The sequence below is a fragment of the Nuphar pumila genome, chromosome 7 (genome assembly GCF_984573655.1).
Source record: "Nuphar pumila chromosome 7, dmNupPumi1.hap1.1, whole genome shotgun sequence".
In the NCBI taxonomy this organism is placed as follows: domain Eukaryota; kingdom Viridiplantae; phylum Streptophyta; class Magnoliopsida; order Nymphaeales; family Nymphaeaceae; genus Nuphar; species Nuphar pumila.
The window spans coordinates 111623617-111695705 of record NC_143255.1 but is presented as its reverse complement, the minus strand read 5'-3'; the positions used below and the strand labels follow the sequence as shown (position 1 = coordinate 111695705).

Sequence of the window (72089 nt, the reverse complement as noted above, 5' to 3'; positions counted from 1 at the left end):
TGACGTGCATTAGCTGCTCCTACAGAAGAAGCGGAGCCTCTCTTGGTGGAATCTTTGTTTTGATTCAATCTAACTTTGTAACTTTATGGATGTGTTTAGCATGGCCAATTTAGTATGAATGGACCCTTGGATCATGTTTTTTAAGTGAAACTTTTTTTTTTTGAGTCGAAAAAAATCATTGAACTCATAGCCTTCGCCCAGGATCAGGATCCCCTTCCGCCTATATATATATATATATATATATTTTAAATTGTTCATCGTCCTGTTCTCAATGTTACAAAAGGAGTAAAACGATTGGATCAACGAAATAAAGATACAGCAGACGGCATTCCGTGCGTCCATCGTTTGTTAGATCCCCGTTCCCAGCAGTCGCACCGAAAGACGTGTGATCAAACAAGTAGTCAATGCACCATTTTATGTGGAACTGACGGTGCATAGCACTATGGGCTTGACTTACAGGCCCACGTTTTCGTCGCCAATCAACAGTAACACTTTTTTCTGTTGCCTTTTTGGAAAATATCAAGATACCCCTCTGTCTCTCTCATGCCCAAATAAGTCACCATCATCTTCGAGCATCAAAAGAGTAGTGCTTTTATGAGGACCAGGAGTTGGAGAGAAAGCTTCCATAAATTTACAGGCAGATTACCATCTGTACATGTCACTAGTCACCATTGAAACTCAAGCTTGAGAGAATTAATTATTACCCATCTCAAAAGTATCCCTTTTCTCCATCTTTTTCCCAATAAGCAAATCCAAGGAAGCAGTAAAAAATCAAATATGTTTCTAGCTCTGCAGTATATGTTGGTAGGTAGGCTTATTGCATGCAATGTGACTAATGAAAGAGATTGTTAGAGGTGTATCTATCTTCCTTTAGCTGAAGTCACTAATACTAGATATTCGGGTTAGGCCGACCCCTACCAGTTACACAACTATTGTTAGGAAAGTTTTAAATTATTAATGGTTACTACCAAAAGTGTTTTGAAAAAGTTTAGTCCCATATCTAAGAGAGAAAAGTTTTTCAAGAGGTTTAAATAGAGAGTTTGTAATTTATTCTTTACTTTGGTAAGCCTTGAGTATTTAGGTGGATTGCACTTCGCACTTTGCACTTCGCAGCGGTGCGAGGTGCATATGAGGCGCAAATATCCATTTTGATTTTTCGGTTTTGAGACATCTGGCCGTTTGAAAGATTTTAATAGCATTTATATTGAGTTTAAGGCGTTTTGTGACTGTTGGACGGTTTTGGAGGCCTTTGATTGACAGTCAAAGGTGGGTGACCGTTCAGGTACCTTTCATCTTATTTTCAAACTGTCAGATTATGGCCTTTAATCTCATTTATCGCAAAACGTTTTGGCCTCTCTAAAAGGTTATAAATATCTTCTATTTTCGTCTTTTGAATATCAGAATTTCTGACTCTCCAGTTTTCTCCTTTCTTTCTTCTCGGTTTGGCTTGCAGAGTTCATGTGTGGTAGAGGTCATCTGTTCTTGCGAAGCAGTGACTCTCTTGAGGTTCAAGCCTAGTTGTATCCTGGGAACTCAGTCGTAACAAAACCCTTTTTCGCATCTTCGGAATTTTCGGAGTGGGGCGATTGAAGTTCTAAAGATAGCGATCTTAAGAACGTGCCTCTAGGCTTGAATTCTCTTTTCTGAAATCCTGTTTTCACTAGGTTGGTTTAACAACTATATCATTGGGCTTTGAACTTGCAACCTCCCAACACAAAAGTGACGTGCACTAGCTGCTCCTATCAGACAATCAAAGCCCCCGTTAGTTAAATAATAGATATTCTCATATTGAATTATCAAAAAAAAAATTATATTGAAATTTATGCATTATATGCTGGTATTCTTGCAGCTGGTCGATTTTACTCTCACACTCGTCAAAGACAAAATCTTAACTCGGTTTATGGAATTTCCTTCAAAGCAATAACTTGGTTAAAATGCCTCATCCCTAGCAATTGCAGTAAGTTAACAAGTTGACAACAATAAAAAAAAAAAGCAAATATTCTTCAAACTTCTTTTATTCAGATAAATTCTAGGATCAAATCACATATGACCAAGTTCATGAACTTCAACACTTTCTTTTCAAATTCATGAATTAGTCATGTTTGAAGTGACATCCAAACATGCGTTGTGCATTATGGTTTGAAGGGATCCTTAGACATGCATTTTCTTGAAAATTATGAGGTCCATCCCTCTTTTTTGGCTTTTCTGTTTGGTCTCCAACCCAAGGTCTTAATTCTTGCAGCTACCCCCAAGGGGATGGGCCACATCTTGGAAAGCAAACACATGATGCTTTCATCCATTCATATGCTTTTACTACTTTTCTTCAAATAGTCAAAATATTTGCATTGCGTGGTTGGTAGGAGCTGTCAGTGAACCTTCCCTTGTGATGGGACGTTGCAGGTTCAAACCCCAGTGTTACATTGAATAATAACTAGTGGTGGTCCGCCTAACCCCAGCTTGCCTTTCAAAAAAGAAAATATTTGCATCGCATCAGTCAAAAATCAAAAGTGACAAACAAAGGTTGAATCCACTACTGCATAGGTTGCTATACAGAGTCCCCACGCCTCCTACTCCAATTCACAATCTCCTGAGTATATGTTTTGGTTTGCCAACTGGGGCTCCGCTTGTCTGGTAGGAGCAGCTAGTGCACGCCACCTTGTGTTGGGACGTCGGTATAGTTGTATAACTGGTAGGGGTTGGGTGAAGCCACCAACACCCATGCACTTACTGAGCCTACCAGAGAAAGGCACCCACAAATCCAATGAGAATCAAACCTGGGACGAAAGGGTCAGAGCCTTCACCCCGAACTCGGTGGGTGTGCCAATCCCCATTTATAATCAGCAATAAATAGCCCACTAGGTGATATTAAATGATCTTATCAATTGTTCATTTCTATAATACTATCAATCAGGTGGTCCTCTAATGATGGTAATGGTGCATCAACACTTTTAACCACTAACTAGATTCTATTAACCCACAGCATCACATATGATCTGATGGTCCACTTTCTGCTTCCAAAGCACCTACTAAATCCAGGATGTATGTACAGTAGCAAGTAGACCATTAGAACCAGTGCAAAGTTATCATCAATCGGGTCCAACAAAAAAGGTCTGCATCATATTATCAAATTCACAGTCCATGATGGCCGTGCACAAATCACCACCATGGCTCAATCAGCCTGCAGCTATGTTATATTCCTGTGCTGCATCTCGTACGGAAACCATGGATTAAATAAAGACAGCTAACCAACATCCCATGATTGACTCCCCATGTGTGCACCCATGTCATAAAGCCAAAGGAAATCCCTTCCTAGTAGGGCTGTCATTGGATCAGGTTTGAGCCCTACCTGACCCGTGATGAACCTTACAGGGTCAGGATTTTGTGATAAAAGGAGGTTCCATTAAATTTTGGGTTGGATCTAAAGGGTCCGATTAGTATATGGAGGCGAGTATAGTTTGTGAAATTTTCATACCATGCCTGGGTCTAACCCGAGTTCCTACAAAGACTCATGATTTTTCATTGTAAAATGATAAAAATATTATTTTACTAGGTTTGGTTCATGTAATCTTTATAGGAACTGAGTATGTTTTTTCTTATGGTGAATCAGATTGGACCTGGAAACGAGTACCAACACCACAAAGTCAGATCCCGGTCCGGTCTTAAGAGTCTGAACCAGGCCCGACCCACTGACAACCCTATTTCCTAGTGTGCAAAGAGGCCAGCACCTGAGGTTTTGCCGTCGAATAGGAGGCTGGTCCACAGTGGATACAAACCATTTAGAGCGGTCTAACACCCTAATAAGATAAAAAAAAAAAAACAGATTGGCCTTTTGTTTTTGCTTTTTTTTTTCCATTTTGTCAAGAAGGCAAAATTATGCCAGATTTTTGAAAAATCAAAATCTCACTTGCGTATCAATTTTTAAGACTTGTTTTTTTTTCAATTGTCCATCTTGACTAATAAAATGTTTTCATCTCTTCCACGAAAAAAAAAGTTTTTTCAATTAAATATAGCTAAAAAATGATCTAGGAAAAAGCACTTAGCACATACTCCTAAGTTGTGGCGTTCATAAACACAATGTTAATGCCCTCTCTCTTTAAATCACCATGTTTACAATAATCCACGAGCTTGCTTCTTTTATATCTTTAGCATCAATTATTCCCAACTTTCGTGTAGAATCTTTGCCAATATTTAATTGTACCTCAAATAGATCTACTAAGCACAAGGTATCTTGTATCCATTATAGATTAATAAGTCATATGCAATCGGTACTGTCCTCAATTTTCTCTGACAAACATGTCTTAGTCCACATTAAAGTATGAAAATTTTAAACCAGCTTTTAGATGGCACATGACATAGCAGTTATGCCATGTAGTCCTTTTCGTATCCTTTTGCATTATTTTAGCTTGCACATGCTGCAATATTATTACTTCTCATGTAGTGTGTTGCCGTTAAGATTTTTCTTGTGTATTTAATTGCACTTGCTAAGAGTAATATCTTCCATCACTAGCTTTTGAGACGCCTGTATACTAATAGTAAGACAATAGTGCATAAGAAAAGAGAATCACTATATACTACAACCTGAAACATTCAAGATAGTTTTTCAAGGTCTTTTTTTGTTTTCTTCTTAAATTCTAATCATAGAGATGTGATCTACTTGATTGATTTCAAAAGGTTTGCATAGTCCAATTATACACATGGATAGACCGTTATAGGGTTTGAAAATTCAATGGTGTAAAATCTTAGTAAAAATTATAGGTACAAAAAATCGGTTTTTAACTTAAAAAACATGATTTAGGTGTCATTTCTTAGCAAATCAATCATGCCGAAGACATGTACGGGTCAGAAATGCATAAACAAAAAAAAACTGCTGAAAAACTTTAGACCCAAAAGATAATCACATGTAACCATCTGGGGCAGCTAGTGCACGTCACCTTTGATGTTGCAGGTTCAAAACCCAATGGTATAGTTGTATAACTGGTCTGCCTAACCCGAGCTTGCCTTTAAAAAAAAAAGTTAATCACATGTAATTTAAAAGGTTCCTGATTTTAAGGTGCTTTGGTCACTCCACTGGCTTTTGGTTTTTTTTATGTTAACTAATACAATGGATTGAGTTGAATGAGATAATTAAATAGTATTGAAACGCCCCGACATTTTTAACTCGTAAAATATATGAAAATTAATTTTTTTTTACTAAAATTGTCAATGAAAATCTTTTTAACTTGGGTTCAAAACCTCATGAGGGTTATATTCTACATAATAATGATAAGACTGAATTTAAATACAAATAACATTACTCATAGTAATATGTATTCAAATTTAGTTCCCGACAAAGAAAAATAACGAGCTCTCGGCATCGTCGCAACACCTTGCATTCACTCTAAAGTCATACATTATTATTCATTCGAAATCCCGTAAAACAGGTCAGACTCATAAAAGTTTGGTAAGTCTATACTGAAACACATTGTGGGTATATAAAGCTAATACATATAGCATATTTAATGATGACGTAATTTGTTAAATCAGATATTAATGATGTACATCAATCATGGTACACATATGTGATATATTTTACTAAAAAAAATATAATGCATTTATTTGCAAAGTAAATAACTAGGTGTGATGTGTTATTCACTAACATGTTTAACCCGTTCAATCATATTCTCATGCCAAGGTCCATAGTTGATAAGGACATGAACCTCAAGGACATATGTAGTATATCATACTAAACATTCTATCATAATCAGTACGAGTAATCATAAACATACATCCTTAATCTAGTATATCAGAATTTACTTTTAGTATTCATCCTCAGAGATTTGTCATATCTTGAAAACAAGTTCCGTTCTGTATCACCTAGTCTTGAGAATATACAACCTCAAAGCGAGTTTTCTCCCTAATCAGTTTACTTGGTCTTTGATAATATACTTTCCCATAGGGATCTATCGTCCTAACAAGTTTCTTGATCTTGAACAATGCATCTCTTCATAGAGATTTAACGCTATAGCCAAATTACCTGATCTTAGTTATGCACACCCTCATAGAGATTCCCTTCGAAACAGTTCCTCAATGATTCTATTGTCATATATGTATAAACATAGTTAACCGCTCACAGGGTCAATGACCACCAATTTGGACACAAACATATATACATTCAATTAATCAGACACAAGATTATTGGCTACCACTTTAGGGCACCAAAACATATCAATTTAGATGACCATACACAAGGTCATGAGTCACCTTTATCGACTCGATCGATCAGTCAATCTCATATTAAAAGAAATTATAACATATCTCATTTCTATCGTGATGTAATTCAATCATTTCATACATGTATCATTTAAAATGTATCACATCAGATATCACATAATCTAGCAATATATCATAACATGACATTTCATAATATTCATACGTTCATGAATTAAACCTCGAAGCATATGCAAAAAAATCTAAAACATACATATTCGATATGTTGAATCAATTATATTTTATAACATACATATGTAATTCTGAATGTGTATTTAATTTTAAAACATATGTATTTCACAATACGAGGCACATAAACCTTAACACATGCAAATATATACATATATTCATAAAACCACGCATGCAAACATATATCCATATTTTATTCATAAAACAACACATGCGAGCATCTATTTTACTTAATTTAAATCATGCATTAGAATTATACAAATATCAGAGTTAGTATAATATTTAAAAGTGAGCTCTTACACTTGAAAGCTACGTCAATTTCTGGATTTAGAGAGTCTAATTAAAGGCCACTCCCAAAAACATAAAAAAAATAGAAAAAACTTGAGAGAGTTTAGAATATGAAGAGTGAGGGAGTGGAGGGGGTTTAATTAGGAAGGGAGAGGGGGGGCGGTGGTACAAGATTTATGAGGAAAAGGGAGAAGAGGAGTATCGGGTGTAGCTATAGGGTGGCTATAAGGTGAAAAAAGGAAGAAAAGAGAGAAAAAGGAGGAGGAAAAAAAATTGAGAGGTGATGAGCAATCGGATCCAAATGGATTCCAACTCCTCACTTAATTTTTAGATCTAAAACTAAGTTTGGATTTGATTTAAGGCCTTGGGTTGGATCTTCTTCGATCCAACCCCAATCCATGAGGTGAGGGTTTAAATTAGGAGAGGAGTTTGGGTCGGATCCATTTGGATTTAATCCCCAAATTATATACATACATATATATATATATTATTTAATTACTTTGAATTGGGTTTGTTAAATGAATCTAGTTCCAAATCTAAAATATGTGGGTTGATTGGTTTGGATTTTTCTCAAGATCCAAACATAAACTAAATTCTACTTTGGATTGAATCTAGCAATTGGATTCAAAACCTAGTCATGTAAGTTTGATCAATTTGGATCTCCCTCCTAGATTCAAATTCAAATTATGTAAGTCAAATATTTTGGATCTCACTCAAGATCAAAACTGAATAGTTTTGATATCCAATAGATCTTGTGTTCTGTTTAGATATTTCTGAACTTATGTCTACTTGGGTTGGTCCTTTTAGATCCTCCATCAAGATCTAAACCCAAATACATTTTTAAGCTTCGTAAATTTAACAATTCAATTTCGAACAGGTAAAATCCCTCAAATAATATATTAAAATATTTACAAAAATTCTTGAATATTACATGTATGTCATGGTTTTATAGCAAAGGGGGGTCTTGGATTCAAATCTAGACATTTATCCCCAGCATGACTTTTGAAAAAAATATCGAATCTGGCTAGGGCTACTATTGCTTTATCATGGTTGCGGCATATAAGGCTGGGTGGTTGTGTCCTCTACCCAGAGTTTTACCTCGCAGGGTGGCGGGCCTATTAATTGACCCAATTCTTAGTGAGGGTTTTCCTTCGCCATAAAAAAAAGAATTGAAAAAAATAATATATAAATAAATGTGGGTATTTATTCGATTCGCATGGAGAGAAAGCTGTATATATGTAATCGAATTACCATGTATCTGTTTGGACCGGATCCTCTAAGGCCAAACCCATTTAATAGGCATGTAAGGTTAATTTTAATTCTCACATTAGTGGCAGGCAGCGACAACCAGAGCAACCTTTTAATCCTTTTCGAATATAAAAAAAAAACTTTTAATCCTTTTCTATTTTTTTTTAATGCGATGAATTTTCATCATTGAAACAGTACGTTTTGTGGAAACCCCCTTCTTTCACTGAACGGTGGATTCCCCTTTAGTAAGTATTGATTCCATGGTCGGCTGTCGTTACAATCACAGTCACAAATATGAGCGATCGTGACTTTGTCCTGATATAATGTGGAAAATGATAACGATTCCAACAAAATCATGTTTTTTTTTTCAAAATTTAAATTATGTTTAGAATATCATGATTTTATTACATCTTTAACATGTTCTTAATTTCTTTTCTACTTTTGAAAAATGTACTTCATCCGTGTATATGCCTTCTATATTATGATAGGATCCATTTTGATCTTTTTTCATTATTTAGTTTTTTTTTTGTATTTAATTAGTTTAAATCATAGTTTAGGATCATATTTTGGTTCTTTTTCAGTTTCGAATATATTTGATCTGTAATAAGATTAGGGTTTGTTTGTTCTTTGCTAGATATTCATTGTAGAGATAGAAAAAAATACAGAATGAATGAATTATTGATTATTTTTAGTTATTTTTTTATCTATTTCTTCATTATTGTTCATTAATTTCTGACTTGATTAGTTTGTTAGCTGCGCTAGGGTACCTATTCTTGCCAGGTTCAAAATCATGGAGGGCAGGTCTTGACCAAGTTTTAGCAAGCATCTGAACTTGCCCACCCCTCTCTACACACAACAACCATGCAATGCAATGATGCCAAACAAATAAAACAAGGCAATGCCATTGAATCGTAAAGGATAATTAAATCGTTGGGTTTCAATCAAAGTGGAAGAATTGACCAACAAGGCACATTCATAATTTTCTTTTTATTTTTCTCTTTTCTGATTGACATGCATTAAAAACTGAAGCCAATATTCAATCAAGTTCAATATTCGTTTGGGTAAGATGCTGCAATTCTGACCAACCAAACACACACAGGAGGCACCATGAAAACCATGGTGGGCTCCCCCACATTATCTGGCTAGGCCGGTACATGAATTAGTGCATTATATTCTTACCATTGGGACCTGCTTGGATGAGAGGCTGAAAGGACCTAGTTTTCTGAAAACCTGGTTTAAAACCCTATTTCTGAAAGGACATGAAAACCTGATTTTGCTGTGTGGATGACAGATGTTAATGCAGATAGGCAAATTGGTTATCTGAAAACTGCCGTTTGGATGACAATGAACTTGGTTTTGTTATTTTTTCAACCAGAATAAGTTATAATAATTATTAACTTTTTTGAGTAAAAATTACTTAAGTAAAAAACAGGTTTTCTTTTTGCAAATTGGAACCCACCTTTATAGCCCATTTGCGAAATGGTCTCTGCCTTGTGCAGTTTTGCAAATCAGTTCTAGCCTTTCTCACCGTTATTAGAAACTGGTCACCAAAACGGCCTTTATCAAATAGTTGTTAGTGTATTAACTTTTTTCAAATTAGTACCTACCTTATTTATATTTTGCAAATAGATCATCTTATAAGGGCAAAACGTTTTTTCCCCTCTGCTTTTAAGAGTTACCATCAGCAAAATTCACAGCTGTTAACCTCAATTAAGGGTGGACAACGGGCCGGGCGGCCCGATAGGCCAAGTCGACCTGGCCCCACCATGGGCTGGGTTTGGGCCAAGATTTTAATTAGGTTCAGGCCCATTAGGTACCGAGTCGAAACTTGGCCTGTTATATATGTGGGTTAGGCTCGGGTTGGCCCTCGAGATATTAGCCCAGCCCGATGGGCTTGAGTTATTTATTAATTTTTTAATATAAAATTTAAAACATTAACTATTGCTTAGTAACTTTGGCAATTGTTACTATTTACTTAATTAGTTGCATTAATTTTATGAAAATTAAAAAGATAATTAGTTGGTGGGGAGTTGAAGAATTGTTAATTATTATTATTTATAAATGGATTTGAGTAAGTCCAGACGGGACCCGACCCACTTCACATTAGTCCATTGGGCCAATGGGCTAGGCCATGGGCTGCTCTTCAAACCTGAGCCCATTAAGAATTGGGCAAACCCAGCCTGTTAAGAAATGGGCTGCATCGTCTCTGAGCCAGGCCACACTTAAAGTCTGATAGGTCGAGCTCTAAACGGGCCTGAGCTGGCCTGATTCCCACCCCTAACCTCAATGACTGATTTGAAAGGGTTAATGAAAAAGCAGAGACTGATTTGCAAAATGGCATAAAGCAACAACTATTTTTGCAAATTGGCTTTAAGGGAGTGACTAATTTGCAAAAAAAAAAACAAAAAAAATGTTCTTCACATCGGAGCCATGAATCTAAACTAGAGGTGGGCACAAATATATATTAAAAAGGAAAAAGTAATTATTAATAAAATATAATAACATGTTTAAAAAATCAAATAGTTATCTAAAGTGTACCTTTTACAATTGACGACATCAAAGTTTCATATTTAGAAAACAATTGATAATTGACTCATTACTAATTAATTAAAACAATTAGCAGTTGATAAAAATCATGAAAATTTCATCCATGGTAATTGACAAGAAAACTGAAATCCTTTACATTCTAACCAAAGTCAAGTATTTATTATTCATGGATTCATGTTTAATGCTAATTAAAAAAAATGCATAAAAACTTTAAAATCATAATTAAATGTTTATGACAATTTGTAACACCAATCCTTACAAATGTTATAAATTTTGTATTTCTCCTAATTGGTAAAAAAATAAAACCCTTAATATTATACTAAAAATCAAGCATTCATTATTCATGAATTCATGCCTCATAGTAATTAAAAAAATACAAAAACTCTAAAATTATAACTAAACATTTATGTCATAATAAAAAAACTAAATCAAAACCCTAAATAGTAAAAAACATCATCTATAGATATTCTAATTGGGACAAGCTTCTCTAATTTGAATTCTAGAAAACCAAATTGAATGCACCACACTTTTCCAAAGATAATGAAAATGCCACTCTCGGTAGAAGGCCTACTCTTTAGGCTACCTACCTTCCATTGAGTAATAGACAGAATTGCCATTATTGGTCCCATATTTTAATTGAGTTAAGATTGCTTCAGGACCTAGTGAATATATAAAAACCACATCCAACAGGTTGAACACAAATCAAGCATAGGCTAGTAGAGTCATAGTTCAAACTGTAATGCCTGCGATTTTTTGAATTTTTTTTGTAAATCTTCGTGAATATCTTTACATGTGATAATTTGATAATGATAATCTGTGTTATACAAGATACATAGATTAAGCCTTGGAATAAGACTTAGAAAAAATAAAACATATTCAAAATGACAACCGGTCCTGTCGATCCTATTGAAAATGGTTTTCAAAATAGATTTATGAGAAAATAGCGTTCTTAGAGAAAATTTAAATAAGCTAGACAAAACGTGGCTTAAAATAAGACATGAAAAAAAATTATATAAGACAAATGAAAAAAAAATTAAGACAAATGAAAAAAAAATTAGAGGAAAGGAAAAGGAGATGAATATTAGATCAAGAGTTGAGATTAACCCAACCCCTTGACCTAATCTCCTATTTGGCCCTTTTTAGTTTTTGAGATTTTGTTATCTCTCTCTTAAAATCTCTTATTTCCTCCTTATTCTTCATTTGCTTCTATCTTATTTGGTGGTTCTTCTCTTGCACAACCAAGAGATGAGCCTACTTACATTGGTGGAGAGGGCTGAGCATCTAGACATATCCACCACAAGAAGCAGATGACCGATTCTCTTGGACAGAGTTCAATTTTCAATTAAGAGGAGAATTTTTGCAAAAATATAAGGGGTTCTATTCTCTACACGTAAATCACAACTCGTAGGAATGAGTTTATTCTGATTTGTAATAAAAAAAATCCTGTATCGAACCCCCTACACATGGGATTGGTGTTGGATTTGTTGAAATTAAAATAAAGAGGGTTTTCAGAAGAAAACCCCTCTCAAAAAATATTTTTATTAAAAATCAGGCTTTCTTGTAACTGAATCAAAATTCGTTTTCACTAATAATGTGCATGCATAAACTCTGGATCAGAAGTGTATACACACCCATACGTGTAATGAAAACCCTAAGTTAAACCCTAAAAAAAAATGCTAAACGACTATGGGGCCGATTAGCCTAGATTCGAAATATCAAGTTGTCAAAAAGAAAAGTCTTTGTAAAATTTGATTTGGGTTAGTGAAGAAAAGCTTAATCTGATTTTCATATTCGAATTAAAGTAGGGTAAAATTTATTGCTTTCTTGCAAAAATCTTAGTTAAAATTTATGTTCTAATGTTCTTATGCATATGGTATGTTGTTAGTCATGATTTTGTTATTTTTGTTATGAAAAAATACGCATGTCTATGCTTGAAATTGAGAAAATATCAAAATTATTTCTGAGAAAATAATGTTCGGGAAGACAGATTGATTTTCTAGCCTAACAACTGCAAAACTGAGATTTGTCTATGATGAGTTATGTAAAAATCATATATTGATATTTTTGAGATTTTATTTTATGGTTAGATGTGAAAAAAATGGCAATATGAACTTGAGTGGTCTATTTCTGCTATCCAAATGCATATTACCCGCTATTACGTATTTCTAACCTGACACTCGATCGACAAATCGTTCATATCTCTTTCATCCTACAAAGTTTTTATGAATGATTTATTGCATTGAAAAGCTAATAAAATTTCATACAATATGAAATTTTGAGCTATGTTATCAGACTGAACACTAAACTGTGGCAGTCAGAACAAAAAATTATAGGCATGCACTAAACCAGTCATATATCCCTTATATAGGGATGGCAGTGGACCGGGGGAAAGCGGGGCCCCGCCTCGCCCAGTTTGGACCGGGGATGAAGGGTATGAAACGGGGATGGAGGCGGGGGTGGAGGATAAAATCCATCCCCGCCGCGGAGGCGGGGCGGGGGTGGACGTGCACTTTTCCCCGCCCCGCCCCGTCCCCGCCTAATCCCCGCCCCAGCCCCGCCCCGACCAATTTTCCCCGCAATATCCCCGCCCCGCCCCGCCTCATCCCCGTTTGGACCGGTGATGAAGGGTATGAAACGGAGATGGAGGCGGGGGTGGAGGATAAAATCCATCCCCGCCGCGGAGGCGGGGCGGGGGTGGAGGATAAAATTTTGATGCGGGGCGGGGGTGGAAACCTTGTCCCCCGCTTCGCCCCGCCCCACTGCCATCCCTACCCTTATATGAAGAATTTTTTATAATGGTTTGTGTCATCGAAAAGCTGACAAAATTTTCTACGATTTGCCAAAATTTTAGCACTATCTGACAATTATGTACTTTTATGTGACAGTTGCAACAATCAGACAAAATTTAGGTTCGACGGGTTCAGAACCGACTAAAGGCCCGGTTAGCAAATATGTGCGATATCTATATAGTTTTCGAGTATACTTTTGCGAGTTTATGCCATGTTGTATATAAACTATTAAGATAATTTTTATGTAGGAACTGAGTGCCCAATATGAGGTACGAATTGAATGAAGTGCTCATGCACTAACTTGCCTTTGTGGCCATTCGCTAATGAACTAGATGAATAAAGTCTGACTTGTGATCGAACATAAATGTTTAATTGTTCATGTATGTTGATATTTAAGTGAATGACATGTGCATAATAATGTAAATGGTTGGATGGATTTAATTGTTATGATTATTGTCTCATGATGTATTCTTAAACAAAAAATAAAATAAAACCATTGTGCAATGATATAGAAAATATGCTTTTTAAGAATGTGCATCTATGGGCCCGAAATAGAACAAATCCCTTAGTTGGATTCATAAGTGTGTGTTGCATAAAATTAATAAATTTAAAAAGTTTAACCATATAATACTAAAATTTGATGCTTGCAAGAAAAGGGCAAACGATACTTTCGGCTTCGTGAACACTTTTTGAGTACAAAATGTTGCTCTTTCCCAATCACGAAGATAAAGAAACACACTATATTAGACTGCAATGTAGAGGATAGAGTAAAAAACTGATGCATCAGAATGACGATGTTGGGAGTGCTCTCTTGATATGCTCGTCCCTCACCTATAGACTGGTGAAAGGTGCCTGGTTAGGCTAAAGCCATAATTATATGAAAACATTATTTGCTCATAAACTTGGTTGAGGTTTAAGCCTGTGTTAGTGCTCAAAGAGCGAAGAACTGAAACATAAAGTAATTGTGCATTTAGTTAAGCATGACATGCATTATTTAACAAAAAAAAACTAATTAAAGATAAAAAGTCACTCATGCATATAGTTCGAATTCTGACATGGTAAGCATATGAATTTAACTGCTCATGCATATTTAAATGCTTATAGCTCAGTGATTGCTTTTGATTGAAAGAGTTATGCGAGTGTATGTGATTAAATATGTCAGTGTGAGTATTGAAATATGCTTTTGCATGCATGTTTTAATTTATGTGTATCGAATAATTTTGTCCTATTGAGAACTTAATTGTGTGACCCCTATTTTATTTAATGTTTTCAAGTAACGAATAGACGACCATGCGATGACGGGAGGTTGTGATATGGACCAAGCCAAACCTTTCTCATTTTTGGATTGTATTTTAGATTACGAGCATTCACAAGTGCTCAAATACTCTTATATTTATTTAATTTGAAAGTACTATGTTATTATTTAATTCAAAGTTAGTATTTGCCATTTATTTATTTATTTATGAATATCAAATTTTAAATTCAAAGTGTATTTAAAAGGAATATGATAGCAAGCTTTTATCCTGTTCAAATTTTTGCTACAATTTATAAAACCATTTCAAAAAAAAATTACATAATTTTTGAGATAAAAATTTTGAGGTGTTACACAAACTCTAGATCCAACCCATGCATGTATGCTGCAAGTTGGATTTGCACTATTCTGGATCTAGTCTATTGTGATTAAGGGTGTCAATGGGTCAATTTTACCCGGCCCAGACCAAACCCTATAGGGTTCAGGTATGGTGACAAATAAGAAGACCTGGATTTGGACCCGAAGGTCTGATTAATACATGGACCCGAGTATACTTTGTGAAATTCTATACCAGACCCGAGTTTCGATAAGGACCCACAAATTTTCAATTTAAAAATGATAAAAAATATTATTTTATTGGGTATGGTTCAGGCTTGGTTCATGTAGTTCTTATCAGTTCTAGGTATGATTTCTCTTATAGGAGACCCGATTAGACCCAGGTCCAGATCCAATACCATACCCAATACCATACCCAAAAATTTAGTCCAAGTCCGGTTTCACCTGGGTCCAAACCAAACCTGACCCATTGACACCCCTAGCTATGTTATAAACTATAAACCGGTCAAGCATGTTTTTTGTCAGATCTTGAATGACAATGTTGATTCAGTTTTTGAACTCAAACTTGACCCTAGATCGAAAGTTCATGCTAATCATGTTACGTATCCATAATGAAGTTCTTTTAACAAAATGACCATGTCATGCCTGTTCCCATATTTGAACAATTGTGCAACAGATATGAGTCTGCACCCGAATCTGAACTAGATATGAGATGACAAAGTAGAATTTGAATCTGGATTTAAAATGATTATTCTGGTATAAAAACTCTCTCACTCATTATTCTTGCACGAAAAAAAAAAGTCAGGTCGGATGGTACTCACCTTGACTGGATCTCTCATTGGGTGAGCAGTCTGAGTTAGGGTGGGCACTGTCCACCCTGACCTTGACCCCCTTATTGGGGGGATTTTCTGGTCAGGGTGGTCCCGTGCCCACCCTGGCCTCAATGTGGTTCCGCCACTAACTTCTTCACAAAAGAAAACCCAATCCATCACGTGGTTTGTAGATTGGGTTGGATCAAGGTTATTCAAATACAAAGAGTTCAAACACACACGATTTTGTGTTTACCTATGGACTTCAATTCGATTTAATCCAGGCAATGGATGCGAATCTAAATCTCTATGACATGGTTGAACGGCTTAGTAAGTAATTGATCCTGCAAAATAGTGCCAATTCAATATATTGATTTGGATATTTTTTGGGCATGCATTGCATTTTTAGTATAATTTCCAGTAAGGTTATTGCTTTTTGCATATTAATGTTCTGCCTGTTAGCCTGCGCCAGGTATAGAAATTAAGTGTTTGATCCAGCTTTTCATGATTGGATGTATCCAAACAAAACACTTGCCATAGGTTGGTAAAACGCTTCGTTGCATGTCTTCCGACCCTATTTTCCAAAAAAAGAAAAGAAAAAGTAATGGCGAGTCAAACACGTGTCACGTGTCATCGTGTCATCGTGTCCTTATATCTTTGTGACATAGGTAGCCATCCTGATACTTTTGATCAGCATGGTTTTCTGTATGATTAGATGATGATGCTCTCAAACCCTCAGATAGCGTTCATCTGTGTTCCCAAGGTCGCACAGATGGCATTGCTTGATGGTTGGAGCATTTGCTGCATATGTCCACGAAAGTGAACTTGTGTTCCATCTTACACTTTTTTTTTGCAAACAAAGATTGCATGCTATGTCTTCACATTCCGTATCCCTTTATATACTAATTATATTGAAAACCTCATAAAAATTGGCAGTGTCCTCGTATCCACAGCCGTATCCATGTGTCATAGATTATATGCATTATCTATCGAAGTTTCATGTGCCTACATTTCTCTGAAAGCCCAAACATATGACTGTGCACTTAAAAAACCTTATCACATTCTGTTGTAATCAAGTTGCACTTCAACAACAGAACAAGCGGTAGAAAGTGATCAGAACCAATGTTATCGGTATCGGCTGATACGCATTGTATGGGCAAAAAATCGATACGCTGCAAGCCTGAATCGACCATTTCTTAATAAATATAAAAAATATCAAAAAATAAATTTTAATATTAATTTAATGATTTTAACATGTGTTACGTTAGTATTGACACGTAATGATTCATTATTATTTTTGGGCCGATAAAGAACGGTTTACTTGAGTATCAGTATCGGTCAGTAAAGATGAATCGGTGGCCAAAAGAGATACTGACAAATCAAAGGTAAAGCAAATTTATAAGGTGCACCCACTTATGGAAGTAAATGGGATAAGCTGAAAAATTGCATCATACTTCATCACAGAAGATCCCAACTTATGGCATTTATCTGGATAAATGAGCGCATTCAAACACCCCTTAAATGTCCTTGAGTAATCGCCTCCAATTGTTCATGGATGCATAGGGCTGAGATCCATGCGTAATGCACGAGGGTTGGTAATTGTGGTGCTATAGTACTCTGTATTAGAGCCTGGAACAGGGCTCAAATTGTGCTAGAAAGTTCTGTTACAGAAATTAGACCCATTTTTTGGCCATCTTATTGGCCGATTGTGATCTTACTAGAAGAACAGAGGTTTCTCCGTTGATCAACATTCAAAATGAGTAAAAACCAGTTGCTTTTTACAACTGGGTGGAGAGGTACACTGTAACAATTATTAACCCTATGTTGGGTTTACAAATCTTGACAGAACATTAATAACATTTTGCGCTTTTGCTCAAAAAAGGAAGGAGGATGGAGGATATGAAACGGGGATGAAAGCAAGGTTGTTAAATGCGATGAGGCGAAGCGAGGCGTTGAGCCTGCGCTTCGCCTCTGAGGCGTACGCCTCAGGTACTGAGGCGTATGCCTCTCACAAATGGAATGGAAGTGAAGCGGTGGGAGGGGAGGCAGTAAGAGAAGGACCACCCTCCCAGCTGGTACGGAAGCGAGGGATATGCCGGTCGTCCGGTGGTCGGAGAAGACTGAGCAGCAGCTGCAGCACAACAACTCCGGTGGTCGGTGGTCACAACTGGTCGGAGGTTGATGAGGGGCGCATCACAGCAACTCCTCAGTACCTTGAGCGTGCGCCTCGCCTCTGAGGCGTACGCTTCAGGTACTGAGGCGTACGCCTCTCACAACACTGGATGAAAGTTAAAATTAAAACCCGTGCGGGGATAGAGGCGGGAATGGACTTACGCTTTCCCCTGTTCTGCCCCGTCCCAATTCGGATCCCCACCCCGTCCCATCCCATCCCCAATCCTTCTAAGGATGGCAATGGACAGAAGGAAAATGGGTCTCCACCCCAGCTCGCCCGTTTGGACCATGGATGAAGGACATTAAATGGGGATGGAGGTTAAAATCCAAACCCGTACAGAGATGAAGGTACCAATTTTGAGACAGAGCAGGGGTGGAGAGCTTGTCCTGCCCCCGCCCGGTCCATTGAGATCCCTAATTTTGCATGCGTCTGCCTATAAAAACAATGGAATCCCTCGACAAGAAAACCTTTCAAGAAGACTTAGACACGTGGATAAGGGTTAATATTTGGAGCTAATAAAGGTAAAGAATTATTGAGCTGGAAATCATACTTACAAACTGTATTGACTCAATCTGACTATGTAGATATTTTACGACATGATTTGTTTGCTAAACAAAGGATCTTGGATCGTGTTTTTTGATGTAAGAATATCATTTTTGAGTCATGAAGTTTTATTATATTGTGAGCTGTTTCATTGGGGGGCACGGAAGGCGGTGGACACCCATTTTGCGTCCCCAGGACGCACTGAACGGGCTTCCGCGCATCCCTCGTTTGTGTGGACGCCCCCCAAGGATTTTGCAGGACTAGGGGAAAAACCATCTCTACGCTAGGTGGGTTAGGCTCAGTAGTGTTCAGTCTTAGGTCAAGCTTGAGCCCCAAATCCGTCAAATCATGCACTCTGTCTTCGAGCTACGCCCAACTGAAAAGGATAAAAAAAAAAACATGTGCCCTCTCATCATTGCACCTTACCCAACCTAAACGTTGTTGGACAATTTGCTAGGCCCATGTCCATTAAGCTAGTTCAATACCAAGTCTGCATATCACAACCATCATTGGTGGTTACGGGTGTCAATCCGTCGGACTTTCTTTTTTCATAAATATTTGTGCACGAAATACTTGATCATCCTCTATCTTACGGACAGGGCCTGTCAGTTGTGGGGCCCGATTGAGTGCAATCAGTGCTTAATGCACAAATTTTGTGCCATGTGATTGCACCCGATCCGGACCCAACCTACATGGGATATACAAACCTTTGAGACAGATGGCAATAAATACTTTCACTGTTGAAGGGGAATCTCCAATAATCCTTCGTGCCATTATTATTAGCTCTTCACAAAAAGATGTTGAGGGGAAGAACTTCAGGTCGTTCCAAGAGGTTTTACGCGTTAGTTGGGCTGCTAAAAGATAGCCATCATCAATTACACTTGAAAATAAATCTGGGTTGTCAGTCTTTTTATATCTAACACCAACAAGAGAAGGCCACGCTACGAATAAGTAAAGAATCAACTGCTTGGTGTGGTCTTTGTCCAAAGGACGAGTCCAATTCGATCTTAACCGTTGGTTTTGAGGATGGGTGGCCGAGATGGTGGTCTCATCTAAGACGCATGAGCAGTGAGGCTTTTGTAGTCCAACTTTGTTGAGTAAGAGAAGGGTGGTGGATTTTAGTTTGAACGCCTGGCCGGTATGAATTTTTACCCAAAGAAGTACAGTCTTGTAAATCGTGGTCTCCGATTCCAACAGTATTTTCTCGCTCTAGAAAAAATAGAAAGAGAAAAAGAAAGAAAGAAAGACGTTGGTTGTCTTGGGATTGAGAGTGGTGGTGGCGTTTCTGCATTAAGCAGGTGTCTTAGTTCCAAGAATCCGTCCAATTCCAGTCAATTTTCGACTAGCAGTGGCCCATCCTTCTTCTGCTGTTGCTGTTGCTGCTGCAACCCTTCCTACCACCAACGTTACAGCTTATTTTTATTCTGCTGCTCTGTTTCTCCGTGGAGCATCCAAGAAGGCCTCCAGCAGCAACCACATGGGTTCCTCCAGGATCCTTTCAGGTACACCATTCGCCATTCTTTTGTCTTCTCTGCTTTATTCTTTCCTCTGTTGCGGATCGTCTTTCTTTTCTTGCATTCTTTGACTTCTTGATCTGCATCCTTTCATGATTCAATTGATGAGAAAGAGTGGCAATTTACTTTTGTTCTCTTTGTTGGTTCTCTACGTCTTCAATTTGGTTGTTTGGTTTAATCTTTTGGTATATTGGGGGAAAGAAATTGGTTCATTTCGTTTAGAGGCATTGCTGTATCTTTTGGTATTATTCTTTCCTCTGTTGCGGATCGTCTTTCTTTTCTTGCATTCTTTGACTTCTTGATCTGCATCCTTTCATGATTCAATTGATGAGAAATAGTGGCAATTTACTTTTGTTCTCTTTGTTGGTTCTCTACGTCTTCAATTTGGTTGTTTGGTTTAATCTTTTGGTATATTGGGGGAAAGAAATTGGTTCATTTCGTTTAGAGGCATTGCTGTATCTTTTGGTATTATTCTTTCCTCTGTTGCGGATCGTCTTTCTTTTCTTGCATTCTTTGACTTCTTGATCTGCATCCTTTCATGATTCAATTGATGAGAAATAGTGGCAATTTACTTTTGTTCTCTTTGTTGGTTCTCTACGTCTTCAATTTGGTTGTTTGGTTTAATCTTTTGGTATATTGGGGGAAAGAAATTGGTTCATTTCGTTTAGAGGCATTGCTGTATCTTTTGGTATTATTCTTTCCTCTGTTGCGGATCGTCTTTCTTTTCTTGCATTCTTTGACTTCTTGATCTGCATCCTTTCATGATTCAATTGATGAGAAAGAGTGGCAATTTACTTTTGTTCTATTTGTTGTTTCTCTACGTCTTCAATTTGGTTGTTTGGTTTAATCTTTTGGTATATTGAGGGAAAGAAATTGGTTCATTTCGTTTAGAGGCATTGTTGTATCTTTGGCATCTAAATGCTCTTTTGTTTAACCTGTTTATGAAATATTCAAGTTGGTTTCAATTGGGATCTTGATTTTGGTGTGAATTGCTAAACCATGCTTTCTGATTGGTAGTGTTGGTTATTGTCTTGGATCAAACTTGTTTTCTTTTTTCTCCAATCTTTGGTTTGTCCAAATAATCTAGATCAATGTGGAATCAGTAAATTTGAAGAACCCATCGGCTGACTGTACTAAATCAGGGTGGAATGATCTCCTTCCAGGAAGGGGAGGCTTGATTTAGAGATCTTGTTGGGACTGGTCCTGCAACGCCTCCCTTGTGGCAGGGCAAAAACAGAGAAAACTGTTTTCGAAAACAGTAAAACACAGGAGGATTGCGTACCTGAGGCATCCATTGGTGGTTTGCTGTAGGTGGTGGAGATAGGCTGGAGCAGAAGCCGTACTGGTGGTGGTGGTTGATAAAGGAAGGGAAGGGCTTCTCCTCAGCCGGACTGCGGCCCTCCACGAGCGCAGGTTACTGAATGTAGTCGGTGAGCAGGACCGATTCCCACTGCTTAATCCTGTATGCTTGTTTTTCTCACTGTTTCACCGTATTGGGGTTGCTTATGAAACCCCCTTTTATAGGCACAAAGTGGGAACGGTTTGAGTTACCGTTCCCCCTTGATTTTGTGCAAGTTTAACGGAATGAGCACCTTTTCGTGGGGGAAGCGATATCCACAACGTGGGAAACCACCACCAATGTGGTGACATTCTTCCACTTGTTCCGACGATAAACCCATTTAACCAGAAAACCTTATGGGAATAACTTGATGAATAGATTGACCTTTATAATTTATTCTATAGGTCCTTAGTTGAATCTCTAATCTTTATGAGATTAACAACAAAAAATAATGAGAATCATGAACGGTAAGTGATCACTTTATTTATATGCATATGTCAAAAAGAGTTTAACAATCCCATCCTCATATGTTCGGAATATAATCCCGGTGCTAGCCCTTTGGTAAGAGGATCAACGATCATCTCTTTGGTACCAATATTAACAATATGCATTAAATGATTCTCCGTCCTTTCTTTAACAACAAAATACTTCAATTTCATATGCTTACATGACATAGTACTTTTGTTGTTGTTCGAAAAGGACGCCGCAACTTCATTATCACAGTAAACCTTCAGTGGCTTCCCAATGGAATCAACCACCTTTAATTGTGATGTGAAGTTCTTTAACCATATAGCTTGCGAAGTAGTCTCGTACAATGCTATGAATTCTGCCTACATGGTGTGGGCAACAGTGGTCGTTTGCTTCCTACTCCTTCAAGAGATCGCGCCCCCAGCAAGTAAGAAGACGTACTCAGTAGTAGACTTTCTACTATCAAGGCATCCTCCTAAGTCCGCATCTGAGTAGCCAATGACTTCGAGGTGATCAACTTTACGATACATCAATATATAGTCTTTTGTCCCTTGCAAGTACCGCAAGACTTTCTTGGCAGCCTTCCAATGGGGTAAACCTGGGTTAGACTGAAATCTTCCAAGCACCCCTACTGCAAAAGAAATATCTGGTCGAGAACATGTCTGCACGTACTGCAAGCTGCCAACAACTGATGCATATGGATAAGCACTCATCTGTGCTTTGTCAATATCGTTCTGTGGACAATTCTTTAGGCTCAGCTTGTCACCCTTTGATATGGGTGTTGAACTAGGAAAACAATTCTCCATCTCATATCGCTTTAACACCTTATCGATGTAGGATCTTTGGGAGAGGCCTAAAAAACCTTTTGCTCTGTCTTGACGGATATCAATGCCAAGAACATAGGCAGCCTCACATATATCTTTCATATCAAAATGTAATACAAAAAACTGTTTTGTCTCTGAAAGCAACTTTAAATCGTTTGTTGCAAGTAAAATGTCATCCACATACAACATCAATATAATGAACTTACTCTCACTTTCCTTAAGGCATATACATTGATCAATAATGTTTTCTGTAAACCCGAAAGTCACAATACAACAACAACAACAACAACAACAACAACAACAACAACAACAACGCCTTCATCCCAAAACAATTAGGGTCGGCGATATGAACCAACAAAGAAAATCATTATGGGTCTTCCACATGAATCCTTCTCCTCCATTCATTTCTATCCAATGCCATGTCCTCGGTGAGGTTCAAAGCATTCATATCCTTTCTTATCACCTCCATCCATGTCTTCCTAGGCCTACCCCGACCTCTTTTAACTAATATATTTTCCCATTTCTCCATCCTTCTAACTGGAGCATCATTAGGCCTTCGTCGAATATGTCCAAACCACCGTAAACGATTCTCTCTCATCTTATTTTCAATGGGTGAAACGCCTACCTTCTTACGTATCTCCTCGTTCCGAATCTTATCTTTTATTGTATTTCCACACATCCATCTCAGCATACGCATCTCAGCTACACTCATTTTTTGAAAATTTAATATACCACTGTCGGGGGGCTGTTTAAGTCCATATATTGATTTATTGAGCTTGCAAACTAGACAATCATTTTCAGAGAAACCAAGAGGTTGTTTCATGTATACCTTTTCATTCAGATCCCCGTTGAGGAATGTTGTTTTCACATCCATCTGATGTAACTCTAAGTCATAATGAGCTACGAGGGCTAAAATTATCCTCATTGACTCTTTAGTTGAGACAGGAGAAAACGTTTCATTGTAGTCAATGCCCTCTATCTGGGTGAATCTTTTAGCAACCAATCTTGCTTTATGTCTCTCTATGTTACCTTTGGAGTCCTTCTTGGTCTTAAAGACTCATTTACATCCTACGAGCTTTACTCTTTTAGGTAACTCGACAAGATCCCACACTTGATTTTTAGCTATAGAGTCTAACTCTTCTTTCATGACTTCTATCTAGTATGTAGATTGTTTGCTTTCTACAACTTTCATAAAAGCCAATGGGTCATCATCCATATCTATGAAATCACCAGGCTCCTGAAGGTACACCACATAATTAAGATGTATGGAAGATCTCCTAATCCTTGTGGATCTCCAAACAGGTCGTTCTTCAGGTTCAGATTGAAACTGATCATCATGTTCGTGCTCTTCTGTATTGTCCATAATAGGTTCATTTGGGATTTGTGCATCAACAACCGAATGATCAACCACATCATCATTAAGAATAATAATGCGGTATCTTTCGGTGTTGTCCTTAACAGGTGACGAAACTGGATCTTGTACTTCCTCAAAACCAAAGCTTTGAAGTGCACTTAATCCTACTGAACCATCTTCTAGGAATTTTGCCTTATTCGTTTCAACAATCTGTGGTGAGTGAGATGAGCAATAAAACTCATACCATTTTGATCTTTCTGGATAACCAATAAAATATCCACTGGTTGTTCTTAGATCAAAAGCTTTAATATGAGGGTTATACAATATACCCTAATGTAAAAAGAACAGTTTCTTTTCAATAACTAAAGTTAGATCCATCAAGAAATGGTATAGAGCTTGAGCCATCTAAAATTACAGAACTAGAAACTGCACGACAAAAGACACGTATCAAGAAACATTCGTACGAGACTAAAGCTTTAATGGAAAAAGCAAAAAATAAAAGCCCTTAATATGCTTATTTTCAGGCGAGTGAAGGGAGTCATCGGAGTCCTACTTTGGTAAGAGCTCCGACACGCGAAACCACTTGGTATAACGACCATATTCGGTAAAACTAAGGTTCTTGTGAAGTTAGACCGTCAATACAATATACCTTTGGATACTCATGTGTGATGTATCTCGACACATTTATCTTATTTTACCCTATTTAAATTTCAAACACAATAAAACTACCTTTGGGTTGTTTATCGTTTCATGAATCTAAGTACAACAGTAATATTGGCTAAAATCTATGTCACATGGGTGCGGGTGCGACACAGGTGCGGGGCAATTTCAAAAATTTTGGACATGGGGGACTCGGCTATATATATATATATTTAAAAATATATATATATATATATATATATATATATATATAATATATATATATAATATATATATATATATAAGACTCGATCAAAGTTGTGCCCATTAGGGGGCAGGTGATGAGTTGTGAAGCCTGATTTAGGGTTTTTTCCTTAAATTCTGTAGCCCAGAAAATAAAAAAAAATAAATAAAAAATGGACCAAAATGACCCTAGGTACGTTGACCGCACCCAGGGTCGGGTTGACCGAGTCTGAGCCGCACCCGTGTCGGTGCGTGTCGACGCGGGTGCGGCGACCTTGGAGCCGAGTCCGTGTGACATAGGCTAAAACTATATGATAGTATAAAATTTTGACAACATACGTGTATTCAGTCACTTTGGTGACATGAATTCACTAAGTCATCTAGCTATCCTTTATGCCAATATTTAAACAATCATTCACGCATGCATAATTACAAATAAATGCATGAACTATAACCCAAGCCAAGCTTAAATGGGTAAAACCCTGGGTCCTCAAGCAGGAACCGGTTTGAAAATACTCTGAATCGGTCTGAAACAGCCTTGAACCGGTTATCCAAGGGTCCGAACCGGTTCTAAACGTTATGAACTGATGCCAAGTATGAACAAAAGTTCATAAAAACCCTAAAACTGTATGCCAAAATCCCTGTATTTTCTTATATTTATGAAAACAGGGTTTTAGCATCTCGGAACCGGCGAGAAAATGGAAGGAACCGGTCAAAAATGGCTCCGAACCGGTCCCGGAAGGGACCAAATCAGTCCCTGATCCGGTTAAGGTCAAATAGTGCCTAGACACTGCTGGATTCGGGTCAAAACCAGTTCAAACTGGATCCGGGTCAGACCCGACTATAAACTGGATCCGGGTCAGACCCGGTTTGAACTAGTTTCGGGTCAGACCCAATATGAACTGGATTCGGGTCAGACCCGATATGAACTAGATCCGGGTCTAACCCGGATAATAACCGGATCTGAGTCAGACCCGATACTAACTGGATCTGGGTCAGACCCGATTTGACTTAATCCGGGTCAGACCCAGTATGAACCAGATCCGGGTCTGAGCCGGTATTGGACCCGATCCAGTTCTACCCGATAAAAATCAGAAAAAGGAACAAAAAACCCGAGGGTTTTTTGTTTTTCTGAGAAGAGGGTTTACCCTCTTGGCTTGCCAGCGACCAATGTCGCTTGCCGCCGACCCACGCCGCCTGCTGGCGACCCACACCGGAGCCCTACCAGCGATGTATCTCCGGCAAAACACACTAGAGCCCCGCCGCACACGGAGCCCTGCCAGCGACGCACCACCGGCAAAACCTGCCACCCGACACAGCCTGCCGCCCTGAAATAAAATGACAGAGTGCCCTGGATGTCGTACGTCGCCGGATGGTCCTTGACACCGGCGAATCGGCCGTCGAAGGCCGCTGTTTCCTGGCGATACAACCTCATGGCAACCCCCATCGCCCGATGGTAGAGGAGAAAAACGAAAATGGGTTTTTAAAACCCTTATGTTGCACGTTGCCGGACGCAATATCGGAGATCCAACGAAAACAACCCCCCTTTTCGGCAATAGTCCGTGGCTGCCATCGGCGACGACGAAAACTCCTGCAGTTCAACGGCCACATGTAAAAACCTTAATGGCTTTTTTTTTTGTCTGTCGCCCAACGGCGACTATCGTCGGCTGTCGTCGACACCATGTCGCCCCAAGGCGACCGTCTGTTGACAACCTGCAACGTCGCCCCACGACGACTCCGCTCTGTCGGAAAACACTGTCGCCCAATGGCGACAGTTGCCGAAAAAAAAAATCACCATCAAACCCTCGCAGCGGAGGGGTGGTGTGGGCTCATAACCCAATGTTGGGACTGGTCCAGCAACGCCTCCCCTGTGACAGGGCAAAAACAAAGAAAACTATTTTCGAAAACAGTAAAACACAGGAGGACTGCGTACCTGAGGCGGCCATTGGCGGATTGTTGTAGGTGGTGGAGATAGGTTGGAGCAGAAGCCGTACTGGTGGTGGTGGTTGATAAAGGAAGGGAAGGGCTTCTCCTCAGCCGGACTGCGGCCCTCCACGAGCGCAGCTGCAGTCGGTGAGCAGGACCGATTCCCACTGCTTAATCCTGTATGCTTGTTTTTCTCACTGTTTCACCGTATTGGGGTTGCTCATGAAACCCCCTTTTATAGGCACAAAGTGGGAACGGTTTGAGTAACCGTTCCCCCTTGATTTTGTGCAGGTTTAACAGAAGGAGCACCTTTTCGTGGGGGAAGCGTTATCCACAACGTGGGTAACCACCACCAACGTGGTGGTTTATCCCAACAGATCTTTCTTTGAAAAATACCCAAGAAAGTTCCACAAGTCTAGCTGTTTTATGTATGAGCTACACACTTTTGCTTCTGATTATGTTGGGCTAATCAGTCTTTAGCTTGCTGCTAAGTATTTCTTGGAAATTGCAGATCCTGTGGCAGGAGTCGTTTGAGACTCATACACCCACATATCCAACTCATCAAATTCCTTGATTTTTGCCAAAATTTTAGAATTTTGTTTTCTTGTTCTTTATTTCATAGGTTATGTGCATGGATACGCATGATGCGGGCACATGCATTCACACATTTGCGCCTGTGCATGTGTGTGCTTGTGTGGCATAATGATTGTATTGTGATTCTTCATTCAGGGTATTTCTTGTTCCATCGTTGCACATAGCTCAATACTTTCTATGGATATCTGTATGTATGTGTTTGTATAATTTTTGTTCTCATCTATACATTTATTCATCCATGTAGTATGGGTGTTCTTTTCTATATGTTTGTGAAAGTGTCCACCCACATTCATCTCTCCCAAGTTTTTGAGTTATCAGTAGTTGTTACTGTGCTATGTTTTGAGGGTCTTATGCACAACAAATCCTGATTCACGGCAAAGAATATCCTTGTGCAGGTTTTCCCAATGCTCTGCCTAATGTAAATGGCGAGAGAGACCAAGAAGAACATGGACTGGTTGTGTGTTTTGGTGAGATGTTAATTGATTTTGTTCCAACTGTTGGTGGAGTTTCACTTGCAGAAGCACCAGCATTTAAGAAGGCTCCTGGTGGAGCCCCTGCCAATGTTGCTGTTGGGATATCCAGACTTGGAGGTTCATCAGCATTTATTGGGAAGGTTCAGTGATACACTCTTTCCCTATGTTCTTTATCTCCGTTGTATATATTATTATTTTTTTGATATTTACATGGAGAAACCGCCCACAGGATCATAGACCTGGCCGCGCTGGCTCTGCCTGTCATACTTACTGTCGCTGTCTTGTCTGCACAAAACTCTGTGGGCTTACTCCTCGCCCCAGGGAGTCGCTACACCCATGGGATTTGAACCTAGACCGCCTGCCTAGCGGCCTAGGCCCCATCCCACTGTGCCAAACCCCTTTGGGGCATTGTATAGATTATTTTACTCATTAAGTTTTAGTATCTACAATAGTTTGAGAGATTTGTTTTGGATAATCACCACTGGAAGTTATATCGTAGAAACTGAATCTGATACATATAGTTCATGAGTATTACATAATACCCTTTTTTAATCCAGGCAGTGGTCCATTCATAGAGGGTTTCATGCCCATCATTGATAATCTCTTTACTTTTTTGCCCAGGTAGGTGATGACGAATTTGGTTACATGTTGGCTGATATATTAAAGCAAAATAATGTGGATATCTTTGGCCTCCGCTTTGACCATGAGGCACGAACTGCACTAGCATTTGTCACGCTCCGGGCTGATGGTGAGAGGGAATTCATGTTTTTCCGAAATCCAAGTGCTGATATGCTTCTTTCAGAATCTGAACTTGACAGAGAACTTATTAAGAAGGTATGGCGGTTCTAATTCACTTTTTCTTGTAATGGTTATAGGTGAATATAATTCTTTCAAGAAATTGAAATGAAAAATGCTGTTTTAATTTATATTGGTATTGTAACTGCAGGCAAGTATTTTTCACTATGGTTCAATAAGCTTAATTGCTGAGCCTTGTAGAACAGCACATCTTGTTGCAATGGAGATAGCAAAAAAATCTGGAAGTATACTGTCCTACGATCCAAATCTGAGGCTTCCATTATGGCCTTCAAAGGATGCTGCCTTGGAGGGCATCATGAGCATTTGGAATGAAGCTGATGTTATAAAAGTGTGCATTTTATCCTGCGTGTTCTTTTATCATAATGAAACACTTTTGGAGATTTAACAAGTTTTTTGGTTTTTAAATGCTGCAGATAAGTGAGGAAGAAATATCATTTTTAACTGGAGGGGATGATCCTTCTGATGATAATGTGGTACTGAAAAAACTTTTCCATCCCAACCTCAAACTTCTACTTGTGACAGAAGGTCAAGAGGGCTGCCGATATTATACGAAGGTAAAGTTAGATGTGCCCATATGCAAGTCATAATATCAAATTGTCCATCTGAAGATTTAATTTTTTTTCCATCACCATACAAGTTGAAGATATGAATGATTTTTATCAAATTGTTTGAGAGCTTGTGACATCATCATGCAGCTTATTTTTCACCTCCACCATTTGGACTGGTGGATACCTTTTGATCTTGCATTCTTTGTTGAAGATGGGTACAATTAGGAAGTCGTGACTAACTACCATTCCAGAATTTATATTGAATATTTTTATCCTGGATTATTAATCAAAGATTTTCATTTAGAAGTAGCTCAATGTGGTTATTATTTATACTGCAGGATTTTTGTGGCAGAGTTGGTGGACTGAAAGTCAAAGCTGTTGACACTACAGGTGCTGGTGATGCCTTTATGAGTGGAGTATTAACTAATCTAGCTGCTGATATAAAACTGTATGAGGTATGCCATGGATATTTACTTTGCAACACATAATGTTTAATTAAAAGTGTCATAATTCTGGCTGTTTCTGTATAATCACCATCTGCACTAAGTTGATAACATGAATCCTCTTTAATTTCTAATATCCAAGTATGAAGAAACACTAAAAAAGGATATTTGTTGAAGTAATATGAACTATCTAGCCTGCATGAGTAAGCAAGAAAGGGCATGTTACAACTAAATATTGTTAGAAAGTGAGTTGGAATACATTGGGTTCAATAATGAACCCATACATATCCACGTGAAGTGCAAATATACCCATTAAAGGGAAACAACACAAGCACATAATGTGCTAACCCATAAAACCCATAAAAAGGGAAAAATATGACATAAAGTCATAAGTTGCATATCATTGAAGAAACAATGGACAAGGGGTAAAAACCCCATTACAAATGGAGCATAAGCTCCCTCAAGAACTTAGAAAATACAAAGGGGAGAGCCCCTATTTATAAGCAAGAAAAGGAGCCACAAAGGGGGCTCCCAAGAGAGTCATTGGGAGCCCCCAACGGTCACATATGTGACCGTTGGAGGCTCCCCAACGACTCTTTGGGGAGCCTCCCTATGTGGCACAAAAGCCGAAAATTAAAAAGAGAAAAAAGAAGAAAAATAAAAAATAAAAATGGAAAATTACAAGCAATATTCCAAAGTGGAATATGCGCAAAACAGGAATTTACAGAAATACCCTTTTGGGTGAATAAAGAATATATATTTATATTCATATATATATATAGATATACATATACATATATATATATATATGTATATATATATATATGTATATGTATCTATATATATATGAATATAAATATATACGAGATTACAAATGACGATAATACACATATTTTAACATCCCCCCTCAAACTTTGCGGGGAAAAAACCCGAAAGTTTGGAAAATCAAAGGGAAGTCTTGAGACGAAGTCCAATTCTTCAAAAGTCTTTAAGAAAAAACTCCATCTTCATGACAGTTTGAGCTAGGTCTTCAAGTCCAATTCCCCATCGATCGAATCCATGATGCATCTAATGTTCCACATCTTTAGCGATCCTGTAGAGAATCAACAAAGAAACAAGTAAAACATATCTTTGCACTTTTACTCAAATGGACCATTTCTAACTAGCATAATTATGGATGACCTATGTTAGAAATTATGCAAATTACGCAGAAATGACACTTAAAGTTTCAAAATCATACATCATGTTAAAACAAACTGAGCTGAAGCAAATTATGCAAAAATAAATTGCAAGAATGCATAATGCATTCATAAGGTCCAACATTGGACAAATATAACCCCATAATGGGGAATAACAAAATGATTCACAAAGGGATACCACAAGAAGCCTACGAAGAGGCATAAAATACCTATGCTTTATTGAATGAGAGCCCAAAAAAGGCCATAAAGAGCATATGCATATACTTATCATTAAATGAATTAATACTCAAAGAACTCATTAATGATCATGCTTCAAACATGTAATGAAGTCCCAAACAAGAAAAACGAAGTTTTCAAGCATACTTTAGGCAGAATAAACCCAAGAGTTTACAAGGTTTTAAAATTGATTATGAAAGTTACACTTAATTGACAAAAAACACATTCTACATATAAGGGTGGCAAAAACCATAAGCACTTAATATATCGATTAAATGCTAAGAAATCAACTTGATATGCATATCAAAAATATGATTCATAAAAAACATAAGTCATGAATGAAATTTTGCAAATTTCAACAATAGTTCATCCATTACAAACAACTACCTTATTAGTCCTCCAAGACCCATAAATCAAGTGTATAAGCTACTAGATCAAGAATATAAAAGCCATTAAAGGCCAAAGACACACACAAAGGTGTGTAAAAGAACCTCTTGTCTATATATAATAATACTTGAAATAAGTGCATCTACGACAAGAACAAGAGAATACATGTCAACATGGACTAAAAAGTATCTCTTGTCTACGTAAAAAATACACTTAAAACCAAGTATGTTCAGCTACTAGAACAAGAGTAATAAGCCAAACATGGGCTAAAACACAATGCATATCTTGTCTTCATAAGATGGCACTTGAAATGAGTGAAATAAGCCAACCATAGGCATACTTTTAAGCGACTAGAACAAGAACACAAACGCCAACATAGGCTAAAAATCACACACCATGGTGTGAATCAACGTGCCTTGTCTACATATAAAAACACTCAAGTCAAATGTGTTCAGCTACTAGACCAAGAGAGCAAAAAGCCAACAAAGGGCTAAAAACACACGAAGGTGTAATAAAATTCTTGTCTACATATGATGACACTTAGATAATGGGCATAAAAGGAAAAGACTTTTGAGGCAATAAACTTGTAATGAAAATAAACCTCGAATAAAACAATACTCCTTTTAAAATGAATTCTCATAACAATAACATGCATGTAAAAAAAAATATCTTCAACAAGATACTATAATCGATAAAATAAAATTCTTGAAAATAAATGTGTGAACATACGCACACCAAGAACATATGAAACACTTGTGCAAAAAAGCACAAAATCACAAATGTGCAAATGCACGCATAATTTTCATAAACAATGGAAGGTTGGGCAATAATCCCTAAAACCTTGATTTCAATATACCTTAAAACATTTTAAGGTTTCAAACATCATATATCCATCACATTTATATATAAATAAGAGCATCCATAAGATCAATGGCCAACATCAAACTAGTGACACACTCATATACCAAATCATTCTAAAGTCTCAAGGTGCCCATAACTCACCTCAACCCCCATCTATAATATGGTAAGTGGACAATCTAAAAAGACATAACAAAGAGTGTCACACTCATAATTAGAGATCATATACCAAATCATTCTAGAGTCCCAAGGTGCCCATAACTCACCTCAACCATCATCTATAATATGGCAATTTGGACAATCTAAAATGATATAACACGAGGTGCCCATAACTCACCTCAACAAACATCTCTAATAAAACAATAATAAGGCCAAAACAATGATGCATTAAATAACATATGATGGACAAATATAAATGCCACAAAAAGGCAATAAACACTTTAGGAATCATTTTTCAAAGAAAAGAGGACCGATTAAAAAAGGTCCAATAATCAATAATGTGCATTATAACAACAATTTTGCATAAACACAAATTATGCTTAATCTTCAAACAAGTCATTTATACCAAAAACTTATTAAGCAATAAACACAACAACATAAAGAATTCATCAAGACAATCAAGCTTTTAATCAAAGAAATCATAAGAACCGTAATGGTTCACAAAGAAGGCTTTAACACAATACTCAAGGAAAGAATATTTAAAACACTTGAAAATTTATAGATTTAGGGATTAAGTCCCATACAATAATTTTAAAAAACCTTTGATTGTGATGAGATATGCGGAAACATACAAAGTGCTAAAAGCACTTACAATGATTTAAAAAGGACTCAATACCTAAATTCATTATATTTTTCACAAAAAGAAATGTGCATAAAGGCTCCATAATACAAAAATGTCTACGAAGAGACAATACACATGTAAGCACAAAAGGCTTTATAAAAGATGTGCACGAAGGCACTCATACAATACTTGAACAAATACACACCAAGGTGTAAACAAACATGCACTAAGGCATGTATTTCATAAAAAAAAGGGAATGCATACAAGCGCAAATATTTGAGAAACAAATGTGCACAAAATACAAAAATATACAAAAGTGAGCAAGTATGCACTTTATAAAAAGAGCAATGCTTGAAATTCTCAAACTTTAACAATTGCAATTGAGGACAAAGAAAACCATATTATGGCCAATGTAGGCATTTTTAAAAGATATTATTAAGAGGTTTCGAAACCTTATGAAAAATACAAACCAACAAGTTTATAAAGATGAAAAATGAAATCATTTATACCAAAAGGATGCAATAGATGAACTATGTACTCTATGTAGTGTGAGAAATTCCTTTTAAAAAATCTTTCCTAATGGTTTATCATAAACAATTTTTCAAAAAAGAAACATTGAAAAACTTTTAGGAGTTCTTATAAGTTATCATTAACAAGAACTATTTTAGGATTCAACAAAGATTTTAGATGTGAGAGATTTTCATATAAGGATTATATCAAATTTTTCAAAAAATGCACTAAAATTCATAATAAAAAAGAGGAACTCAAATCAAATTAGGGTTCATATGAGAATTAAGAAATTTTAAGCAAAGATCATTACTTTAGCAAGAAATCATATATATAATTTAAAAATTAACTTATAGGTCAATCATGAGATACTTATATAGAAATTATAAATCTCACATAATTGAAGGTAATTTTAAAAAACATAAATTGCTATTATATGCGATGAGTAGTTAGATAGACGCAAATTATATATTTGAACAACAAACGAGTTCACCAAATTTGAGGGAGATATTTTTAAAATATACGAGCATACGAAATGTGAAAAGACATAATTCAACTATCATAACCATTAAACGAACAAACTATATGCAAGAAACATATTTTCAAATGCATAATACTTTAAGAAAAGGGATACATACCGAATAACTTCAAAACAAAAAGGAAGAGCAATGAATACTTCACCATTTCTTGAGCGACACGCTTTCCGTTGCACCCAAGGACAACCCCATCGTGACCTTGCTCTGATACCATGTTAGAAAGTGAGTTGGAATACATTGGGTTCAATAATGAACCCATACATATCCACGTGAAGTGCAAATATACCCATTAAAGGGAAACAACACAAGCACATAATGTGCTAACCCATAAAACCCATAAAAAGGGAAAAATATGACATAAAGTCATAAGTTGCATATCATTGAAGAAATAATGGACAAGGGGTAAAAACCCCATTACAAATGGAGCATAAGCTCCCTCAAGAACTTAGAAAATACAAAGGGGAGAGCCCCTATTTATAAGCAAGAAAAGGAGCCACAAAGGGGGCTCCCAAGAGAGTCGTTGGGAGCCCCCAACGGTCACATATGTGACCGTTGGAGGCTCCCCAACGACTCTTTGGGGAGCCTCCCTATGTGGCACAAAAGCCGAAAATTAAAAAGGGAAAAAAGAAGAAAAATAAAAAATAAAAAATAAAAAATAAAAATGGAAAATTACAAGCAATATTCCAAAGTGGAATATGCGCAAAACAGGAATTTACAGAAATACCCTTTTGGGTGAATAAAGAATATATATTTATATTCATATATATATAGATATAGATATACATATATATATATATGTATATGTATCTATATATATATGAATATAAATATATACGAGATTACAAATGACGATAATACACATATTTTAACAAATATGTGGTCAGATGAGTTAATTTGACAAGAACACTGGATGTATAATGTCAATAAATATAGCCATATGAAACTTTTGAATAAGATAAAATAAATTGGCAAAATTAAATCAAATGTGGTCAGATATAGTTTAGCATTTATTTTCTTTACCCCATACAAGAAGGGTCTTGAACATCTACTTAATGCTCAAGTTGCCAACAAACTTCCCCTCCATAGTATGGTAATTTGACAGTGTTAATTGGAATATCATTAGTTTGGCTTTGGTCATAAATCTGAAGCATATATCATTGTCATGTTACATATCATAGACGGCATATATTCTAGGCATCAGGCATGATATCATTAAAAATCTCATCCAATCAAAGCATCATTAACAAACTTGGTGCTTGGACCTGACCTGCTAGGCATCGACCCTTCCAGGTGGAGCTATATGGCTATCAATCACATGCATTCCATCTGTTACCCAGTTCATAGTAAAAGCATTCGTATTTTGGAGCTGTTTTACATGTGTGGGCATTCTTGCTTACATATTCCAGTAATGGTATCCAACAACTTACAAAGTTGTAGAGCTAAAATGCATGAAGACAAAACTGGTAAGATCTGGGATGTTGCTTATTTCTATGAATGAGTTGTTAGTTGTATCTCCAAATAGGGTCACACCTTCCACGAACGATCAAAGCACATAGGGATGGATTGCCATTATGTTCGTGATGAGTTCTTACGGGGTACCATTCAACTTCCATATGTTTCCACTGAGTATCAGCTAAAACTTCTTCACCAAAGCTCTACCATCACCTCTATTCTACTTCCTCCTTAGCAAACTCTCGGTGATCTCACCGTGTGTTTGACGGGGGTGTTAAATTATATGTACTATATATATATCATGACACATATTCATATATATATATATATATTATATATATATATATGTCTATGTGTCTATCTATATATTTATAAATATATATATTTTCTTTTGTAATACCCATTAGGGGTACGTGATGATCTGGGCTATTACAAGAAGCTCAGTCTTGGCTCAATAAAGCTTGGTACAGGCTTGCTTGTTTAACAATGTAGCTTAACTTGAGTGCAGTCTCAGAACTTGTTTAGTTAAATGAGCCTATTTGGAGCCTGAGCTTAGTCTGATTAAGAGCTCAATTAAGTTATTTTTTTCCTACTATGCAAATTCATGTTCCACTGCTATATACTTATACACTATATATGGCGGATGTCATTAAAACAAAATACAAAGTTGTGTTCCATCATTAAGTTGTTCTCTTGTTATGTGAGTTCAAATCCGAGTTACCAGAAACGCCTAGGTAAGTGGGGAAGCGCACCTCGAAAGTGCGAATGTTGCGCTTCCGAAACGTGCAGGAAGCGCCATTTTTTTGGGAAGCATGTCTCCCTTTTATGGGAAGCGTGCTTTCCTTTAATGAGAAACATACTTCCCTTTTATGGGAAGCACGTTTCCCTGTACTTTCCCCCCGGCTTTCCCCGCGCTTTCTCCATTTTTTTCAAAATTTTTTATATTTTTTTCGCTTCTCCCTCATTTCCTAGGTCGCTTCTGGTTTGCTTCCTAGGTCGCTTTCGAGATGATTCCTCATTCGCTCCTAAGTCATCCCACGCTTCTCGCTTCCTAAAATTTTGAAAGTGCCTTGCTTCCGCTTCTCGCTCCCGCTTTGTTCAAATCATGTCTTCTCTACTCTAATAAACTAGTGAAACAAATCTTTTTTATTAAAAACTTGATTGAAGCCTTAGCTGAGCAGAACTCGAGCCTCGTTAGGTTCAGGCTCATGTGACTCATATCAAACCCTAACTCCGACAACTAGATATGTGTTCATTTTTCTTTCTTTCTTTTATATTTTTCTTTTTGGGTTACTGTTGAATGAGGAAAGTGAGATTTTGTCATATTAGGACTCAAAAGCCTTTGTATGGCCAATGCAGTTTGCAAGGGTTATGATTTTAGAGCAACTACCTCCCCCACTATTGTAAAAAGCTCACTTTGAGGCATAAAAAGTGTGCCTCGAAGTGAGGCACAAACATGTATGCCTCGAGGCTCACATAGAAAGTGCAATAGGGGCTGAGGCGTTCACCTCATGTGATTTGAGGAGCTCATGTATGCCTTGAGGCGCACCTCAAACATGAGGTACATGCCTCATACTCATGTGGACCTTTTTAAGTCATTGCTCATTAGAAAAAAAAAAGATAAAAAAACAAAAAATACGTGAAATGGAATGGGGTCGCGATTGAGTAGAGGGAAAACCCATCTTCCCCTTTTTCCTCCTCCACCTCCCTTCAACCGGCAGCAACCTTCCAACACTTAAGAGAGTACTCTCTCTCTCCACCTTCTTCTTTTTCTCTTTCAATTTTTTCTTCTTCTCTATTCCTTCTTTCAGTTTTTTCTTTCTTCTTTTCTTGATTTCTTTTTTATGAGAGAAAACTTCTCTTCTTTATTTCATTCTTCTTCTTCAGTTTTATTCCATCTTCTCCTTCTTTCTTTATTTCTTCTTATTCTTTTCTTTTTTTCCCCTTTCTTCTTTTTCTTTTTTCTTTTTTCTTTTCTTTTCTTTTAGTTTTTAATCTTTTTTTCTTCTTTGTTCCTTCTTCTTTCATGCCTTCTGGTCTTCTTTTCTTTATTTCTTTTTTATTGAGAAAAAAACTTTTTTTCTTTATTTCATTCTTCTTCTTCCTCAGTTTTTTTTCATCTTCTCCTTTCTTTCTTTCTTCTTATTCTTTTCTTGTTTTCCCCTTTTTTCTTTTTCTTTTCATTTTTAATCTTTCATTCTTCTTCTCTGTTTATGTCATCTATCTTTCTTCCTTTTTTATCTTTTCTTCTTCTCTGTTCTTTCTTTCATTTTTTCCCTTCTTTTGTGCCCTTTGTTCTTCTTTTCTTTATTTCATTCTTCTTTTTCCTCAGTTTTTTTCTCATATTCTCCTTCTTTCTTTCTTCTTTTCTTTTTTCTCCTTTTTTCTTTTCTTTTCGTTTTTAATCTTTCCTTCATTTTCTTCTTCTCTGTTCCTGTCATCTGTCTTTCTTCTTCCTTTTTTCTTTTTCTTTTCTGTCACTCTGTGTGATGAATGCCCTGCTATGTCACAGGGATTCGGCTAGGAGGGTGCCGCACCCGCGTCGACGCGACTCGACGTGGGTGCGGGTGCGGGTGCGGTCAACTCGATCCTGGGTGCGTTGACCGCACCCAGGATCATTAATGTCCATTTTTTTTTAAAAAAAAATTGCCCAAAAGGGCTTCGAAATTTTTTTAAAAAAACTTTATGCTAGTCTGTCAGCTGCTGACAGACTAGCATAAAGTAAGTTTTTCACGCACAGCTGCTGACAGCAGCTGTCAGCACAGCTGCTGACAGCTGCAGCATCTGTCTGTCAGCTGCTGACAGCTGCAAAGTTTAAAAAAAAAACCCCGCCTATTCCCCAACCCCCTTTATATATATATATATATATATATATATATATATATATATATATATATATATATATATATATATATATATATTACTTATTACATTTTTGCCCCTGCCGCACCCCCGCACCCGGGTTTTTTGGAAGTGTCGAATCCCCGCACCCGCACCCGCACCCGCGCCCGCACCCATGTGACATAGATGCCCTGCATATACGTGTATGTGTGCTTTATGATGAGTGCATATGATGTGTGTAGGTAAACATGAGGTGTGTGTATGTGTGCTCTGTTTGTATGCATTGTCTATGCATTTGTATGTGGATGAGTGATCGCATGTGTATTACTACGTAGTTGAGTTCAATTTGTAAAAGTACATTAACTGTTATGTTTAATAACTCTAGTTGATATTTTATTAGTTTTTACTTCACAATTCACACATTTATTTCTTTATGTTGTATTTATATTAATTGTCTCTTGTTCCTTCATTAAATAGTCACATCTTCTTTGTTGGATCGGTTAAATTATTGCATCGTAGTCGTTGCTTGAAATTCGTTTTATAATTTAGTATAGATTCTTCACTTAATATCCAATTATTTATTAATAGTACATAAATGATGCATCTTTACTTTGGTTTTTTTATTTGGTCAATTTTTTAATATTTTTTGTGAAGCTTACGCTTTATGCCTCGCTTCATGAGTGGGTCTTACACCTCGCTACGCCTCAACACTATTCACAACGATGACCTCCCCTTTTAAGATAGAAGAAACATGCATAATAGTGAATCATAACTATTCTCAGTGGTTGTTGAAGAACAACCAAATCCTCCAAATTCATTGCATAGAAGTCTTTGTATGTTGAACGAGTCTTCAGTTAACAACAACGTACAACCCTCTTGCTACTTCATTAATTCTAGAAATGATCATATATTTCGATCAACTAGAATTATGACTAGATGAATGTGTATATGAAGAAAATTTGTATATGAATGTGCAATACTCTCAAACAGCTTGATGATTAAATGGTTTCCAACTTTTCAATGTGGATATTGTCTGGCTCATTGGATTCTAGTCATGACACTGAGAGGTTCATAATCAAATCTTATTTTAAATAAATGATACACAAATTTAAAGGTTGAAAGAGAGTACATGCAATACTTGAGAGGAGTTTCCTGAAATACTTCAATCATGTTTTGCTCAGTTTTACCAGCTCAATTCCATTACTTGAAGAGACACATGATTTTGTGGATGATTCAAATGAGCAAGTCAATGACCCAGTAGGTGAAATACTTCACCCATGTTGACACATTTAAAACCTTTCATTTTCAGGATGAGAGGAGGCTAAGGGAAGCGCTTCAGTTTGCAAATGTTTGTGGAGCCCTGACAGTGACAGAGAAAGGAGCTATTCCTGCTATGCCTACCAGAGAAGCAGTTCTTCAAGCATTGCCAAATGTTGTGGCATAGTTATAGAGGAAAACTTTCATTTCCCTCCATATTGTTTGTTAGATATATTAGAGAATTGATGGTGAATCGTCACAATATATTTAGATATCCTGTAGCATGATCCAATTCTGTGTGGATAATCATTATTACAATTACGCTGCCAAGCTCGATATTTTGGTTCAGGTTGGAAATGGGATATGGCACCATATACAAGTAACAATAGTGCTGTTTGGGTATGTGAATGCTGTAATGTGTTAACTATTATACCATTTCATAGTAAATGCAGAGCAGTCAAAGCTTATCTCTTGCAGGAAAAAGGAATGATATTTTGATGTAGCTGAGGATGGCAATGGAGTTCCTTGCATTCCCAACTCAGACATAGCAATTATTCACTACGCCCTACTATAGTGGATTTGCCTATGAAGGCATTTGCATGCATCATGTCTACCCAAAATCTACCAACGGGAGCTCCCCTTGTCTGGTAGGAGCAGCTAGTTCACGTCACCTTGTGTTGGGACGCTGCAGGTTCAAAACCCAATGGTATAGTTAACTGGTAGGGGTCTGCCTAACCCCAACTTGGACATCTGAATATTGCAACAGGAATTGGGTGCTTTTATGTGTTACTAACTGGATTACATTTCATGACACCATTTATGGAGATCTCACTGATACAGGAATTTTTGTTTAAAGAGAATGCTTTCTTGACTGCTGTGCTTTCAAGAAACAAATCTTGCAGCTGATTTCTGCGAGGTCCAATACAAACCTCCATCTTTCTGTCAATTCTAATAAGTTGTCTAGTTTTGCACAATTGCAGCATATAATTTGGAGACTTGACATTTTGAGTTTTATCCGGGTCACTGTATCACTACAAAGAAAATTTAAAAAGGATACCATATGAAATTATTATGAAGTGGGACTTTCTTAGGAACATTGCGGTACATATTAACATATAACCAAGCTACCCGACAGAGAACAAGCATTTTATCATTTTATCTACCACTGCAACTTTTAACTCCTTAGGATCATTCGAATCATGATTCTTTCACATATGTTGAAAGCCTCTAAAATTAAAAATATCTCAGCGGAAAATGACGACTTTATAAAATGGCATGTTTTGGAAAAGCCACACAATTTATCCAAATCTTGCCCATATCCAAAATGTCAGATTCATGACTTTTTTAGGATATTTTTACCCTTATGCGTCCACAAATCATTTTTGTGAATGTTCTCAAAAGGTGTGAACCTAAATACTCAGTACTATTTTTGCAAATCTTTTTTAGAAAATATTTTTAAAATGTGCAAACCTCTTTTAACTAAATATTTTTGACATAAGTCTACAAATATAATATGACCTTTACAAATACTTTTTGTAAATGTCTCAAAAATGTGTGAACCTCCTTTAGCTGAATACTCATGTGGTACATTCACAAATGTATCATGAAATTCACAAATATGTGTTTTGGATGTTCTTATCTTCGCATGTCATGTGATTCGAGCTCAAAAAGTTTATAGACTTCATAACTTTCGCTTATGGTGCCTTGCAAATCCCCTTTAATTAAAATCACATAAAATTAAGATGTTTGTAATGTATAGCTTGAATGTTCTTACTTCTCATAAAGCTATGATGATATTCACAATGTCATTTTGTGAACGTTCTTACCATCGTATAAAGCTAGGATGATATTCACAATGTTATTTTGTGAACGTTCTTACCTTCACATGCTTGTTGATTCATATATAAAGTCTGCAGGTATTTTTTGTTTGTATCTTGTTAGAGCCCTAACTTTTTTTTAATCTTCTCTTTGTAGTGATTTCTATGAAATTCATCTTGCAGCATTCAAGTGATCCCTATGAATTCTGACATCATTTTGATAAACTTTCGTGTCTTTTGGTCAACTCTAGTAACTTAGGTCGGAAAGTGAGTTTCATATATATATTGTTTTCTTGCATTATAAGGTTTATATATATATATATAATAGCTTTGTAATATTTGTATTTGGTTGTTGTTATAGATGATTTAGATATGTTTGCATGTATTTTATTTAATATTTGGCATCAAATTGTATGTTTAGGGTTTTTTTCACACATATATTTGATGGTGTTGTAGTATTTATATTTAGTTGTAAATGATTTATGTTTATTTGATTGTTTTTTATTTAATATTTGGTTGTTTTGTCTTGGGATAATGATATTAGGGTTGACTGTGCACAAGCATGTGAGATTATGGTTAACTCTGCACAAGCATTCAATTTATATAATGTGGTTAGGGTTGATTGTGCACAAGTATTCAATAGAGGTTATGGTTAAAGTGATTGATTTTCAGAGTGGTTGTTGTAGATAGTTGTATTAATTGAATGTATGAAGGTTATATAGATAGTTTTTTCTTACATGCTATTTTTATTTGATGAATCATATGTTGTGTGGTTTGTGTAGGTAGTTAATGATGGTCTTAGAAATGATTAAAATATACTACCGTCTCATTGCTTACCCTAATTGAAGATCTATAATAGTGTCAAAAAATAGTAGCTTTAAGAAATGTATGGCTTTGATGTCTCGTAAAACCAGATATGCAAAAGAGTTATTGAGCCTCCAATATAGTTATTCTTCAAATGTAGAAAGCCAACAAATACAGATGAAGTTTTAAATGATAATGATGTAGACTTGATGTTATGTACTAGTGATGTTTAGTTAATTACTTTTAAAGTAACTCAAGAAGTAATTGAAAATGATATACAATAAGGAGTTGATAAATGAAATATTCACCTAAGAAGCGATGATGAGAATGATGAAAATCATGTAGAGAATGTACATCTTTCTCAGACACTATCTATTAAGCTCATTCCTGAGGTAAGCATCTAGTTGTTCCGAACAATTTGCAATATTGATGTTCTGAATATACATGGGGAGGGCATGCATTTGCCTGAATCAATTAGAGATATAAATGTAGTATGCATAAGTAATAAACATATACCAACAATTAATGTTGTACGTGATCAGAGGATGTGGAGCTACGCCAGTAAACTGGTGTTATTGATATTCACTTCAATAATACAGATAACATCTAACCTTTTAGGGTGGATGACATAACTAAGTACGAATTTATGGACTTCATAATCTATGCTTGGGATGTAGGTGATGATAAAGGTGTTATTTTTATTGTTAAATGTTAAATTTGAAAATGAAAGAATAATGCATGCATAAAAGCAAATAAAGAGATAAATACAATAGCTTTTGATTTAGTTTGTTCATCGAAATAACCAATTAGAGGTAGTAATGATGTAGACAACAAAGAATTCGATGATGATGATTACTATACCATGTTGGTTGATGAGTTTAAAACAATAGAAGATGACCAAGACACTGATGACATGGGACAATTAATGACGAATGCAAATGATTTATATATAAATATTGAAAACTTGAACCCTTGGTATATTATATAAGTTATATCAACATTTATTGGGTAGTATAATTATTTTTTGTTTTTATACTAATGAGATGTGGTTGAATAGGTTTTCATTCAATGAATTCTTATATAATAAAGAATAATTAAAAATCATTAAAGCAAATGTATCTCAAATGGTTGATGAGTTGCGTAACGAAAAACTTAATGACTGAAAATATTTTTAGTGGTTAACAACAAACTCAAATACTGGAGACATTGATTTCAGCCAAAGGTTTAATGATTTAAAGCATTGTCGTGAGTTTTTAAAAGATCATGTGATCAAGAATAATTATAAAATAAAAATTTTGAGGAGATGTAATAATAGAGTGATTGTCGTATGCACGAAAAAGAACTTGTAGACTATGGTTGATTTTCTCTAGAAGACCCATTGCACAAATGTGTGCCGAACAACATTCTTTCAAGTGAAGAAGTATGAAAGAGGGCATATGTGTGGTGGTTCATTGAAAAACCTTTGAACAAAAAAGTGACTTGTGTGGATTGCATGTGTTATTCGCGTATGCCTATATGATAATCCGAAGATGACTCCAAGAGAAATCATCAACAACATCAGTTGCAAAGAATACATGGAGATTAGTTACAAATAAACATGATGCGAGCGAGAACACAAAGGAAAAGCCATATGGTACATTTGAAGAGTCATTTAGGATGCTTCCTTTTGTATTTTGGTCATTTGAAGATGACAAAACATGGAACGCTAGGAGCCATTGAGACTAATAGAAGAGATCAATTTAAGTATATGTTCTTATCTTTTCGTCCATGCATCAATGACCTTAAAGGGGTGTCCTCCAGTTCTTATGGTAGATGATACATTCGTAAAAGAAAAATACATAAGTATATTATTGGCAGCTCATAGTATTGATCATTGTAGTGAGATATTTTTAGTAGTGTTTGCACTTGTAGATAAATATCTCAATAAGTCAAAGGCATGATTTTTGAAGCATTTGAAGCAAGAACTAATATACTTCAACAAGTTTTGATAGAAGATGATTGACAATTATCTTATATAGCTACCCAAGGCTCTTGTATGTTGTCTCCTACACATGACCTAGGTGCCATGTTGGATATTACATGAAACACTTGATATAAAACTTTACTAAAAAATTTACACTTTGATGTATGAACATCATCCAATTGATAAGGTTAATATCAGAGTATGTGAATGTCATGTACACACATTGTGATATTAACAATGTCATCATTCAAAAACAGTTATTTACATATATTCATGTCATTACATTCAATCATTCAAACTTTCAAAAACAATATAAATACATGTTATATAATCTACCAGAACTTTCATATACAGTATTAAAAACTTATTACAAATTATATATAATCAACAATTCAATAATAGTATATAAAAATATTTATTTAAGCACATGTTTTTAAAAACATCCATACACAGAAAATACAACATATATATCCACACATTCACAATATATACATTTAAACAAAGTATAAAACTGTCATTCAATTATATTTAATTACAACAGAAGTATATATAAATAATAACATAATTATAACAATATTTATATAATAGATAAATGTTTGTGAAACCATCCGAACTACAAAAAAATCTAGGGTTTGAGACTCTTGTGGATGTTTCACATCATGTGCTAGTGCTCTTAGTGTATGTAAAAGCTCTTCTTGAGATTTTAGAAGAATCTTCTTCATAGTAAGTTGTTCATCATTTGTTGCAAGCAAATCATGCAGCTAGAGATTTTAGCCTTTGTAAAAGCTAACTTTGCAACTACATCCACTCCACTTAAAGTTCTTCTAAGCTTCAGACTTTTAGTTCCAACTTGCTCGCCTCTCTTGCATTTTTAGTCAAAGTATATATATATATATATATATATATATATATATATATATATATATATATATATAAGTATATGAGGTAATAAATTTGTAATAAAAGTAAATTTACAAACAAAGTAAATTTATAATCAAAGTATATATTTGTATGACAAAATCAAAGTATATATGTATAAATGCATTACCATCTCACTGCCCCTCTTGGTATTGGAACAACTGGTTGTGAGCATGTATATTTTTCTTGCGGACACATACAATAGAATATTATTAGATGTCATTGTTGTCATCATGCCAGTTTTGCAGTTCAGTGAAAAATAGGGTAGGGTAATCGTTTGATCGATCCTTTAAACAACATGAAATGCTCTTGCTAACACAAGGAGATTGATGGGGTTGTGGCTAGGCATATCCAAACTGTCAGACCACTCGGCTGGCCACTAGGCATTCAACTTCATTAATGTTTGAGCAACCAAATATCTTTTGCGAGCTCCATGGCATGGACAACAACATCTTCATCATCATCTACATCTCTATTGCATTTTTTATAAAATATGTAACCACTTGTTTCACGTATACTTACATGTGTTTCAGATAACATACTCAGCTTTGCACTCCAAAGGGCCCTTTCTACGAGATGAGCCTTCGCCTCTTCCTCTTCCTCTTCATCTTCATTTTTTTCATTGCATGACCTACTCCAAATATCAATACATGAAAACATAGGGACTTGGTTATGTCTAATGTGTCTTTCAATGGATATGTGCTCCCATATCTAGACCTGCAAGGATTAATACATAAAACATTTCATAGATTAATACATAAATATAACAAATTCATGTTTTCATATGAATCAAATCATACCAATAAAATAATTTTAGTATCTCAAACAAAACCAGCATGCCGAAAGTTTTTTCTTCCACACTTCACTTGAATAAAACATGTATACAAATGTGCATGTGAAGTTGCTCCCCATGCATATTCATTGACACGATGCAAATCTTTCACCAATTGCAAATAAGATGTATTGATCAACTTTTCACCATTGCCAATGAATACAGTTGTTCTAAAAAAGTAGAGTAAAAATGCTCTCAACTCCTTATATACCCTAGGACCAGATTTTTCTCACACATGGTATCTTTTCTTGTCATATGTCCTTAACTATGAAAACTTTAACTTTTTACCTTCAAATGCATCATCAATTGCTCCAAATAAAACTTTATATTGGCACTTAAAATTTCTAATATGAGGTGTATTTACTGTCTCCCCATGGAACTTTAATCATATGATGTGTGTCACATCTTTCAAGGTGATGGTCATCTCAAAATTAGAGAACTGAAACATGTTCATTGCGGGGGTTCTAGAATTGCACCATAGAATCTATGAGACTATGGCCAATATTTTATGATGAAACCTTCAAGAATCATCGAAAGTGTATTCAATTCAGTCGCTCCTTCACATCCTCCATGGAACCAATAAAATTGATGAATATACCTTATTGGATCCTCTCCTCATTATGGTTGCATATCCTGCAATCATAATAAAAATTGCATGAAATTTGTCACACATCAAAATTTAATTATTGAATATAATACTTAAGTTGATTAATTTTAGTAGCCTAATTATAATTGCAGCCATTAACAAGAATTTGTTTAGAATCAGCCAGATATCATACATCAATCATTGAATATAACATTAAAATTAATTTATTTTAGTAGACTAGATACAACTACACATAATAACAGATAGCTGATCCAGATTGCATTGAATACAAGATTATGGATTGTATTATCCAAATTGGTTATCTTCATGCTTTACATACACACACACACACATCACAGTTTAATCATTGAATTGCAATATTCAAATTGGTTATCTTACACATATGCTTTATACACTCATATTATAATTTAATCATTGATTTACAATATTCAAACTAGTTATCTTATAAACATGCTTCACACATATATCATAATTTAATAATTAAATTATGATATTCAAACCGTTATCTTATAAACATGCTTCACACACATATATCATAATTTAATCATTGAATTGCAATATTAAAATTAGTTATCTTACAAACATTCTTTACATACACATATATGATAATTTAATCAATGATTGAATACAACATTGAAATTAATTGTAAATATATTACAAACATATTGCATAAACTAATAAATTAAGAACATACTTGTCCACAATCACTGGACTTTCTTTGTTGCTACAACCTCTTCATTGGAACATGCACTTCCTCCTCCAAGGGATGATCTTTCACATGCTTCTCTGCCCTCTCCACCTCAAACTCTTGAGGATTCTTCTCTACCTCTCTCCACCTCATGCCCTTGAAGATCCTTTTTCGCCCTCTCTACCTCACCCATCAACTCAGCATTGGACTCTTTGTTTGCTAGAGGTAGTTCTTTTTTCTTCTTCACAGTCTTCTTCACCTTAGTCTTGACACCCTCCTCTTGTTGAGGTTCTTCCTTTGCCCTTTCTACCATCATGGTGTCCATAATTTTCCTATCCATCTCACCACTGCCACTGCATATGACTATATGTCCTACTTTCTTTAATTGGGCATACAAGTTAGCAACTAATGAAGATTCTGATGTCAATGACTCATTGCACTTCTTCACCACTGACTGCTCACTAACATCTCCTTCCTTAGATGCTTCCTGGATGAGAGACATGATTTTGGACACTAACTCTTCAACTTTTTCGTGCAACAACTTTTCTTACTGCCGCCTCAACCTTGGCACCCTCCTCTTCCTAAGGTTTCTTCTCTACCCTTTCTGCCCTCACAGTATCTACATTCTCCATATCCATCTCATTATTGTCATTTGAGGTGCCTATGTCTCCTACTTTCTCCATCCAGGCATATAGGTTAGCAATTATTGAAGACTCCGATGTCAATGACTCCTTACACTTCTTCACCATTGACTACTCACTAACATCCCCCTCCTTAAACACTTTTTTGATGGGAGACATGATTTTGGACACTAACTCTTCAACCTTTCATGCAACAATAGCTTTTCTTACTGCCATTGAATATGTTTGTTGCTTCTTATTTGAATGCAACAATCTCAACCTTATCTCATTCATGTTGCACTTGTTATAAAATATATTGGGTAACCTTATACTTGGCCATGTAGTAGGTTCCCTTTCTATCCATGTGTCAAGCTTCTTTCATACTTCATAGTAGGATGAATCAGCTAGTGTGTAATCTATCTGTTGCTTTGTTCCATTATTAGGTGTTGTTGCCTTCATGACAGTCTCTTCACCTATTGTATTTATAATAAATGAATAATTTTTTATACAAACAAATTTGAGGATAGCGGTAAACAGACAAAGGAGAAACATAATAAGTTATATAAAATCAAATTACAAAAAATAATCTGAATAGGTTATTGAATATGCAAAAACAACTTCAAAATCATGCAAGTGTTCTCTAGTCATCTTTATAATACAACATAAACAACTAAGTTCAAGGATAGAAGCATACCAAATTAAAGAAAAAGTCTTCTAATATGCTAAATAAAACATGTTAAACTCATCTGTATGGTTGGATTTACCATTTAGTGGCTAGATCTATGTAAACAAGAGTGTATACCATTGTGCGTGTGAATAGAGCAATACATACAACTCAATTTTATTAGGTCTCATTAGGTCAATTTAAAAAACATAATTGCAGATAATTTTGCTTAAGAACTTGTAGGCAAGTTTATTATTACTTATTTATTGATAAGCATGCTTTGGATTGGATTGATTTATTGAAAAAACTTGAATATTTTATCATTAAGTAAGTGCAGTTGGGGACATTGATTTTTTATGTCTCACAAAACATCTTAGGGACATGAAAAATACCTAATCTCATACATGTCTTTTATACTTGGTCATCCATGATAAACATGTCTACATATTCATTATAAGCAAAAACAACTTACAACTATGCCTTCTTATCTGAACCTAACAATAACAGGATCCTGTGGAATGCACATTTTTTGTAAATAATGTTTAAGACTTTTGTAGTTGTTGACTAGTTTATCAAATTTTATTCCTAACAAATTTTAAATTATCATGAAGGTTTATTAACTAATGTTTACTAACAATTAAAATTATGAGCATGAGATTTATAATAGGATGATAAAGGAGAGACTTAATAGGTTATTGAAATAGGTTATTTCACATGAAATTGAGTTAAAAAAAATAAAATAGGCTATTGAATATGCAAAGATAACTTGAGAACCATGCAATTATTTCATAAATTAATTGATTCATGCCAATGTTTCAAAAAAATACTGATTTATACTATTTCAAAAAATAACTGATTTAACCGCTACATGGAGCAAAACATATGCTTATCAGAATATCTTACTGTAGATGATGTGCCAGATGCTCAAAAAGTCATCGATGATGTGCCACAGTGCCATGGAGATAAAGTAATAACGTTAAAGATTCACCAAAAAATAGTTGTTGAAAAATATTGTTGGGAAAAACAGGTTGGGGACCACAAGAACTCTAATTTTACGCAAAAATAGCTCTCAAATGTGATATCGACCTGAACCATTGCATTTAATGCACATATAGAGAGACAGTTGAAATGTATGAGGACATTCACATGCGAAAGTCAAGACATTCACATCTTAGTTAAATACTCCTGACGTACGTTTGCAAATGTAGTATGACATTCACAAATAATTTTTGCGAATATCCCCAAAATGTGTGAACATTCTTTAACTAAATACTCTTGACGTACGTCTGCAAATATAGTACAAAGTTCGTAATTTTTTTTTGTGAATGTCTTAAAAATGTGCAAACTTCTTTTAACTAAATACTCCTGACGTACGTCTGCAAATATAGTACAAAGTTCTCAAATAATTTTTGTGAATGTCTCCAAAATGTGTGAACTTTCTTTAACTAAATACTCTCGACGTACGTCTACAAATATAGTATGACATTCACAAAAATGATTTGCAAATGTCATGTTATACTTGCAAAAAGGGTAAATTTTTTCTAAAAAGTCAAGAATAAGATATTTTGGATATGGAGGGGATTTCGGCAAATTGTGAGGCATTTTAAAGATCGTGTCATTTTACAAGGATAATACATTTATTTTTTGATATCTTATTAAGCTTCTAAGTGTTCATGAAAGATTTTTCCTTGCCCTCCTGTTCAATTGTTCATACCATGGTTTTAAAACCAGTGACTCGTCACTCGACTCGTCCTTAAGTAACTCATGACTCGGCCGGGCCATGTTAACTTTATATTTTATATAAATATATATATATATATATATATTCTATCTATATTTTATAGTATTTAACCAATATATAATATATATTATATAATATTTTTATAATATATTTAATGTATAACTTTATTAATACATGTATAATCATATTTTTATATATAATATATATAATATTTATATTATATTTTATATAATATATATAATTATATATAAAATATATTATATATGTATATATATGCATGACTTTCCCATGACTCGGTCGGGTTTTATAAAAAATGAGTTCAATACATATTTTGACCCAGTGATTGGGCGATCTAGGCTGAGTCAACCGAGTCACCGGATCAACCCGACATGTTAGGGTTATTACTTTTAGAAAATCAGGTAAATAAATACTTGATTTCATGGTTGCAAACATTTTGGAATGTAAGTTGGATCAACCTGTTTGATACTAGACCAAAATTGTATAGTTGTCAACTTAATTGTTGGGGTTTTGTCTCAAAATTATTCAATTAAATCTTAGTTTTGTCCATTCTTTTTTTATATTTACCTAAGTTTGTGTTATCAAACCATTTAAAAGTTTAGTTCCACATTAAAGAGCGTGAGAACTTCACTTGTGTTTATATATTAGAGAGTTGCTTTTATGGGCAAGGCCCATTAAGAGCATACCAATTGAACATTTGATTTTGGATTTTGGATTTATAATTGGGTTTGAGTTTCAGTCCATCCTAACTCATTTTGGTTTGGTTTGGTTGGTCTTGGTTATGGTCATTCTTGGATTTTGACAATTCTTTTTAGTACTTGAGATGATTTTTATCCTCAAGACCTTGACTGGCCCTTTTATTGAGTGTTGACCGTGACCTTTTTGGACCTAGAACCAGTTAACTCAAAAAGTTTGCCCAAAATATGGGTCATGGTCAATAGTCAACCTCCAATGTTTCTGCATGGCCTATTTATTGGTCTAACATTCCAAGAACCTCTCTTTATTCTTGGTTGTTGACCATGGGCGACCCATATTTTGGGCTATTTTGGATCTGGCAAGGTCATATCCAACTTGTTGACTATTTTTTTCATCCGTTGACTTAGCCCAATCCATATCCTTCCTTCTCCTAGCCATTGGGGACTTCATTGCAAGTTGTTGGCCATTAAGGGTCATTTATTGCTAGTCATTTGACTCCTTTTATGAGGTTGGGGCTTATATATATTTCAGTTTTTGTTCATTCTTATCATCATTCATAAACTCTCTCTCTCATCAGCTCTTTGTGCTCCCATGCTCATACGAGCCTCCTCTCTCTCGTGCTCTTCATGTCCCACTCCGTAGTGAGTTCAAACCTTGACTTAGTCATAACTCTACCTAAGTTGACCCTAGGATCTAAGTCTAGCCTAAGGTCTACCTAACCTAATCAAGAGGCTATTTAAGGTAGTACATATCGAGTTACTCAATTTCACCCAGTGCAGGACATGGGCCGACCTTCGTGAATAGGCAAAAGCTTGGCTGTATCCTAAGAGCAAGGCTGTTGCACCAAGGGCGTGGTCCTAAGTGGGGCAACTATCGTTTTAAAGATGCACGTCTAACACGTGCATTAGAGTGTGCTTGGTTCAAACTTAGTTGTCATACCCTCTTAGGTAATGTTTTCCCAACACTAATTAAGATATGGATCTAGCTGTATCCATACATTGAAATAATACTTGGATAAAGTAAAAAAATCTGTACATAAATATACAAATGAAGCACATGGATAGTCCTATTAACGCCCATGTCATGTCCCCTTATATTCTTAACTAGAAACTACCGGCGCCCTGTAGCTATGTCCACGTGACGTAACCCATATCGGTAGAAGACCATATTTCTATTGGCTAAAATAGATCGAACTTTGTATCTAGTTAAGACATAGAACACAGATTGAAACCACTCATAATTCCGGCTTCCTGTATGAATATTCAAGCTCTCCTTTTTCTCCTATTTTTATCCCCTTTGGAGCTTCTTCCAAGCTCAACTTACATATGAATTTCACATGAGGGTCCATCTTGATTTATGTACATGGTTGCATAAGTCAAACCTTTATAAACACGGTACAAGGTTTTCATCTTGGCGACCAAGCCTGAACATGGTAGAATTTAAACCACATTTACATCAGAAAATTCACAAAAATTGAAACTCTTACATCACAAAAATGATCAGCAAAGCATAGCGTAGGAAGCAGAGATTAGTGCCAAATTCTTGACAAAGTAAACATTTTGATTTCTATACAAGATTAGGTAGTACATCATCAATTCATCTTAGAGCCATTGTTCAGCAGATCACCTCTGCCAAATGATTTTGCTCTCATATCTACACACCCAGAGATAACTCAGAGCACCATGCCTCTGTATGAGTGCACCAAAGGATACAAGTTTATCCTTTTGCTAAACTCAGCGCCTCTTTCCCTTCCAATTCCTTTTCTATGGGTGAACATGAAATAAATTAACCTTCCTGGCTGGGTCCGGTTTGGAGGCTCGTGATCTACGTCCAGGGATACTCCAGTTTGCTCCCATGTCGTGTCCCCTTGTACAATACTCATGTAAAATTACACAAAAACAGAAGTCCTTTGTACTTTTAGTTGTCTATATGGCATCGTGATGAAATATAGCCGTTTCTCAGAAGAGACAATGATCTCTGGGCATTGCAGGAAGTCTAGGCTTCAGATTGCGGTCAACGAATCTGACTTCTCCCAAGAGATGAACCTCCAATATCACTATTAGTGTTCTGCCATTGAGAAACCGCTTCATATCAATGAATATGATAAGTTGATAACAAAGCCAATGGCTCTCATACATGGGCTAGAACCAAAGACCAATGCATAAGAAATTTTCAACAATGACTAAGAAACTAAATGTTCTAAAAGATAAGCACCATTATGCAATAAAATGATGATGCCCAAATTTTTTATTGTCAGCTTTAAAAAAGTCTAACTAATATGAATTTTTAATCATTTGCATGTAAATTATCTAAAATCTTAATCACAGTCATAAGCGGTACAAACCTGAGACTTAGGGGAAGGGAACACATTCCAAAATCTTAGTGTTTCATCTCCTGCACCTGTAACAATTGTCTGCAAGAGCAGCATTCAACTTAAATGGTACTGAACGTAGAAAGAAAAATAAAATAAAAGAACGCAATTTTGCAGAAGACAATGGATGAAAAAATGAGCATGCACAAAAATAGACACATTAGAAAATGGAAATAACTAGGCTACCTGTCCATCAGGTGAGATGGCAAGATAAAGCACTCTGTGTGTATGACCAGTAAGTGTTGCCAGCTGAAATTGTGAAACAGTCAAGTAAATCAGAACATAAAAGGATACTTTTCCTGATATTTAACGAGAAACCCTAGTGCAGGTGGTGGGGTTCAAGAGAGAATGATGCTTCCGTACAGCCCAACCTCAAGCCCCCTCAGCCACCCTCTTGCTCACCAAGAAGCCTGCTGCTTCAACCTTGTGGTAAGGAACATGCACCTCGGGTATCAAGCTCTCAATGTCCTTTAGCTTGAACCCCTTAAGCCGACCCACCTAGCCAGGTGTGCAGAGCCCTTGTGGGCTAACATAAAAGAATACTTAAAAATTAAAATTGGGTAATGGCAAGAAAATTTGTACAGAACGTACCTTTGACATTGTTGGGTATCGCCAAACGATTATCTGATTTTGAGAGTAGCCATGAGTGCTTACAAGTTCATTAACGTTCTTAGACCATATAAGATTGCATACCTGGAAAAAGAAAATCCTGGTGATAAGTTTATTGTAGGAGGTGGGAGAAAAGAACAAGAAGATGGATAGTTGCTTGAAAAACAATGATACAGTTTACTTGGAGTTAAATTTGCGTGGAGGGTAACAAAGAGCATACTAAAGTTTTCACAAGGTTCAGCTGATTACAGTATAATGGGTCCACTAGTGAATTTTAAAACAGATTTTTAATGCATTAATACTACCACGCAGTCATCTGCCATTAACAATGACACAGCAAGGCCAAACACATCTTACAAGAATTTCCATGTAGTTTTCCAATTTGGATGATCCATTATTTCAAGAAAGGGGAAAATTAATAGTTTCAGATGAACTGTTTAAACCAAGGAGGCGGTGATTGGTGAGCCACAAATTTTGAGTAAAAAGTAAGGACAATAGTGACAACTGACAAGGTGTTTCAGAAAGTACAGCAGCACATCGATTCAGTTGAAATACTAAAATTATCAAAAGTTCAAAACTGAGCCCAGATGCTATCCAAGTCTACCCATCTGTAGCACATATTAAAAAAAATGAATAGACAAAGCAAGAGAAGGAAAAACAAAAGAGTACCTGACTGCCAGTATCCACACAGCTCAAGTGGGAATTGAGAGTTGTGTTCCAAAATCGAATACATCGGTCTGCAGTGCCACCTCCAGATGCAAGAAGACCATATATATGTGGAGACCAAGCAATAGCTTTTACAGCTGCTGTGTGCTCACTGAATTTCAGAACTGGTTGTGTTGAATGGTGGTTCCAAACAAAAAGCTTCACAAAGTTACAGTGCAGTAGATCAAGGTTAACACCAAATAAAGTAGTATTCCAGTAATCCCTTAAAATCAACACATATGAGAACTGCAATCCAACTCACTCTATTATCATTCCCACCAGATGCAAGTTCACGATTATCATATGACCACTTCAGCCCACAAACCTGATTTTACAGTTAAAAAAGAAAAGATCAAGGTAAGTCAATGCAAGTATCAAGATTGGATGCATCCAAGACTCTTTAATTTCACAATTGAGAGCATTGACACCGTAATCCTCTGAATGGTTATGTCAATAACATGTTACAAGCAAGAAAAAGTTGGACCAAAGATCCAAAGGATGTACAGGATTTGGGATGCAGAATACTGTGACTTACCTCCGACCTGTGTCCTGTTAGTTTGCTAACACAATCCTCCTGAGCACGTATATCACGGTGACAAATTGTTTTATCTCGACCACCTGAAGATAATACAAGGGAACTCCAAGCAAGAGCTCCAACTCTCATCCTATGACCTTCCATTGTTCTTACTTTCTTAATCCGAGAAGCATCCCAGATCTACAAAAAAGAGGTAAAAATTGCAACCAATTATTGAAAATATCAAATAGAAACTGCATATGTGGAGGAAGTAAATTATAGAATGACTGGCAAGTTTAATTTTTTTTAGAGAATAAATTACATGGATAAAAGATATACACAATGGATATGGTAATAATAATGGATTGGTACAAGTGTCAAAATAAAATTTCTCATATGGTAAACTATAATATGCAACTGTATCATCAACTGCAATGAAGAGCATATGAATACATGACATGAAGTGGAAATAACAAAATACAAAAATATATAATCCAAGCTTGAGTTACTGAGCCTGAACAAATTCAGAGAACTCCAGCCTAGGTAACATGGGTATGGTGGAAGGCCTAAGTACCTGTGGCAACATGGATGGGTACAGGTACGGGTAAAGCTTTGGGTTGGACCCAATCCACATCTTATACACAGATCCAATTTTATTAGTTTTTCTCTTTTTAAGCCAGTTTTTTACTTATAAATTTCGTTTTCTATAATATAAAATTATATAATATAGCATTTCACTTATAAATGATTTATATTCTACTTATATAACTGTACCCAGTATCCACACTTCCCCCCTTCTCCTTCTCTGTTGCTTCCCTCTCCACCCTTGTTATGATGGACGATCGTAACACAATGTTGTATCCCTTCATAACCGCACCCTCACCCACACCCGTACACGTACCTATGTGACATAGACTCCAGTTTACTACTTTAGGTCCTCAGAGTTTTCACTTAGAAAAGAAACACATTTATTGTTATCAAGAATATTCGTCTGATTGTAATGATAGTAATTGACAATAATTAAAACGTGTCAAAGATTCTGAGCTCATTCAATTTACTCTATAAAACTCGGCAAAGAAAAAAGAGAAAAAGGGATTTTGAAGCTTTTAGGTAGAAGGGTAAAGGAAAACTCTACTAGCTAAGGAGAAAGCATTGGCACTGGAATACCATGAAAGAAAAAAGCTCCCTCTCCCATATATACATATGGTAGTGTGTGTGTGCATTGGGGATGGGAGGATGGGGGGATGGGGGGAGGGGGGGGGGGGTCGCCTGAAGATCATTTCCGATATTGTGGTCAGCAAGTCATCCTTGCAGTTGTCTCTTACATCACATCCTTTTTAACATACCAAGAAACATAAATCATATAACTCTTACACTATGTCATAGGGATTCGGCCAACCAGGTGCCACACCCACGTCAATGCATCGCGATGCGGGTGCGCATTCAGGCGCAGCACCCGGTGTGGTCAACCCGTCCCTGGGTGTGGTCAACACACCCAGGGTCATAAATGTCCAAAATTTGAACTTTAAAAAAAAAAGAGCCCGATGAAATGGGCCGAGAGGAGGATTAGGGCAGAAAAATTTTGCCCTCTCCTCCTGACCCCGACGCCGGCGACGACTACGAGCAATCATCATCCGACGCCTCCTCTCCATCTCCAACCTAGGTACACATTCTCTCCTTCAATCTTCTCTTCTCGGCTACCCCTCTCTCTCTGTCTCTCTCAATCTCTTTCTAGTTTTCCTTTTTTCCTCTATTATTGCATACCTCTCTCTCTCTCAACTCAATATCTTTCTCCTTACTGTGTACCTCTCTCTCTCTCAATCCCAGCAAAACACCATTGTTGCCAATTTTTGAAAAAATATTTACCCATTTTAAGAAAAACTCAGTTTGGCTTGTTAAGAGTTGATCACGAGCTGACTCGTGTTTTAAAAAAACTATCTTTTAAGAGTTTTTACATGTAAAACATATATACATTTAAACATTATCCATAATATATCTGTTGGGATGTTGCAAGTTCGAATCCCAATGGTATGGCATAACTGGTAGGGGTCTGTCGAAAAATATTATATATTCTAATTGTTGAAGCTACAAGGATTTAAGACCTGAGAATCTTTGGAACCGTCATTGTTTTGTTGACTTAAGCAGCCATTTTCAAGTGTTTTTACAAATATAGTTCTTGCTTTATTTTTTTTAATGGTCCTATGAGGGCATAATTGTTATTTTATATGTCCTTAACGAGTATGGTCAGGGAACCATCCTACTGTTGACCTTAGGGATGTTTTTGCAACGGTTAACAAAAAGTGAGGGATGTCCTTTTTTAAAATAGCCAACATGACAACGACCATTTTGCAAAAAATCCTAATTTTAAATTAGACGTTGGAGTTTTTGCAAGATATAGTGATTAATTTGGAGGGAGTTGCCGGTCGAAATAGTTTGAAAGGAGTTATACAGAAAGGATCTTTCCAAATCTCTTTTTCGAACTCCCTTGTTTTCTTCATGATTCAACTCTGGTCAAAGCCCTTGGCCGGCTCAGCTCACCGAACCCAATTAATGAGCCGAACTGTATTTTCACAAGCCCAACCAAGCCGAATTGAGTTTTCCCTGTGACATGTGGTTGCTTATGCTAATGACTAATGTGTATTATTTGTTGATGACTTGATGTTGGGTGATTTGATTGTTATTACTGATTTTGTTACTTAAAATTTGGTTGAATGCTCATATTTTTATTAGTTATTAGTTAAATACTTAGATAGATCAAGTTGCATTAATGTTATTGTTATATATTTTTCTCGTACCTTTCGGTATTTATTTATAAGTACTGCTACTATATTTTTTAGAACTTATTGTATATGTTATTGACCTTGCACTCAATATTGTCAATCTTGATTTTGTGCATAATTAATTTTAATATAATATTTTTTTGTTTTTAGGACAAAAATGACGGATAAAGAGAAATGACTTGCGTCATCCTCATCTCCACATGTAAGTTTTGCTGCTAGTGTTGTTGGTAGTTGTAGTGAGAGTGTTGATTCAAGTTCATTAGCTGCAACATGTGATGATGGAGACTATTATGGGCACGTGTGGATAAGCTTACAAAAATTGGAGGAGGTGGTGGAAATAAGAGATTTGGATGCAAGCTTTGTGAAAAAGATTTTGTTGGGTCTTACACAAGAGTTAAAGACTCATTTGTTGAAGATATCAGGATATGACATTTCAGGATGCAGAAGAGTTGATGAGGCAATGTGAAAACAATACAAGATGAATATGAGAAGAGAAAGACAATGAGTGATTCTTATACAATTAGTGTATCCTTTTTAAGCCACCAAAAAGATGCTAAAAAAAAATGGATGTAAATGTTAGAGGAAGAGAAACGATAAAAGCATCATTCAATACATATGGAAGGGAGGAGATAAATAGAAAAGTAGAGAGGTATTTTTATTTTAGTTCATTTCCATTTAATGCAGCTAGAAATCCTTATTTGAAGGATTTAGTTATTTCACTGGCAAATTGTAATTTGATTGCCTATGTACTTCTAAGCTCAGAAAAACTACGAACCACACTTCTTACAGAAGAGAAGGCAAATGTTGAAAATTGCTAGAGACTAAGAAATATTCATGAGAACAAAATAAAGTTTCAATTGTTTATGATGAGTGGACAAATATTCAAAGGCGGTCACTGATTAATTTCATTGCTTCTTCGCTTAGTGACCCAGTATTCTTGAAAGCAAGTGATACATTTAGGCAATATACAAATGCTGATTATTTGAAAAGGTTGTTCATAGAAGTAATAAAAGAAGTGAGTGATAAAAAAGTAGTGCAAATCATCACATACAACGCTCCAGTTTGTAAAAGTATAACATTGAGTTTGGAGAGTGAGTATTCTCATATTTTTTGGACTTCCTGTATAGCACACAGCTTGAATCTGACCCTCAAGAGCATCTGCAACCCCAAAGATAAAGAAAATTCACCAACATATGCTCTATGTTCATAAATTGAGGAATTGGAAAAAAATGTCAAAAGCATTAGAAATTTTGTTGTCAACTGCATGTTAATGCTATATTTAATAGGCATTCTGACCTGAAATTGTTGAAGGTCGCTGAAACACATTTTGTGTCCATCATTGTGATGGTGAAAATGATTAAAAAAGTGATGAATGCTTTGGTTAACATGGTGACTGATGATAATTGAACATTCTATCGTGCTGATGATGTCAAGGTTCAAGAAATTAAGAAATTCATTGTTGATGATGAGTTTTGAGATAGAGTCGTATACTTCTTTCAATTTACACAACCCATTTAGAAAATATTGAGAAAAGTTGATAAGGATGAGTTCATGCTTCACAAAGTTTATGAAACGTGGGATAATATGATTGAAAAAATACAAGTTATAATTTTCAAGCACGAAGGAAAAAATCTTGCATTGGATGATTCAAAATTTTTTAATCATATTCATTCAATTTTAGTCAGAAGATGGGATAAAAGCAACACTCTTTTGCATTACATGACACATTCTCTTAATCCAAAATATTATGTAAAAAAGTGGCAGGAAGGTGGTATTGGTCGTGTCTCTCCAAATTTAGACTTAGAGCTATCAAGGCATAAAAATATGTGCATGACAAGATTTTATCCAGAATTACATATTCTAAATCAAGTCACACAAGAGTTTAAAAAATTTGCATCTTCGAGATTATATGGACAAGCATTACTAACGAGAGAAGGAAAATATATATCCTATCACACAGTGGTCAACATTTGAATAAAAAACACCTCATCTCTAATGTCTTGCATTGAGATTGTTATCTCAGCCTGCCAGTTCATCCTATTGTAAAAGAAATTGGAGCACATGTTCTCAAATCCCCAACATGAAGAGAAACAAACTCACCAACAAGCGTGCAGAGGATTTATTATATGTTCATTCTAATCTTCGACTGAGGTTGGAAACCAATCATGAATACATATACTAATTGCTCTCTTAGTTATTTGACTATTTTTTAGTTTTTTTATTTAAATATACTTGTATTTAACATTTTTAAATTGAGTTTGTAATGCAGACAAGGATCATCCAAATTTTGGGATGTAAACCCAAAAGAGTGTGACTTAGAGGGAGAACATGATTTAAACATTATAGACATGGATTTATCTAAGCCCAAACTTCCTTCTTATGATGCATTTGATGATGAAGCAAAAAATTATTATGATCAATTACCTCATCGTCATACACATTGTGTAGGATATACTTTTGGTATATAATTATGCATTGTTTACTTCTTTTATTAGTATATTATATAATTTACTTCTTTTTTGTTTTACTTATTTGATTATTTCTATAATATATTTATGTTGATTTAATTGTTGTGTTAGTTTTTATGATGAAGAATATAATTTTATATTGTTAATTCGATTTATTGCATGCATGATGATGAATTGATTTGATGATATTATGATAATTATTTTTTATTTCATTAGTGTTAATGTGGTTAACTGTTAAAACTTAAAAATTATATATATATATATAATATATAATATAATATAATTTTATATATATACCCTCCAGCACCTCCGCACCCAAGTTGTTTTAAAGTGCCGCATCGCCGCACCCGCACCCATGTGACATAGCTCTTACACAAGTATGCTTAAGCTAACCACAAAAGAACATATTAGTGCCTTCCAAGTTTCCAAGTGAAGCTCACTTTTTCTTGGAACCATTTGAATAAGCATAATTGAGAAGGGAAATCTTGTTGACATCCAAAAGTTAGTTATCATGGAAAAGAGAGACAATGTTCCTCTCTTCTAGTAGATCCCTCAAAGTCCCAGGTTCATGGGATTGTACAAGTTCTGAAGGTCAAATGATGGCCCCTCAAATGTTTGACACTGATATGTTGAACCTGGTTGCTCCAACCTTGCACGATTGATCACATTAAAGCTACTGCAAAGTTGCATAATCTTTTTAACATTTCCCTAACAATATCATTGCTTATCTTTTAGCTATCTTTTTGTGAATCCAAACACCACTCTCGGATGAAATTATAAAACTATGTGATGTAATCATGACAGATGCCTTGTTTTCTGGCATGTACTTAATACACATGGCCCTTGTGCAGTTCCCACCTCCTATTGCCAAAAATAGCATCCCAGCTGATCATTTAGCTCATCTTAAACTGCAAACCTTGCAGAAAACGATGTTTTTATGTAACTTTGTCATATGACTTGTCTTCCCACATGCATTTTGTTCACACTCGAAACAATTGTGCAGGAAACAAACATGCAACAGAATATAAAGAAAGCATGTTTTAAGGAAATACAAGAGTAAAACAAACAACCTAACCCAATAAAGAATATTGACAGAGGATAAATTATTTGAAGTTCATGAATGTCATAATCTCGGAACTAAATATTGCTTTACCAATAGTGGATATAATACCTGGACTTTGCCAAGTTTAGTTCCAACGGCTAAATGAGTGCCCCGTTGTGCCCAGCCCACAGAACAAACGCTGTCATCAAGACCCAAATCACACAGCTTGGTTACCTGTAAACATCTCACATCAACAAAATCCATTCAGCCAAAATCATTCTTAGTCGTTGTGTAAATTTTGCTAAGAAAGCGTCTTTCTTAGTTCAAGGATGAGAAAAATCCACATCTAATTTCAGATATGAACACGCCCAGGAAGTATACACCATTAGAAATAAACAAAATCTAAAATTTCCAATTTATGGGGCATACCCAATGTACCCACATACTTGCCCATCAAATCAAGTAAAAAAACTCAAAACCCCAAATGAACACCATTATCAGAATAATCACAGAAACCATAGTTCAATATTTCACCTTGCTGCTGCAAGCACTCCACAGATACACACAATTAGCCAGACCTACTGCCAACACATTGTGGGATGACCAATCCACCAGATTCAGATAGAAATCATCCTGCAATGCAGGTGCATCCAATACCTACAGAAAACAACAAATCACATAGAAACCCCATTAAAAATCCCCCACAAACACAAAATAAAGAACGCCCAACAACAAATAGATCCAACAAAAACCACCAACCGAACCTTATAGGGCGATCGAGGGACCTTCCTCGGCACCTTGGGCGGGCTCGGGACGATGCCAGGCAGCGCGTCGTTGGACGGCAGGGGCGAACGCGGCGACCGCCGGAACTCGGTCTTGAACCTGAAAATGTTCTTACTGGGAGTCCCACCATTCACCTTCTCAGGAGTTGCAGGGGAGAACCCACCAGAATCACGGTCCCCGAACATCACCGATCTCAGCAAGGTGGTGTACGTGCCGGAGCTGTCTTCCTTATCATTGTTAGGGAGAGAGGGGATGTCGAAGAGGGCGAAATTGGAGCTAACTCTACTAGGTATGAATCGGTCGGTGTAGATGGTCCTCGAGGAGGAAGGTGGCGAAGGAGTGGAGACGTTGGGGGGTACAGATGGGTCTCTGGGCGTCCATGGCACATGTGCATCGATGGAAAGGGTAGGTCGAGAGGTAGGAGGCACATTGAGTTGGGGTCTCCTTGTTGGGGTCGGGAGCTCCATGGACGACCCCGCAGAGTCCTCCATGATCGCCAACAGGAGGAGTTTTACCCCTTTTACTGTTATCGGTACGAGCCGGAACGATGGATCCAGGTGCGCAGAAACAACTGGGACGTACGAGTCTCCCTTGCTCTCCCTCTCCCCCTCTTCTCTCTCTCTCTCTCTCTTAAAATGCGGGAGAGTTCGCGCGTTCTCTTATATAGGTGGTCTTGGTCGCATGCTTGCCGGTACGAGGGCACAGGAGAGAGAGAGAGAGAGAGAGAGAGTTTAGTGGTGTAAATGGGTTGGATTGGGTTCAGATCTAGGTAGTACTATATCAACCTAATAAGATCTACAATACTTAGTTGTGGATTAGGACTCGAATCAGATGGGGAACAGCTGAACTGAATCCGGATCCAACTGCTTTAAAATCTAATGTTAATATATATTCAAATTCGGATTTTACTAGAACTCATACTCTATTCAGATGAAAATGTCGATACAGAATCCGGATCCAATTATTAACTAAATCCCACTAAACAAATTGGGATTTGGTAAGTTATCCAATTTGAGTCCGAGCCCTTTACATTTCCAATTTAACACTTACAAATAGAACTTTCCATGGTATATTTCTGTTGTCACTTGAGTACTTTCACCAGTTATTGTTTTCCTTATCTTCTTTGTCCTTATATAGGAACTGCATATTTGTTTTTCTGTTTATCAAAGTGGGGAGTGGATAATGGATTTATATTTGCTACAATCAATTGTACCTACAATCCAGTTTGAATCTCATGATGCAATTTGGTTTGACACAATCTAATCTCATAGATGTGTTACAATCTAATCTCATAGATGTGTTACAATCTAATCTCATAGATGTGTTCATGATCATGTTTTTTCCACGAAAAAACATGTTTTATGAGCCCAAAAAAAACAATGCCTTTATAACGGTTGAATTTTGGATTGCAGAATATATATATATATATATATACAGGTTAGATTCCGATGATCCAATAGTCGGTTTTCACTAAATAAAATATGTAGGTGTTAAATGTGAGAAAAAAAACCAAAAAAATAGAATTCCGCCTATTTGCTAGGTCGATTGTACTTACATTCGACTGTAACAACCGTGGATGATAGTCTGAAGTTTAACGAACTTATGGAGTTGAGGTAATTGGTGGAACATCCCAAGTGGACATAGATGTAAACTTTGGTCATGTCATGTTCGGATGATCTTTTCATGCTGTCTTTGCGGATTTTACAGTTCACATGTGCTATTTGTGCCAATAATAGTGGATAACTTAGTATACGTTTAACTTATTATAGGATGTTAAATGAAATATATCCTTCTCAATCAATGTTCTTGAGGTCACGATCAAGTTTATTATAGAATGAAGAATGATAGTTTTTTTCTTTTTCCGAAAGAAACAAAAGTTCTATGAAAAAGGCAATAATAACCTGGTGAGTACTCTGACCTGAAGACTAGAAAAAAGAAAAAAAAATGACAAAAGAGAACAATTTAAAGCATCGATAAGTGGCCCTCAAATATCATAAACTCATTCCAAGATGTGAATCTTGATCAAGACAATTTAGTCCTTACTTTCACAAGACTGGCAAGTGGCAACTAATCAGGTTAGGGCGTTTGTTTCATGCTCTTTCCTATAAAAGGAGCTCTCTTTTATAGGAAATAAAGCATCTTTCCTATAAAAAGGGTGAAACGAACATATTCATGGGAATTGGAGATGGTGGTGGCTTGGTGGAGAGGGGATGGAGAACATATTGGTTTGTGGTTGGGATGTGTCTGGCGGTAGTGAAGAAGAGGAGTCATCAACTCTCAAACGAGAAGGTATGCAAAGGTCCAAAAGAGCGAAAGTTGATTCAATGCTCAGCTTAGGAAGAGGGGGAGAGGAAGCCGCAACATACCCAGGCAATAAAGAAACAGATGCAGAGTAAAGACCCTCTCACATCACTGAAAACCGATTAGCAGAGGACTTGGAGGCCATCTTCGAAGGCAGATGGAAATTGAGAGATCGATCACTCCTAACACGACCTCGTTATCATTTTGTTGCCATACACCATTCAAGCTGCTTGTAATGTCTCAAAGACAACCTGTTGTGTTGAGCTTCAAATTCCATCTTTACGCTGGAAACCACCTCCTTGTGGACCATCAAAGAGAGGGTGGAGATCTGACACGAGTTAGCAGGAAGCGATAGACAGAAACTTGCATAATCAATCCGCTTCCTGTCACAAGTGGAATCTATTAACAGAAGTAGCAGAGAAGACCCTCGATCTTCTCCTGAAATCAAGGAGAGCCGGATCCGATATCTCCTAAGCAGGTGTTACCTACTATGCATATCTCGGATAACAAGATAAATCGTGAACGTGATCCACGGCCACAATGTGTAAATCGCTACATGGGTCAATATGTAAATCGCTACATGTTACCTACTATGCATATCTCTGATAACAAGATAAATCGTGAACTTGGTTCACGGCCACAATGTGTAAATCACTACATGGGTCAATACGTAAATCGCTACATGTTACCTACTATGCATATCTCGGATATCAAGATAAATCATGAACGTGATCCACGACCACAATGTGTAAATCGCTACCTGGGTCAATATGTAAATCACTACAAGTTACCTAAAGATATGCATATATCTATGCTAAAAGCAAGTCTATCATGGATAACAAACTTTCTGTTTGTAAATCCACCTTTCCAAAAGATAGAGAAAAACAGTGGGCGGGCTCTATATATTGTAATATTGTGAGGGCTAAAGTGAATAAGAAAAACCAATGTTCATTGTCATGGATGTAGGCTATTCAGCCGAACCACGCATATCTGTTTTTCCTTTGTTTTGCTTTCCTCTTAGAATCATCCATGAAAATGAACTTGGCATTCAAGCCCTCAACTAAGCCTTAGAGAGAGGATTTTGACCTAGTCTGGTGCAAGGTTGTCATCTTTGAAGCAAAGGGGGTGCTTAGGGTCCATGGCCAAACACGAACAGAGAGACCCACAATGACCACTCTCCCTACTTACAAACCATGCAAAAATCCTCTTCTTGTTCCAATGTGGCAAAAAACTCCTCGGTTTTGAGAAGGGAGAAAGAAAGACTACTTGATAACCTCCAGAGCTTCTTGATCTCTAGAAAAATGTTGGTCATACATGATCATGGTCGGCTATGTTCAGGCATGGGTTCTTGCGCTGAGGAGAGAGGTGGGTCCACTCTCTCTCCAATGCATGAACCACCTATCCAAATGAGACACATTCAAATGTGATTCATTTGGATAGACACAGCTACCCAGGGAGGGAAGCAGATCAGGTCATGTTGAACATGAGTGTTTTTGCTCATGTTGACATTGTGGCCATCCGATTTGCATTTTAAAAAGCTCAAAAGTCAATAAAACCACATGGCATTCATTCAAATTTCCAATAGACGGCCACGATGTCGGCATGAGAAAAAATGCTCATGTTCAGCATGACCTGATCTGCTTCCCAGAGATAGAGTTCTACCAGCAAAATTGTCAAAAAATTACAAGTGAGAGATCCCCCTAAGGAGGCCCTACACTGTTTTAAATCCTTGTTTTCTTCCTCCGGTGCACTTGGCGCACTACATTCAATCCTTGCAGTGATATCAGAGCCACAAGTTGTTGTTCGTAGTGTGCATATCCTTTGCTTGTTATTGTTCGGATGCCAGGTTTAAGTCCTGCATAAAAACAACAATAATAAAAAAAAGGGGTCGTGTGAGGCGGTAAAGATCCTCTCACCCGACACTAGGTCTGAGTCGTTGGTGGCGCTTTTAGGCTATGCTCCCTACATAAAAAAAAACTTTTTGTCACATCGAATCAGTAAAAAAAATCAAACAATACAAACAACAAAGTCATTTTTTCTAGATTGTGGTGAGTTCAAAAAAAAAAAAACCTCTTCATCGAAAAATCCTTTTTTTAAGAAGAGGCAGACCTAAACCGAGGTTTGCGTCTAACCTCAAGAAGTCGTCAGATTCCGGCGACCTCTGTCACTGGGTTCAAACATTTAAAAAAAATCATAGGTATCCAGCAACAAATAAAAAGGGAAAACACAGTGGGTCATCAGATACCGACGACCCCTGTTCTATGAAAGTAAACAAAAAAATGAGGAAGAAGATCCTCTCACATATAACTTTTTTTTTCTTTCTTCGATGACGCATTTGCCCATCTTCGACGATTTTTCCTCTCTTTTTTTCCGTCTCAAGGGAAACCAGAGGTGATGTACCTCTTTTTTTCTTTTCAATCCACCAGATTGAGGTTGCTAGGGGCTCATAGAAGGCAAATGAGCGGTGGGTCTGGAAGAGCATTTGCAAAAGGAAACTCGACAGGAAAAAAAATGAGACTAGGGTTTGAACCGACGATTTTAGTTTTATACATTTTTTAGACAATTTTATTATTTTGCCCCTGATCTTTTTGATAAATACCTATTATATCCTTTTCTGGTTCATTTACTGGTTTGCCCTGATCTTTTTTGTTAATTTTGCTTATATCTTGCTATTGTAAATTTAGTTCTTTGCCCTATATTAATTTCAAATTTATGCTTATACCCTCTATTTTATAAAACAGGGGACTCAATTTCTAGTAAATTCCTAAAAGAGACCTGTACTTTGAAAAATACTTGAGACAAACTCCTATATTTCTGAAAGCCCCTAAAACTTTTTTTATTTTAGAAAGTTCAATTTATTATTATTATTATTTTTTTTAGAGTTCTATTTTTTTTATTCTACCAATACAGTTCTCTAAATTTTATGAAATTATAAAAAAGTGTTTAGAGTTTGAAGTTTACCTCATAAAGCTTTGTTTTAATTGAAACAAGTTGAAAATTCAGTGTCTGTCGTATTTTCTTTTATTTGCATGACAAAATATGCTTAATATCATGTATTTACAGATTATGAACATGATATTTTGTGAGTTCATGGCTAATGTTGTGATATTTATCTTTTTGTTGAATGTTGGATATATTTTTATCATTTTTTTGCCAACATAAAATACTTAAAACCAGAAAAATGTCTAGTAGAGTTTATGCTACCAAGTTAGCCAAAAGTGATAAATTGAATGAAATCAATTTTCATATCTGGAAGATGATGATTCCTCTTGCTTTAACCTTAGAGGGCATCAAGAATGCCTTGACTACTGAAATGAGAGACCTCTGAAGACAAAGCTTCTGAAGCAGATTAAAATTCTTATATTAAATATAAAAATAATAACATGTTATCTTAAACCATCATGCTCACCTACATGGATGACGATCTCATTAGGGTGTTCGAAGATTACCCTACTGCAAAGTCAATGCTTAAAGCTATCTCAAAGAAATATGATACTACCTTAGAAACCCATATTCAATTGCTTTTATAGCAATATAATTCATGTAGGATGTAAGAAAATGACAATGTAGTTGATCACATGAATAAAATGTTAGTAATGACAAACGACTTGACAATTGTTTGGAATGTGTTTTTTTATCGTATGTAGATATCCACTATTCTGCATAGCCTCACATCTTTATGAAAGATTATTCAAACTGCTCTTAGAATGAACTCTAAAAATCTGACAATAGAACAACTGTCAGCTCAACTTAAAATTGAATAGCAACATATGCAACAAGACGAGAAGAGCAAATTACATTTAGCTAAAGATGCTCCAAACAATAGACATAGTCCTTCCAGACACTCATATTTCAAAAGAAAGATTTTCAAAAGTAATAGCGAATTTGATAAGAAAAAAAATCCAATATTCTGCAAGCCATAGGCAGTCGCCTCTTAAGTGAAGTGCTTTAATTGTGAAAAACCTAGATACTTCAAGAAAGATTGTTAAAGTTGGTTGAACAACAATAATAGTAGGAACAATAAAAATAGTAAGCAAAAGGAGTGGCATGATATAATTTGCATGATATAAAAATGCTTATATGCAGACCAAGGACTTTCTGGATGGTGGTTGGACTTTGGAGCGACATGACATATAGCCAAGAACAAGAAAGAAATGGTGGACATAATCGAGTATAAACCCGAGAAACATCGGGTCTACATGGAGAACAACACCTACTCTGATGTTATGGGTGTTGGGACTTATCATATTGAAACTTCGAGAAACAATGTTCTATTACCAAATGTTATGTTTGTTTCATCCATGAGACAAAACTTAGTGTCTGTTTCAGCACTGGTTGCTGAAGATTTTAAAGTTAGGTTTTTACCAGGAAAGGTTACTATGGGGAAACATGGTTGGGTTTTGTTTGATAGAGTTTTTGACAAACAACATGGTATGTTTAAAATTTCTGATTCTAAGATAAATAAAATTCTATTTATTTCTGCTTATATTGATAATGTCCTTAATGCGGATGTGTATGTATGGCACCAAAGATTAAGACATATTAATTTAAAAAAAATGAATAAACTTGTTGAATTAAATCTAATACCTGACTTTGATGAATCTTCTTTTTACAAATGTGAATCTTGTATTTATGGTAAAATGACAAGAAAACCATTTTCACATAATGTAATTAGAGCATCTGAATTATTAGAAATCATTCACTCTAATATTTGTAGTTCCTTCAGAACTGAAACTCATAAAGGAATGCAGTATTTTATATATTTTATTAATGATTATTCAAGATATAGTTATATATATCTTATAACATATAAGTATGCAGCACTAAAAAAATTTAAAGAATATCATCAAGAAGTTGAAACCCAACTTGATAGAAAGATTAAAGTTTTATGATCCGATCGAGGAGGAGAATATACCTCAAATGAATTTTCTGAATATCATAGGGCTAATAGGATTAAACTTCAAACTGTGACTTCGGGCACACCTCAATAAAATGGTGTGACTGAAAGATACAATAAGACTCTTTTTGACATGGTTAGATTCATGTTGTTTAATGCTTTATTACCCAAAGTATTTTGGGGAGAAGCGATATATACAACAACATATGTTTTAAATAGGATTCCTTATAAATCTATTATCTTTACTCTTTATGAGTTATAGACCGAAAGAAAACCTAACCTAAGTCACCTTCATAGATGGGGTTCAGTAGCTCATATAAAGGTTATACAACAATCAAGAGATAAACTGAATACAAGATCTATAAGGTGTGTTTTTATTGGATATCACAAAAGATTCAAAGGTTATAGAGTTTACCATCCTAATAATGGTTTAATTGAAAGTATAGATGTTGTATTCTTGAAAGATCAAAACATGGAACCATTTATTCCTGAAATAAATGTTAATGATCCTCTTTATTTATATTATAACTCTAATGACTAACAAGAATAGTTAAGTAATGATTAACCAAGTGCTAGTTCTCTGTCTTCTTCTCATCTAGAGCTTCCTTGTCATACTTGGATTACTATTATGTCTACTTGGTGAAGGAATTGTGTTATGCCTTAGACCTTGATGACATGGAAGATAACATGTTATATAATAAGACAATAAAATTATGAGTCAATAGACTGGGTAAAAGCTATGGACAAGATAATTGAGTCTATTGAGAAAAACGAAGTCTGGGAATTGACTCATTTACTTGAGAAAAGAAAAGCCATTAAATGCAAATAGATTTCAAAGAAATTTTTTAAATATTATGGTAGTATTGATATATTCAAATCTAGATTGTTAGCTAAAGGTTTTTCTCAGAAAAAAGGGTTAGACTATGTTGGTACATATTCACCTGTTGCAAAATTTGTCTCAATAAAAATAATTATTGTTATTGTAGCTCATTACAATCTAGATCTACATCAAATGGATATTAAAATTATATTTCTAAATGGTGAGCTTAAGAAAACCATTTTCATGGAACAGTCTGAAGGCTATATTATTAAAGGCTAAAAAGATAAAGTATATATGTTAAAAAAATCTCTATACGGATTCAAGCAATCACCACGTCAGTGGTACTTAAAGTTTCATAAGATAACTACTTCATTGGGATTTGTTGCAAATAAATTTGGTCATTGTATTTATGTTTGGAAAAGAAGGAGCAAATTCGCTATCCTCTAACTATATGTGGATGTCATTCTTTTGACTAAAAATGACAATAATATGATTGTCAAAACCAAGTCATGGTTAAATTTTCAATTCAAGATGAAAAATATGGGAGAGGCATCCTATGTTATTTAAATTAAAATCACCTAAGATAGAAAGTCTAAACTTTTGAGCTTGAGTCAAGAAAGATATATAAATCATATACTCATCAAATTCAGAATGTGTGATTGCAAGCCTATTAGAATACTTGTGGTAAAAGATGTCAAATTAAGCAAGAATGATAGTATTGGTGATGGACAAGAAAGACTGAATGTCCCTAATGCATAAGCTATTGCAAGCTTAATGTATGTTATGCTCTGCACGAGGCTTGATATCAGCTTTGTTGTTGGCCTCGTTAGTCGCTACCAAAGTAATCCGGGTTGGCCTCATTGGCAAACAGTGAAAATAATTTTTCGATATTTAAAAGAGACTATAAACTTGAAATTGTATTTTCAAGATGATGCTTTATAACTAACTGAATATTTTGATGTTGACTTTGCGGGCAACAAAGATAATAGTAAATCTACTTTTGGATATGTTTTTCTCCTCTGAGGGAGAGCAATTTTCTTGTCATGTAAGAAACAAGGCTGCGTAGCTCAGCATACTCAAGAAACGGAATATATTGCGTGCAATGTTGCCATATTTGACGTTTGAATAAGCTGTTTCATTAATGATTTGAAGAAGGATATAACCAACAGGCAAGTTCAAAATTATTATGATAACCAAGTTTCCATCTCTCTTATAAAGAGTGGAGCGGACAATTTTAAAACTAAACATATAATGGTAAAATATCATTATATTCATGACATGATTGAAATGAACGAAATCAAAGTTAGTTATTTACCTACATCTGATATGATTGATGATCCCTTAACAAAAGTCATATCAGAGGAAATGTTCTCAAAACATGTATCTTGTATGAGATTAAGATATGTCTGATAAGACATATGGCTGGATGAGTAACAAAAAAACAACTCATTCCAGGAACCTTGATGTAAGTGAAATACTCTAATAGCTAGTGGGAGGCAAAATCTTGCATTATGATTATATTCACATGGCCAAGTGGGAGATATTTGTCTTACATGACCATGATTGGCCATGTTCACGCATGGGTTCATGCGTTGAGGAGATAAGTGGGCCCACTCTTTTTCCAACGCATGAACCATCCAATAGTGGGCCTATCCAAACAAGGCACATTCAAATATGCTTTATTTGGATAGACATGTTGGGTAACGGCTACCCAGGGGTGGAGTTCTACCAGCAACTCTCCTTTATTAAGGAGAGGTTCTCACTCAAGGTTAATTATAAAGAAATTACAAATGAGA

The 72089-nt window shown here is 36.0% G+C and overlaps 2 protein-coding genes across 2 annotated transcripts; one reads left to right on the top strand and one right to left on the bottom strand.

Moving 5' to 3' along the window:
• Window positions 1–19668: 19668 nt before the first annotated feature.
• On the top strand, window positions 19669–40118 carry LOC149832948 (putative fructokinase-7). The gene is made up of 7 exons (XM_090014792.1): window positions 19669–19922; window positions 27717–27934; window positions 28416–28628; window positions 28741–28938; window positions 29024–29164; window positions 29497–29613; window positions 39688–40118. Exons 1-7 carry the CDS (start codon window positions 19898–19900, stop codon window positions 39820–39822), a joined length of 1047 nt encoding a protein of 348 aa, XP_089870918.1. The 5' UTR covers window positions 19669–19897; the 3' UTR covers window positions 39823–40118.
• Window positions 40119–52333: 12215 nt separating this feature from the next.
• LOC149832947 (B-type cell cycle switch protein ccs52A-like) lies at window positions 52334–62883 on the bottom strand. Its single transcript, XM_090014791.1, has 10 exons — window positions 62257–62883; window positions 62027–62149; window positions 61622–61726; window positions 55224–55403; window positions 54951–55013; window positions 54653–54847; window positions 53966–54067; window positions 53561–53623; window positions 53348–53416; window positions 52334–53070 (listed from the first exon to the last, which is right to left on the bottom strand). The coding sequence occupies exons 1-10, from the start codon at window positions 62764–62766 to the stop codon at window positions 53017–53019; spliced, it is 1464 nt and encodes a 487-aa protein (XP_089870917.1). The 5' UTR covers window positions 62767–62883; the 3' UTR covers window positions 52334–53016.
• Window positions 62884–72089: the final 9206 nt, after the last annotated feature.

Bases quoted from the DNA above. Each gene is read 5' to 3' on its own strand.
- LOC149832948 (XM_090014792.1), top strand. From the start codon at position 19,898: ATGGGTTCCTCCAGGATCCTTTCAG. The intron at 28,939-29,023 runs GTGTGCATTTTA...TAAATGCTGCAG, and splicing joins ATGAAGCTGATGTTATAAAA to ATAAGTGAGGAAGAAATATC. The intron at 29,614-39,687 runs GTATGCCATGGA...TTTCATTTTCAG, and splicing joins CTGATATAAAACTGTATGAG to GATGAGAGGAGGCTAAGGGA.
- LOC149832947 (XM_090014791.1), bottom strand. From the start codon at position 62,766: ATGGAGGACTCTGCGGGGTCGTCCATGGAGCTCCCGACCCCAACAAGG. The intron at 53,417-53,560 runs GTAGCCTAGTTA...CTGCTCTTGCAG, and splicing joins CCATCTCACCTGATGGACAG to ACAATTGTTACAGGTGCAGG. The intron at 53,071-53,347 runs GTTTGTACCGCT...TCTCAATGGCAG, and splicing joins TCCCTTCCCCTAAGTCTCAG to AACACTAATAGTGATATTGG.